Source organism: Zingiber officinale, chromosome 2A, assembly GCF_018446385.1.
Source record: "Zingiber officinale cultivar Zhangliang chromosome 2A, Zo_v1.1, whole genome shotgun sequence".
In the NCBI taxonomy this organism is placed as follows: domain Eukaryota; kingdom Viridiplantae; phylum Streptophyta; class Magnoliopsida; order Zingiberales; family Zingiberaceae; genus Zingiber; species Zingiber officinale.
Window position 1 is genome coordinate 156,601,261 of NC_055988.1, and position 72,089 is coordinate 156,673,349.

General features: G+C 43.6%; 1 protein-coding gene and 1 long non-coding RNA gene across 2 annotated transcripts; one reads left to right on the forward strand and one right to left on the reverse strand.

The window, feature by feature from the left end:
* Positions 1 to 15,468: 15,468 nt before the first annotated feature.
* On the reverse strand, positions 15,469 to 16,306 carry LOC122040200. Its single transcript, XR_006128540.1, has 3 exons — positions 15,876 to 16,306; positions 15,748 to 15,799; positions 15,469 to 15,642 (listed from the first exon to the last, which is right to left on the reverse strand). It is a non-coding gene; the product is annotated as an uncharacterized LOC122040200 (long non-coding RNA).
* Positions 16,307 to 35,709: 19,403 nt separating this feature from the next.
* Positions 35,710 to 37,678, forward strand: LOC122044164. The gene is made up of 2 exons (XM_042604696.1): positions 35,710 to 36,518; positions 36,595 to 37,678. The coding sequence occupies exons 1-2, from the start codon at positions 35,710 to 35,712 to the stop codon at positions 37,676 to 37,678; spliced, it is 1,893 nt and encodes a 630-aa protein (XP_042460630.1).
* The last annotated feature ends 34,411 nt before the right edge of the window (positions 37,679 to 72,089 follow it).

Consider the following 72,089-nt stretch of genomic DNA (forward strand, 5'->3'; position numbering starts at 1 on the left):
CAATTTCTGCATAGTATAAATAGCTTCCAGCTTCTCTTTTTTCCTTCGCTTTGACTTCCGAAGCTCCGTTCTTTTGGATAATTACGGCCAACCGGAATAGGGCTCACCCGAACCCAATTCCCGGCCTTCTCCTCGAGCAGGCTTCCGTTCGGCTTCTCGTCCCTCGAACACTGCGCACGTTCTTCTCGCTCCACCAGAGTACTCTTCCATAGCTCTCTCGTCCTTCGGACGCACCGAGCCCGTCGGCTCCCTTCCCGTGCCGTCCTTCTCGCTAGCTGCGTCTTCCGCTTGACTTCCTGCGCTCTTAAGCTCCTGCACACTTAGACACAGAGATCAAACACAAAGCAGAACCTAACCAACTTGGTTGATCACATCAAAACTACCACGGGGTCTAACATTATATACTTCTGAGGCAGATTATGTGTACCTCAGTCTCACTCGGTCTTATAGGAGCTACTTCGGGAGGCTCATCGCTCTCGTTTTACGATCCACACAGGCGGGACCCGCATGTATCGAGATTTGAGGCGTTCCTATTGGTGGAACGGTATGAAGAAAGACATCTCGAAATTTGTAGCGAGATGTCTTGTCTGTCAGCAGGTGAAGGCCGAGCACCAGAGGCCTGCCAACTTACTTCAGCGAATTCCTATTCCTGAGTGGAAATGGGAACATATTATCATGGATTTTGTGATAGGTTTGCCGAGGACACAACGAGGCCATGACGATATTTGGGTAATCGTTGATCGATTAACTAAATTGGTACACTTTTTAGCGATCCGGAAGATTGATTCCCTGGATCGATTGGCAGATCTGTATTGTCGGGAGATCATCAGATTACATGGTGTTCCTTTGACTATTATTTCGGATAGAGACCCTCGATTCACGTCTCGATTCTGGCAGAGTCTGCAGTAGGCCTTGGGCACTCGGCTCCATTTCAGTACAACTTTCCATCCGCAGACAGATGGACAGTTAGAGCGGATCATTCAGACTCTAGAGGACTTGTTATGGTCATGTGTATTGAATTTTAGAGGCTGTTGGGAGGATCATTTGCCATTGGTAGAGTTCGCCTACAACAACAGCTTTCATTCGGCTATCTAGATGGCACTGTTTGAAGCGTTGTATGGTAGGCCTTGTCGGACACCCACCCTCTGGGATGAGGTTGGGGATGCCCAGTTGTTGGGACCTCATAGAGCTCAGCATGAGGCAGAGTTGGTCCGTACTATCAGACGGAGGATGTCAGAGGCGCAGGACCACCAGAAGAGTTATGCAGATCGGAGACGCAGACCCCTGGAGTTCTCTACAGATGACCATGTATTTCTGCGAGTTTTACCCACGAAAGGGGTGAAGAGATTTGTCCTCAGAGGTAAGCTAGCTCCGCGATACATTGGCTCTTTCCAGATCCTGGAGAGGATTGGAGCAGTAGCTTATCGTCTGGCACTACCACCGTCCCTGGCAGGCGTCCACGACGTATTCCACGTATCTATGCTGACGAGATATGTACCCGACTCGACATATGTGCTGAAAGATATCCCAGTTCCCCTTCTGCCCGACGCTACCTACGAAGAGGTTTTGGTATAGATCCTGGACCGGAAAGAGTGTCAGTTGTGGAACAAGACTATCCGGCTGGTTAAAGTCGGATGGCGACATCATTCGGATGAGGAGGCTACTTGGGAGCTCGAGGATATGATCCAAGCTCGATACCCCCACCTTTTCACTTGAGGTATGTGATTTAATTTACCGTTCAACATTTATACTCTTTACCTGTTGTTAGTATTTGCTGATAGTAGATAACGAAATTTGGAGGACCAAATTTTTATTAGTGGGGGAGAATGTAAAATATCGAAAAATGGCGAATAATAATAAGGGAAATTTTTCGTAATTTTTAGAAATTTTTCGAGAATTTTTCGGAGCTCGTATGAATGAGTTTACGGGGATAAAAACTAGGCACCGGGAAAAACCTATTTAGGCTACCCATTTAAGCGAGGAAAAGTTGAATTTATTTATTCATTTTCTTTTTCTTTTCTTTGTTTTCACCGAGCTTTTCCTTTCCCCTGCGCACTCGACGCCGCCGAACCGTTGCCCTAACCGACGTCGGACGGTTTCCCTTCTCCTTGCAATTTAAGTCGTGCCCGATTTCCTTCTCCCGATCCTCAAATTTTTCCCCGAGTCGATCTTCTTCACTGTCTCCTCTGCCCAAAGCCAGGTCGCCCGACAGACGTCGACGCCACTGCCGCTCCTTTTCCTCAAGCGCCGGCGAAGATCTGCCACCGTCGACCCACTGTCGTCAGAGACGCCAAGCACCTCTGTATAGCGCCGCTGCTGCACGAAAGCGTCGCCGACATCTCCTGTGCCCTAGAGTCGCGCCTCCCTCACCATCCTGCGACACCTCAAGTCGTTTCCTCCTCTTCCCTTCTCCCTTTCTCCACCTCTCTCTGCGCGAATTACCTGTGCCCTAGCCTTCGTCCACTGTCGATCGCCTCACAGTCGTCCTCGTCAGATCACTGCCCTCTTCCGTGCCCAGTTTTCCTTACTGCCGAGCCAACAAGGTGAGTTGGTTGTACTTGGAACACTGGGTTGCATTCTTGATTTCCCCTTCTGATCTGGTCCGCAGGTGTAGGGTTCGGTGGATCAGTGATCACGAGGGTAATCTTGTGCTGTGGGTTTTCTTGGCTCCGGCAGCTACTTCCATCTAGCAGCAATTAACCTTTGCTGGCAACAACAACCCTAATTGGGCAACAACTTTTTGATTCCAGCAGCAAGAACGGTTGTGGAACTTGAGGTAAGGGTAGAGGATTTGGTATATGTGTTGAATTAGGGCTAAATCGGGTAAGATACTATGATTGATTATACTTATTGCAAGTCCTAATTCGAATGGATTAGTTAAAATCGATTGAGGAGTTAAATGATCCAATTAGGGTTTATAATTGGATATGGATTTATGTTAGCTTCTCGAGGATTTGATTTAGCTAATTTATTTATATGTAATTAGCTAAATCTGGATACCATGTACTACAGGACTTTAACGTGAGACGAGTATCTCGACGTCGGATTTGGACCGGATTGGACATTTCTTATTGGAGGCGGGTACTTTGACTTTATGTCATTTGATATGCATAGTAGTGTTTTTAACAAATAGCAATGATTATGTTTCTTATCTGCTTCAGTTAGTCACTACCCGATCTGTTACATACTTATTTTGTTTATTTGTTATGCATTTCATGTTAGTACCTACCTGATTATACATTGGTGGCAAAAAAGGTGAATACGCTCGCCCCCAGCGCCCCGCCAACCCGTCTCAGGGCCAACACGGAGGAGGTAAATCACGGGCGGATACTAGCCTTTGTTGGATCGAGAAGCGCTAGAGGGGGGGTGAATAGCGCTCGTGACTATTTCGTTCGATTATCGGAATCGTAAAACGTTCGTTCAGTAATTAAAGCAGCGGAATAAAAGAATAAGCAGATGAACACAGTGGATTTACTTCGTTCAGAGCCTAGATCGACTCCTACTCGAAGGCCCGCGATCCTTGATCGCTTTCCGTGGGCAACAACTATAAGCTCGTATAATTATTACAAACTAATTACACATGTAACTGTAATTAAAGTTATACCGACAACAGTGGTAGAAAAATCTGAGCTCCGGGTTATCGGAATGTTGCAGCAGCACTTCAGAAGCAATACTTGAGCAGAACACAGCACGAGGAAGCTTTTGTTTCGTTGTATTTTGCTGCTGCTCGAACCCCTCTTATAAAGGGTGTTCAAGGCGCCTTGAACCTCTCCAAGGCGCCTCTAGGCTGGCCGCGTCACCCGCGTGGATCAGAACTGACCTGGTCAAACTTTATCTTGTTCAAGGCGCCTTCAACCTCTCCAAGGCGCCTTCATCAACTTGTTCAAGGCGCCTTCAGCCTCTCTAAGGCGCCTTGAAGCTTGCTTCGCAGCCAGCTCAGGTTTTGCACCCGAGGCGCCTCCAAGCTCCATGGAGGCACCTCGGACACTGTTCAGCCGAGGTTAATCTTTGCACTTTGGTCCCTACAAGATACATTAATCCCAAATATACCTTGCAGCACAAAGTCAGCACATAAAACATAATAGAAGTGATAATGACAGTCTCCGGACTGTCCGAGTTTGACTTTGAGTTTCCAACCGGAAATCCTAGGTCGACTCGACGCCTACTGTTCCCTCTGCGGGGAACGCGTCCTCACCTACTCCACTCAGGAGATTTACCTGATGTCAGTCCGGTCCTCCAGACCGACTGGGCTTTCCGCCTAGGGTTACCACCCCCTAGGACCTAGGTGTAGGGGATCGGTGGCCGGCTAGAAGGGGGGTTGGATAGCTAGGTCACCCCCAACTTTGATTTCTTCTCTACACGGTTAGTTTGCGCAAGCGGAAATGAAACTAAAACAAGAAAGCAATGAGTAAGAACACAAACGCTAACACGATTCTTTTACGTGGTTCGGAGATTGCTTGCTCCTACTCCACGGCGTGTCCTTGAGGTGGACGAGCCCTTGATCCTTCGGTGGATCAGTCCCCGGCAATCTCCGGCTAGAGCTTTCTCCTTCTCGGTGGAGCAAACCTCTCACAAAGGACCTCTTCCTCTTTACAATGATGAACTTAGGTTTAGGAGGAAGAGAGTAGGCTTGGAAGCTTTTGGGCAATGACAAGGAGTTATTAAATAAGCATGAGTAACCTCCTTCAAGCCCCAAAGCTTCCCTTAAATAAGAGGAGAGAGTTGATCATCATATCAACTCATCTCGGCACCAGTCGACTGCTAAAACATGCAGTCGACTGGTGTTACCGTTGGAGGTAGCCAACGGCTACTTTCCAGCACCAACGGTCATATACCAGTCGACTGCTAAAACTAGCAGTCGACTGGTGTAGTCGACTGCTAAACCTTGCAGTCGACTGATCTACACCGACCGAACAAATAGAACCATTCTGTTCGCGCCCAGTCGACTGCGCAGTCGACTGCGCAGTCGACTGCACCAGTCGACTGCTAAAACATACAGTCGACTGCTACAGTACTGCTACAGTGCTACTACAGTAACGCTACAGTACTGCTACAGTAAACCCTAGAATTTATGTTTTTACTCCGAGTACAATCTCTCGTGTACTCGTACCCTCACCCTTACGACTCTTTTGACGCTTCCTTTGCAGCTTTACCAGAACCTTCAAGCATACTTTCTTTGGCTCTCGTCCCTCGGATGCATTCAAGCCTGCGGCTCGTCCCCAATGTCATCCTTCGCGTATGCCTCGAAATTGCTTCCCTCGGCCTTTGTCCTTGCTGCCTTGTCCACGGTCCCTCGGATGCATCATCCTTCACCGGACCCGAAGCCATCAACCTGAGTCGCATGTGTATCTTGCGAACCTGCACAACTCAAATACACATATCAAATACAAGGATGAACCTAACTTAAACTCTTTGACACACACATCAAAACTATGATCGTACCGATCAAAACCTAGGTTGATTGCAAGGTCTCAAGTCAACCATTTTTCAAGGATTTGAACTATGATTTCATTGGTTGACTAAACCTAAAATCCTCTAACCCTTGAGGATTGATTTTGGCACCCAATAGAAGTTCTCTCTAATTGGGTTGACCAAGTACTCCTTAGGGATCCATTTCCTATCTATGGTCTTTGTCTTTGATTTCCCCCTAGCAAGTAGACAATGATAAGTCTTTTCATTATTGGGTTCATTGTATCCTAGCCCATTTTTCTTAAAACTTGCCCTTTGGCTCCCAATAATCATGTTTAAGGTATTTGAGCCAATTTCAAATTTTCTAAGGGCTATGGTGAGGTATTCTACCTTTTCCCTTAATTTCCTATTTTCCTCTTCTAAACATAAATCATTTGAACTTGTAGAGGAAGCATGCAAATCATCATCCCTAATAGGCATGGATTCTAATTTTTCTTTAAGCATGCAAATGTCATTTTTCAAGGATTTGTTCTTTCTTTTTGCCTTAAACAAATCATCATTTGTGCTTGAAATAATTTTAATTAAGACATGAGGAGGAAGATTATGTACCTCACTTACCGAGAAGTCCGAATCCGAAGTTTGACCTCCCCCTTCACTTGAGCTCCCCTCTTCATCTTCGCTTGAGCTCCTTCCTTCTTCTTGCTCGGATGAGGTGGAGGCTACATCATCAATTCCCATTAAAGCAAAATTTACTACATGGTGCTCTTCTTCCTCCGATGATGATGAAGGATCATCCCATGTTGCTTTTAGGTTTTGAGCCTTCTTCCCCTTTTCTTTTGTCTTCTTCTCCTCCTTCTTCTTCCCTTCCTTTTTCTTCAAGAGAGGGCAATCATCTCTCATATGTCCCTCTCCTTGACAATTGTAGCATTTGATCTTTCTTCTTCTACTCTTGCCCCTTGAACTTCTCCTAGCATGTGATTTGTTAGAAGAAAAAGATTTAAATGCTTTTCTCATTTTTCTTACCATATATGCCTCTTGATCACTATCCATTGAGGCACTTGATTCTTCGGAGTCGGAGGATGGTGGGGATGAAGACTTCTTCTTCTTACCCTTTCCCTTGTTTGCCACAAGGGCTACTCCTCTTGATCTATTTCCTTCTCCTTCTAATCCTTCAACCCTTGTTTCGTGAAGCTCCATTGTTGAGAAGAATTCATCTAGAGAGCTTTTCTCTAGATCCTTTGAAATGTAGAATGAATCTACAATGGAGCTCCATGTCGAGTTTCTTGGAAAGGCATTGATGGCTTTCATTATGATGTCTCGGTTGGAGAGCTTCTCACCTACACTTGTTAGTCCACTTAAAATTTCTTTAATTTTAGCATAAAGTGTAGATACCTTATCTCCCTTCTCAAGCTTTACATTATTGAGTTGAGTTCGGAGAAGATCTCTTCTTGCCAACTTAGCCTCCGATGTGCCTTCATGAAGCTCCACTAGCTTTTCCCATAACTCCTTGGCGCTTGAGTAGGTTCCCACCCTTGTTACTTCTTGTTGGGGAAGAACATTTAGTAGATGATGGATGGCTTTTGAATTCGCTAAATGTTCTTCTCTTTGCTTCTTGCTCCACCTTGTTTTCTCAAGTATCTTATTGTCTTGATCCCTAGGCACTTCGAAACCATTTTCCATGATTAGCATAATATCAAAATCGGTTTCAAAGAATACCTCCATTCTCTTCTTCCACCAAGAGAAGTCCCCTTCGAATTTGGGTGGATGAATGTTTGAGCCGGCCATTGATGATGTTGTTCTTCTTGGCGATTAGTCCGTTGAAGAGCGTCCTCGCTCTGATACCACTTGTAGGGGATCGGTGACCGGCTAGAAGGGGGGTTGGATAGCTAGGTCACCCCCAACTTTGATTTCTTCTCTACACGGTTAGTTTGCGCAAGCGGAAATGAAACTAAAACAAGAAAGCAATGAGTAAGAACACAAACGCTAACACGATTCTTTTACGTGGTTCGGAGATTGCTTGCTCCTATTCCACGGCGTGTCCTTGAGGTGGACGAGCCCTTGATCCTTCGGTGGATCAGTCCCCGGCAATCTCCGGCTAGAGCTTTCTCCTTCTCGGTGGAGCAAACCTCTCACAAAGGACCTCTTCCTCTTTACAATGATGAACTTAGGTTTAGGAGGAAGAGAGTAGGCTTGGAAGCTTTTGGGCAATGACAAGAAGTTATTAAATAAGCATGAGTAACCTCCTTCAAGCCCCAAAGCTTCCCTTAAATAAGAGGAGAGAGTTGATCATCATATCAACTCATCTCGGCACCAGTCGACTGCTAAAACATGCAGTCGACTGGTGTTACCGTTGGAGGTAGCCAACGGCTACTTTCCAGCACCAACGGTCATATACCAGTCGACTGCTAAAACTAGCAGTCGACTGCTAAAACTTGCAGTCGACTGATCTACACCGACCGAACGAACAGAACCATTCTGTTCGCGCCCAGTCGACTGCGCAGTCGACTGCACCAGTCGACTGCTAAAACATGCAGTCGACTGCTACAGTACTGCTACAGTAACGCTACAGTACTGCTACAGTAAACCCTAGAATTTATGTTTTTACTCCGAGTACAATCTCTCGTGTACTCGTACCCTCACCCTTACGACTCTTTTGACGCTTCCTTTGCAGCTTTACCAGAACCTTCAAGCATACTTTCTTTGGCTCTCGTCCCTCGGATGCATTCAAGCCTGCGGCTCGTCCCCAATGTCATCCTTCGCGTATGCCTCGAAATTGCTTCCCTCGGCCTTTGTCCTTGCTGCCTTGTCCACGGTCCCTCGGATGCATCATCCTTCACCGGACCCGAAGCCATCAACCTGAGTCGCATGTGTATCTTGCGAACCTGCACAACTCAAATACACATATCAAATACAAGGATGAACCTAACTTAAACTCTTTGACACACACATCAAAACTATGATCGTACCGATCAAAACCTAGGTTGATTGCACCAACACTAGGGTTACCGCCCCCTAGGGGTTTTCTCCACCTAGGGTTACCACCCCTAGGACCTAAGGTTACCCCCCCCTTAGGATTTTCCTCCACCTAGGGTTACCATCCCCTAGGACCTAAGGTTTCCACCCCTTAGCGTTTTCCTCCACCTAGGGTTACCATCCCCTAGGACCTAAGGTTGCCGCCCCTTAGGGTTTTCCTCCACCTAGGGTTACCACCCCCTAGGACCTAAGGTTGCCGCCCCTTAGGGTTTTCCTCCACCTAGGGTTACCACTCCCTAGGACCTAAGGTTGCCGCCCCTTAGGGTTTTCCTCCACCTAGGGTTACCACCCCCTAGGACCTAAGGTTACCCTCCCTTAGGATTTCCCTTCACCTAGGGTTACCACCCCCTAGGACCTAAGGTTACCGCCCCTTAGGATTTTCCACCTGCCTAACCGCAGTTAGGACTTTCCTGCACACTTGTTTAAGCTCATTAGATAACAAAACAACTTAACTTGAACCCTTTGACATAATCAAAATACTGGTTCGACCGTCGGATGCTTCCCGCACCAACAATCTCCCCCTTTTTGATTATGGCAACACAGTTCAAAGTTAAGTAAAAGTATGACAAAATTTAAATATAAAATTATTAAGAAATTTGAGCATGAATGTAAAAATTTGTAAAACTTATTCTCCTCTTTATGTTTAAATTCTTAATTTCTTTAACTTTGACTTTTCTCTCCCCCTTTGACATAAATCAAAAAGAATATCAGGAAGAGAAAAGAATAATTAGTTTAAACTCCCCCTGAAGAGTAGCCCTATATTTAATGTCTTAGTGTTTCAAAAAGAATTATTTTACTTAAATTAGAAAATGCCTTGGAAAATATTTAGTGTTTTCAACAAAAACTTATCTAAATTTAGCATTTGAAAATAATTACTTTGGTAAACACTTAGCTAAATTTGAAAAGCCTTTCGTGAAAAAGTATTTAACTTAGTTAATTTTGAAAAAGACTATAGAAGTCACTTAGCTAAATTTGAAAAGAAGTTTTAGATAATACTTTAGCTAAATTTTAACAAGCCTTTTGAAAAACACTTAGCTCAACTTGAAATGGTTTTGAAAATACTTAACTCATTTTCAACAAAAATTAGCTAAACATAATCTTTTGAAACTAATTGTTGTTTGAAAAATGAGTTATTAAAAAAGCTTTTAAAAACTTAAAGGTATAAATATTTTTTTTTAAAATTATTGATAAAATCTTTGCTTGAGTACTTAACTTTAAAAGGATTTTCATAAAAGCTTAACTTAAGTACTTAGCTTTGAGAGACTATTTCTTGCAAAAAAAAGCTTAGTAAAGGATTTGGATAATTTTAGTGCTTAGTTTTGAAAAATGATTATCTAAAAATCCAAGCTTTTAAAAATAATGTTAATTCAATATCATATCTATTTTAAAGCTGAGTCAAACATAATTTTTTATTTTAAGTCAAGTCAAAAATAATTTTTATTTTAAAGAAAAACTAACTTGAAAAGAAAAATTCACTCCCCTTTGATTAATGCCTTAATAAATTCTTAGGGTCTTATAGTCCAAGCATGTGACAACTTATTTAACTTGTCTTGATCAGGTATCAGAGCCCTAAAGTATGCTCAATCTTACAATCTCCATTTGAAAAGTTTTTCGAAAGATATTAAATTAAATTTGAAAAGCTCTTCAAAAGTTACTTGATAATTAGCTTGACTCCGTTCACTCCCCCTTAATTAATCCAAACATGAATCCCTAGGGTCCTAGAGTCTAAGCATGTATATAATAGGTCTTTTATATTTTGTCTAATTTTCCATCTCACCCATTCTAGGTTTCAGACATGTTTAGCTTATGAGTGAGTGTGAGATGGAGTTTACTTTAATTTACAATATTGAAAATATCAGTTAGAATTTCAAATAAGTGACCATTATTTTGAAGATTTAAAAATTAATTGAGTTTAGAATTTCAAAGAATTTAATAACTTTTGAAAAGGGTTTTGAAATTAATTTTTCAGAGGATATTTCAAATGATTTTTCAAATAATTTTTAAGTAGTTTTGAAATAATTTTGAAATTAATTTTTCAAGGGATTTTTCAAATGATTTTTCCAATAATTTTTCAAATTATAAAAAAAAAATTTAATATAATTTTTAAAAGATTTTTCAAATAATTTTGAAATTAAGTTTTAAAAGATTTTTAAAATATTTTTTCAAAGATTTTTCTAATAATTTTTAAATGATTTTAAAATTGATTTTCAAAAGATTTTTCAAATAATTTTTTAAATGATTTCTTAAAATATTTTTCAAATAATTTTGAAATGAAGTTTTCAAAAGATTTTTGAAATGATTTTTAAAAGATTTTTCAAACAATTTTGAAATAAAGTTAAAAGATTTTGAAATGATTTTGAAAAGATTTTTCAAATAAATTTTGAAATGAAGTTTTAAGATTTTGAAAAGATTTTTCAAATAAATTTTTAAAGATAATTTTGAAAGTGATTTTTTTAAAAAAGATTTTTAAGATAATTTTTAAAGGTAATTTTGAAAGTGATTTTTAAAAAGATTTTTAAGATAATTTTTAAAAGTAATTTTGAAAGTGATTTTTTAAAAAGATTTGGGTAAACTTCTGGGTTTGGTTTTTTGTGAGATGAATTGAAGTTCAATTCAAGGGTTTGGTTTAACTTTGTGTTAGATTAAGGTTTAGCTTTAGGTTCAACAAGTAGACATTCTTTGGAAAAACTTCTGGGCTATGGTGAGTCACAAGGAACTCATTAAAGTAACCATGCCTTCGAGGTTTTCCAAATAGTCCTACCCATTGAACTTAATACTAGACCTTGGTCTAACTGGTTATGATCCATTTAAGGGTAGCTTCGGTCAGTTCCACTTGGCCAAATGCACTAGGTCGAAGTCATATCTTTCTAGACATGCGATGTCCAAGCTTCCCTAATGTACTATCATCCAAAACCTTCACCAGTACCGTGGGTCAAGTTAAACCTAGCTCCTTTTAATCTAACCTTAATTACCCTGCCGGGTAGGTAAAGTTCGGCTACCCAGTCGGGTAGATTAAGTTCGGTTACCCAGTCGGGTAGATTAATTTCGGAGGTGCCAGCTATTCTGGATCCTCCTTCTATTTGATTTAAGTTGAATTTTATTTTTAATTTTCAATTAATTTCGAATTGAATTTTGAATTTTGAGTTTTTAATTTCAAATTTTTAATTGATATTTTGAATTTTGAATTTAATTTTGAATTTTGAATTATGTTTGTTTTATTAATATCATTTTTCTTTTTGCTCCCCCTGGATCATAGCCTCGATAAGGTCTATCAAGGTAATAGACTTGATTCTTGGGGACCCAATATTGACCAAGTCCAACTTGATTGACCAAGTTGGACTTAGGTACCTATGCTTGGACTACCTTTCTATTATTTCTATTTACTAATGATAAATACGATTTATATTTTCTTTTAGTTTTAAATCCAAGTCTGGATTTGTTGTAAACGGCTCGCTGTTTTCCAAGAATCAGATCCAGATTCTTGGAACCCAAGGTGAACCATTCCAACATGTTCTTGAGTTCTTTAACTTGAGTTTTCAAATTGGAATTTTCTTCCTCAAGTTGTTGGACTTGAGTTGAATTTCCAATTTGAACTGGCTCAGTTAAAGGACTCGAGTTAGTCACTTCCTTAAGGGTTGTTACCTCCTTTTGGAGTGACTTGACTCGGGCGTTGGATTTAGCCAACTTCTTTAGTAAGTAAGGAACTAAATTTTCTGAATTATCTAAGCTAATACTAGAAATTAAAGAACTTATTGTGGGTTTAGAACCTTCGGAAACGGATACGGATCCGTAGCTTCTCTCGAACTCGGATCCGAATTCACTCTCGGGATCTGTCTAGTATTTGGACTCAGTTTCCACCACAGATGCTAGTACCGGTAGTGCGAGGAAGCTTGCCGGTTCTTCTTCGTCAATCTCGGATTCGTCTGAAGACTTGAACCATGTTGCCTTCATCATTTGTTTCTTTCTAGCTTCCTCTGTCTTACTTATACCTGCAACCAACGTAATACCTTCCTCGGCCGAAGTAGTATCATGCTGTTCATCTAATTCAAATAAATCATCTATTAAATTATGCTTACTTACTTGGCTACCTTCGTGTAACTGAATCAGATTCTCCCACAGCTCCTTGGCGCTTGAGAATGGGCCGACGCGATTTAGATCCTTATTCGTTAAGCCGCACTGAAGTGTATACGTTGCATTTGCATCTGCTTCTACCTTTTTGATAAGGTTCGTGTCCCAGTTCTCGTACGGTAGTGGCATGCCGGCTTTGTCAGTTGGTATTTCGAGCCCGGTCTTGGTGATCATCCAGACATCGAACTCGGTTAGTAGGTACGACTCCATTCGGCCTTTCCAATATCCGAAATCATCTCCGGAGAAGAGTGGTGGGCGAGCAGTGTTGTAGCCTTCTTGATGGGCCATTTTAGAAAGACAATCTCGCAAAATAAACACAATAAAACTTGTTCCAAGACTTAGTCTTGGATTAGTAGTGCGGGAGAGAAATAAAGATAGTAATTCAAGAATTTGGAGAAAAATTAATAAAATATTATTAAAATAATATTAAAAAATATATTACCACAAATTTTTGAAAATGCAATATTTCGCTAATTCCAACCAATGGTGAAAAGATGAAAATTAATTTTTCAAAAACAGTTTTGGAGGGAAAAAACGAAAGGCGTAAAACGACAAAGCCACGAAAAAAATGCTTGAATGGTGGTTGCACTAGTTCAAAGCGACCCCGCTCTGATACCAATTGTTGGATCGAGAAGCGCTAGAGGGGGGGGGGTGAATAGCGCTCGCGGCTATTTCGTTCGATTATCGGAATCGTAAAACGTTCGTTGAGTAATTAAAGCAGCGGAATAGAAGAATAAGCAGATGAACACAGTGGATTTACTTCGTTCGGAGCCTAGATCGACTCCTACTCGAAGGCCCACGATCCTTGATCGCTTTCCGTGGGCAACAACTATAAGCTCGTATAATTATTACAAACTAATTACACATATAACTGTAATTAAAGTTGTACCGACAACCGTGGTAGAAAAATCTGAGTTCCGGGTTATCGGAATGTTGCAGCAGCACTTCAGAAGCAGTACTTGAGCAGAACACAGCACGAGGAAGCTTTTTGTTTCGTTGTATTTTGCTGCTGCTCGAACCCCTCTTATAAAGGGTGTTCAAGGCGCCTTGAACCTCTCCAAGGCGCCTCCAGGCTGGCCGCGTCACCCGCGTGGATCAGAACTGACCTGGTCGAACTTTATCTTGTTCAAGGCGCCTTCAACCTCTCCAAGGCGCCTTCATCAACTTGTTCAAGGCGCCTTCAGCCTCTCCAAGGCGCCTTGAAGCTTGCTTCGCAGCCAGCTCAGGTTTTGCACCCGAGGCGCCTCCAAGCTCCATGGAGGCGCCTCAGACACTGTTCATCCGAGGTTAATCTTTGCACTTTGGTCCCTGCAAGATACATTAATCCCAAATATACCATGCAGTACAAAGTTAGCACATAAAACATAATAGAAGTGATAATGACAGTCTCCGAATTGTCCGAGTCTGACTTCGAGTTTCCAACCAGAAACCTTAGGTCGACCCGACGCCTACTGTTCCCTCTGCGGGGAACGCGTCCTCACCTACTCCACTCAGGAGATTTACCTGATGTCAGTCCGGTCCTCCAGACCGACTGGGCTTTCCGCGTAGGGTTACTACCCCCTAAGACCTAGGGTTACCGCCCCCTAGGGTTTTTCTCCACCTAGGGTTACCACCCCCTACGACCTAAGGTTAGCCCCCCGTAGGATTTTCCTCCACCTAGGGTTACCATCCCCTAGGACCTGAGGTTGCCGCCTCTTAGGGTTTTCCTCCACCAAGGGTTACCACCCCTAGGACCTAAGGTTGCCGCCCCTTAGGGTTTTCCTCCACCTAGGGTTACCACCCCCTAGGACTTAAGGTTACCCTCCCTTAGGATTTCCCTTCACCTAGGGTTACCACCCCCTAGGACCTAAGGTTACCGCCCCTTAGGATTTTCCACCTGCCTAACCGCAGTTAGGACTTTCCTGCACACTTGTTTAAGCTCATTAGACAACAAAACAACTTAACTTGAACCCTTTGACATAATCAAAACACCGGTTCGATCGTCGGATGCTTCCCGCACCAACAACCTTTCGAATAGTAACTAGCACATAAGTGAGGCATTTACCTCAGCTTTGCTGAGATTAGAACTCCAGACCTCATTGGTGGCAACACCTCATGTGCTAGCCACTAGACCCATCCGAGGGGACACCTACCTGATTATACATGCTTATAGGGGTAGTGACACAACCATGTTTTTATTATGTTCAGGACCTAGGTTTTGATACCTTATCTGACCTGTGTACCTAGACCATTGATTAGGCCAATCACTACAAAAAAATTCAGCATTAGAGACGGAATATTCCGTCGCTAAACTAGTTTAGCGACTGATTCGCGACGGAATCATTGCGTCGATACAAATTGTGTCGCTGGCTGTATTTAGAGACGGAATTTATATTCCGTCGCTAATTAGAGACGGAATATATATTCCGTCTCTAAAATATTAGAGACGGGAATTTAATCATCAGTCGCTAACAATAAAATCCTCTTTCTGGTTTGATCAAAATTATGTCTCTAATTAGAGACGGAACATTTAAATTCCGTCTCTAATTAGAGACGGAATTTAAATGTTCCGTCTCTAATTAGAGACGGAACGTAAATATTCCGTCTCTAATTGGAGACAGAACTTAAATATTCCGTCGCAAGGCATCGACATTTCAAACAATTTCAGGGCAATCAGCGACGGAAAATTAAAGTTCCGTCGCTAGATATCGTTATAACAGTATTTTCCATGGTGAAATTAGAGACGGAATTTTAAAATTCCGTCTCTAATACCTGGAGATTTCAGCAGCACATTTCTGTTCCTGCAGTCATCCTTGTTTACATTTTATAATAATCTAAACCATCACATACAAACAACACAAAACTCACCAAATAACAATACATTCATACAAAAAACTTTATCCAAGCACAAAACAATAATCCAAGCACAAAATTTAAACTAAACATCCAATCACAAAACATAGATAAATATCCAAACATCTCCAACCATAAACATCTGATTGTATAGTACTACAACATCTGAAATTTAAAATCACAATACAACACCATCTAGCAAAGAAAATCCAATCCTAAGCTAGCAAGTAGTAATCAATCCTGCAAAAATATTAATACGATAGATTACTAATAAAACAAAGAATAAACTAATTCACAATTATGAGTAACATATTAAATTTAATATTATGAATTTATTTTACATACCTGAAAGCTAGTTTGGTTATATGATGATGGTGTTGTATAGGCATCAACGTTCCTGAAAAGATATAATACAATGTTAGACATAGTTTCATTAGTGAAAAAAAAACTTAAAAAGTTAAACATCAAGATACCTATCACAATCTATGGATCAGGAGGATTATTAGGGTCTTGAGTCTCCTGAGAGGCAAAACGATGCGGCGTTGCACTCATTTGATCCAAGAAGGCCTGCATATCCCGCCCAATTTTCTCAAGATCCAATCGGGATTGCCGCTCTACTCGAAATTCAGCCTCCAAGGTCGAGAGTCGAGTCTTCAAATCTGCGTTTTCCTGTTCTAAGACGTCTACTCTAGCAGATGATTCGGATGCACTCGATGATGTGCTGGGACGACCCCTGGCCCTAGGAGCCATCGCTTGATCATATACAACTCTCGCCTGAGCCCCAAGACCATATAGGGTGGAGGTCTTTTTCCTTCCACCAACCACATCATAATAAATTTCATTTATCTGGTCAGTGGATAGAGTCTGCTCCTCACCTCCCTCTAAACTAGGCTGAGACGCCTGTGCAACCCTAGCAACAATTTCTTCCTATTTACATTAAAAAAAAAAGTATTGTCAGATATTTACTAAAATGATAGATAATCATTGTTAATAGTTAAATATATTCAAGTGTAGAATTTTACGTCTAATGCCGACGATCGACGATCTATAAAGTTGCCATCTTTTGACTTGTGTGTCTTGGTAAATATCTTCCAACAAGTAGGAGGTCGTTGTAGATCATGTTCCTGAATATTAAAGAATGTAAATATTTCTAGCGGTATAGTTTAGGTACAAAACTCTTATAGAATTTTAAAATTGGAAACTAACCAAGTCTAAGGCATGCTCGACAATCGATCGGGATCCAGCGGTATGTTTTGTCGCTCCGGTACTAGGGCCAGCCAGCTCACTCTTTCTATTGGCTTGAGCTTTCATTGCATTTTCCTGCCATCTGCCTGCAGCCCAGATGGCTTGCCATGCATCCCAAATGTTCTCAGGTACATAGGATGGTTCTATTCCCTTTTGTCTTGCTTTATATAGCATGTCTTTGTATAGTTTGGCACAAGCTGTGTTCCAGGTAGCATAAAATTCTGCTTCGTGCTCTGTCTCCCAAGTATATCTTTTCTGCAATAATACATTCACAAATTATTATAAAAAACATAACAAAATCATGATAATTAAATTGGCTTACCAAAAACTTATCGTAATAAAATTGCTTCATATCCGGGTCTACCCGTTTCCATGTAGTACCAGCGGGGCTAAATCACTCTTTAAATTTCGAGGTGATGTATGCAGCTACTCTATGACCATCTGGGGTAAAACTGCATTTAACAAATAAAATAAACCAAATATGTTAAAAAAATAGATGCAGCGAATAAGACTAATAACACCAATACTTACCAACCCCCGATAATCCGTAGAACAATCTTGCCACCAGCATCAGACATGTCCATATCTGCAGAATTACATTATAACACATACACATGCACACTAGGTTTAATCAAACAAATAATAATGACTAATAGAGTAAGACAAGTGATATAACCATGAATATTTAGATCTAAAATTTAACTGAACAATGCTTAATATGAATATATAACAATTTTAATCATTAACATTTTGGATATCCTCCTCACTAGACTCTGTATATTCAATAAGCTCCTCACTGCTGGATATTTCTCCATCATCTATCTCCTCATAAGGTACATTAACATCTACAAGTAATTGAGATGTTGATTGAATCTGAGAATCTACTGAATATATCTCTACTGTATCATTTTGAAATGCATCGTGGTTTTGGTACACGATAGAGTTGGGCATTTCTATGGTAGAGCGTGGCTTTGTTCGGCAAACTGCTAACCATTCACTAGCTCTTCTCCTCTTTGTGGGATATTCAAGATAGAAAACTTGCCCCGCTTGTATCGCAAAAATGAAAGGTTCATACTTGTTGAAGCTTTTGTTTGCATTTACCTCAACTAAATTGTAGTTTGGATGTATTCTGGTACCTGTTCTTGGAGTCGGATCATACCAAGAACATTTAAATAACACACATCTTTTGATGGGTAAAGCAGGATATTCAACTTCTATGATTTCTTCAAGTCTCCCATAATAATCAAACTCAGAATTTGTAGCGACCCACCTTTCTACACTACTACTACTATTCTCTAAAGGTGGACGCTACTTGACTACTAACTCTACTTAACCGGTATGATTAAAAATCACATAGAAACTCTACCGAAAAATTTCGGCAGAGTCTCCCCTGTACCGGTGACCCCAAACTGGGATACATAACATGTATACTCAGCCACAGGCGGCTGGAACATATAATTTCACAACCACGCAGTATAATAGCACAATAAAAATATGAAACTACTCTAGTAATGGCAAACAACCATATCACTCCAACAATAGGAGGTATCAAACTACAAATGCGGAAATAAACTCAATTTCAATATAACATTAAAAGAGAATTAAAAGAAAAGTCTTGACAATTTTGCCAGCTAATTCTGGATCTCTCCATAGTCCACACATCACACACCGTCACAGCACCTCCTTGTCGCCTTCTTCCTTATACTTTAGCTTTTTCCTTTATCTGCAATAGGAGGAAAATAGTATCTATAAGCTAAAAGCTTAGTGAGCGCTATCCTACTCACAAAACTCGATATGCATGTGTATAAATAAAAACATGCTAAAACTGAATGCTAACATGTAAAGCTACTCATGCTCATAAATAGCAAAGAAATCATGCTAACTAAAATACTAAACATGTATGACTAATCATGCTCATAGATAGCGAAGGAACTAACTGAAAAGCTAACATGTAAAGCTAATCATGCTCATAAATAGCAAAGAAATCATGCTAACTGAAATACTAAACATGTATAGCTAATCATAGAACTATCATGTGTATCAATAAGAAACTGAATTGATACCTAAGCTAAACTAATTAATGCTAAACTGAGTCTAACTTGTATTCACACAACTAATTTGTGAAGTTTTGAAAAACTATTTACATAATAGATTAAAATAATAATCATGCTGCTGATGGGCCCGGCAACTGTACTTGCTGTGCGCGCATCCCTAACTAAACCCGGGATTGCAAGTTCCGAGTCTAGTAGGGTTTACTAGGTTATCTAAACCTAGGGACGACTGTGGGAGCCCAACCCAATGGATATCTAATCCAGTACAGTGCCACTGCTGAAAATAAAATACTGATTTCATAGCTAATTTTCTTATCTTGCTTTAACTAGGTTATCTGAACCTAGAGGCGACTGTGGGAGCCCACCCATTGGACCGTAGTCCCATATAAGCTGAAGCAAGACTAACTAAGTTATTTTAAATGCTTCTACTGCATTTACTGAGCTATTAAAATGCCTACTGTAGCATTATATTGAGCTAAGCATTTTATCAAGCACTTGGTGTGCACTAGAACACACCCTACGTACTGAAAATCTGTATACAAAGCTTAACATAAATCTGCATGCAAAGCTTAACAAAAATCTGCATATTAAGCTTATCAAAATCTACATACTAAGCTTATCTAAAATCTGCATGCAATACTTTATAAAAATATGCATGCTATACTTACAAGGCTACTCAAGCTTACCGAATCATTAAGAAAGAAAATCTAAACGGCAAGTATCTAAAGTTAACACTGCATGCTTTAAACTAGAACAGATCTAAAATTTGATGCTAGATAAAGGGTTGTTCCAACTAATTAAGAAAGCATAAGAAACTAGAAACTAAATTATAATTCAATACTGCTCATGTTATTCTACTGCAAGTGAAACAGATTTTAAGAACTAACACTGCTCATGTTATTCTAATACTGCAAGTGAAACAGAATTAAGAACTAGTACTGCTCATGCTTGTGGACAGCAAAACAAAGGAACTGTTCATGCTCATCTAATGCTAAAAGAAAAGAACCAAAAACTGAACTGCTCGTGATAAATCTGCACTACAACAAAAAAAAAAAACTGCTCATATTAAATCTGCAAAAGATCTAAAACTGGTATGCAATTTATGGCCGGTTCTTGCTTATGGAGATACAAAAGAAATCTGGACTGCACACTTGAATTAAAGCTGTTAAATTAAAGCTGTTCATGCTCAAAATTAACGCTGATCTAAAACTGATCTGGACTTGGCACTAATCTAAAACTGCTTACTAAATAAGTAAAAGATCTAAAACTGATCTAAGTTGCTATAGGCTTATAAAACCCAAGTCAAAGATAAACATGAACTTAAAATTCATTTAAATGTTTCCATAACTAAAGCTGTTCACACCTATTACATAACACAACCGAACCCAAGCATTCTCTGTTCAGTGCTACGGTAAGGGGACAAAAGCATAACCCTTCGACAGAAATCCACCAAAACAGAACTACATGCTAATTAAACTGAACTTTTCTTATTCATAGCCTAGCAGCAGGAATCTAAGGCTTGTATCCCTTCCAACTAACCAAATTAAGCTTGCTGAAAGCTTTAGAACAGAATCCTATATGGAACTGATTCACGACCTGAACTTATACAGGGCAATCTATAAACCAGCAACTCATCTTATTTATCCAGGATGCTAGAACTATGTTACAACTTGGAAAACTCAACTAAACCGAATTCATATGCCTAACCTCTAGAAAGAAGGAAAACAAAACTACAAGGACTCGAAACTATTCTAAAACCTCTAGAAATTCCAATTCTGCACATGCTTGTTAAACTACAAGGAAAACAAGAATCCGAAGCCATGAAAACGAATCAAAGCTCGAAACAACTCCTACTGCAGGTGAGAAGCAACTCACATTTGCTTTTAGGACTTACAACCGGAAGGGAGAAATCTAGGGTTTGCGGCGAAGCTTGAGTTTCCCCGGCCGCTTCCTCGTGCCTACGCGCCCTCCTGCCGAGGTGGTCTCAATTGGTGAAGATCCGTCGGAAGGAAACCTTCGCCGGCCACCGGAGGAAGAAATCCTGGCGGCGGCTGCGATTTCGCCCAAGAGAACCCCGACGCCGCGCGAGAGAAAGAATAGGAGAGGGGAAAAATTAGGTCACGGCCAAAACTTAAGTTCTCCTTTTAATACTCTCATATTTCTGTTAACTAGTACTACTTAAATATATTTCGATATATATTTAATTAAGAAAAGTTCGGCTGGTCTGTTGGTGGGCTGCGTTCTGCTTAAAGCCCAACTTGCGGGTTCGAATCTCGGCTGCAACCATTTTATTTCGTATTTATTCTCCATTTCCTAACTACTGCTCAAATAGAATATTTCTCCTTCTTTAATAAGAAACGCCCGCTGGAAGAGTTGGTTGGCTGTGTTTAACCGAAACCTTTGGTCACGGTTTCGAAACCTCAACTGAGCGTTTAATTTTCCTTTTATTTTAACTGTTCTTAACTACTGCTTAAATATATATCGCTCCATATATGATTAACAAAAATCGTGTAGCTCAGCTGGTTGGGCCGATTTCTGCTTGGGCCGAGGAGCTGGGTTCGAACCCCAGCTTCTACAAACTTTATTTTTTTTTTCTTTTCTTTTTTTTTTTTCCTCTGGGTAAAAATACCAAACGAACTCCAAAAATTGCATAAAAATACTCTAAAAATTCCTAAAAATCTCTAGAATATTTTAAAAGCATTTCCAGATTTTTATAAGGACTTTTAGAACTTCAAATAGTGAAATTTTGGGATGTTACAATTCTCCCTCCCTTATAAAAAGTTCGTCCTCGAACTTAGAATAGTTCTGGATATATTTCTGTCTCATGTTGTCTCCACGCTCCCCTAGTAACTTTCTCGTGCTTCTGGTTCTACCAGATGACTTTTACTAATGACACTTCTCTGTTTCCTAGTCTCTTGTCTGCTTTGTCCACTATCTGTGTCTGCTCTTATAGCTAAGATCCTCTTGGATCTGCACTGTCTGAGGCTGAATCACTTGGCTAAGGTCGTGAATACACTTCTTTAGCATGGAGACATGAAATACATTGTGTATTGCTGACATATCTTGAGGTAAGTCTAGCTTGTAAGCTACCTTCCCAATTCTCTCTGTGATCGGGGTAGGGTCCTACGCATCGAGGACTTAACTTGCCCTTTTTCTCTTGGGTTCTCCGATGTACTCGAACTGTGCTTCTGCTTCAGGTTGGAATACGACTTTCTGTTTACGGCACTCTATGGAGGCACCGTATCTGATCAGGAAGTTCATTCCAAATATGACATCGTAGTCAGTCATGTCTAGCACTATCAGATCATAAAAGAGTTCTCTGTCTGCTATCATGACTGGCACTGTTCTGAGCCAGTGCGTGGATGCCATAACTTCTCCCGAAGGTAATGTTGTCAGAAACTGACTACTGAGTACCTCTGGGGGTATTGCTAATTTTTCGGTAGAGTTTCTATGTGATTTTTAATCATATCGGTTAAGTAGAGTTAGTAGTCAAGTAGCGTCCACCTTTAGAGAATAGTAGTAGTGTAGAAAGGTGGGTCGCTACAGTTGGTATCAGAGCAGTTCCCATTCTCCAGCATCACACACATTAGCATCAGCCTTGTCGTCTTCCAAGTAAGAATACCTCTACTTAATTTATGCTCCTTGTTTTGTTATTACAGTTCATGTTTATATGCCTACTGCTTGTTAGTATGTGATAGTTTTTAAACATGATATCAGTAGTTATATAACTGTGATTACATTAGTTATGTTATGTTCTCGATGTCTTTAGAAATGGCACGAGGACGCCCAGCTAGAAGGGCACTAACTACTGAGCCCCAGCAAGAGGCAGGCAGTTCAGTGCCTCCTCCAGACCTTACAGCATTAGTGGCTCAGTTACAGCAACAGGAAATAGCCACCTTAAAGGCTAATCAACAGAGTACCCCCACAGTCACCCCGGAACCGAATCTGACGACTCCAGAAGTCTTAGAGGTTCCACCAGCCCAGCCTACAGCGCCAACGCCAGCACTAGTACCAGCACCAGCAGTCCTAGCAGCTGAGCAAAGAAAGGAAGCCTATCTGATCCAGTGGCAGCGAGTCAAGCCAGAGAACTTCTCAGGCACTAGTGAACCATGGGATGCACAAGGAGATGCTGTGACGGTGTGTGATGCCAGGACTATGGAGAGATCATGAGTTTGCTAAGGAAACTGTCAAGACTCCTTTTGAGTTTTCTTTCAGTTATTAAGTTGATAGAGATTGTATTAGTTGTTTCCTTTGTCTATGTTGATTAATTGAGTCTATTCCGCATTGTTAGTTGAGTTATTTCCTATTGTTGGAGCTATATAGTTTCCTATTGCTAGAATAGTTTCTTTTTAGTGTTGTGTTATTATTTCTGCGTGGTTGTGAAAAATATGTTCCAGCCGCCTGTGGCTGTGTATATAGTGTTTGTATCCCAGTTTGGGGTCACCGGTACAGGGGAGACTCTGCCGAAATTTTTCGGTAGGGATTTCTCGAAGTTAAGTAGCGTACCTGTTAAGTAGAGTTAGTAGTCAAGTAACGGTCACCTTTAGAGAGTAGTAGTAGTGTAGAAAGGTGGGTCGTTACAGAATTATTGTTGTTGATAGATCCTTTCACACAAACACCCGAATTGAAAGTTAGTCTGCGTGAATCCCGTTGTGTTACGTGAAATTTAAAACAATTAACATAGTAGCTAGAGTAGACTACTATCTTACGGAGAGGTCCTAATGCAAGATTGATTATCCTGGAATCTTGCACATTTGATATTCTTCGATCAGACACCTATAACAATAGTAGAATATAAAATAAGCCTCTGATAATTTAATATGGATGTAAGAAATTAAAACTATCCTCTAACTTACATAGATTTGAAACCATAATGTAAATTCCGTCTCTAACTTTTCAGCTATCTCACTTGCACAAATTGATGGATTTTGTACTTGTAGTTGTTGTTCATACAAGCTGGAAAATAAGCTAATTTTTAGAAAATGACAGTATCGGGAAACAACTTTTTTTTTGGATAAATGTTTGATTCCAGAAGTCAACTTACTTTATATAGGGTCTGACTTCATCACAGTTTAAGAGTATGTATGTCCTCGCAGCATGATATTCTTGTGGAGTTAACCATCTAGAAATAGATGCTCCCATTGGCTTGCCAGGAAACTTGAAAATAGAAAGCATAGATGGATCTATAGGTTGTGCATCATCTGAATTTCTAGGACACTTGCGATGTCTGGTTTTTTACATTATCAGCAAAATAATAGGAGCAGAATGAGGATGCTTCTTCAACCAGATAAGCATTACAAATTGACCCCTCAACTCTAGCTTTGTTACGAACATTATTCTTTAATTTTCTTAAAAACCGTTCAAATGGATACATCCATCTGTACTGGACAGGACCAGTTATTCGTGCCTCGTATGCTAAATGTACTGGTAGATGTTCCATTGAATCAAAAAAACTGGGTGGAAAAATACGTTCAAGCTTACATAGTATGAGAGGAATGTCTGTTTCTAGTCGAAGAATATCATCCATCATAATACACCTCGCAGTCAAATCTCTAAAATATAGACTCAATTCTGTGAGTGCTTGCCAAACATTTTGAGGAAGTAAGTCATGAAAAGCTACTGGAATAAGTCTTTGCATGAATACATGACAGTCATGACTCTTCATTCCAAACATCTTTAACCTGTTCATATCCACGCATCGAGCCATATTCGAGGCATACCCATCTGGGAATTTGATTTCTTTCAACCAATTACATAAAACTTGTTTACTGTCTTTGTCCAATGTATAACAAGCCTTTGGGAATTTATTGGTTGTTTCATCCTGATGCAACTCTGGCCTGCTAACTAGTTCTTTTAATTCCTCGCGTGATTTTGCAGTGTCTTTAGTTTTTCCATGCACATTCATCACAGTGTTAAAAATATTATCAAAGAAATTTTTCTCAATGTGCATTACATCTAAATTATGTCGAATAAGTAGATACTTCCAATATGGTAGCTCCCAAAAAATACTCCTTTTCTTCCAACCACACTTGCACTGCCTAACGATGTATTTATTTATCTCATCAGAATTAGTCTCAGCTACTGGTAGAAAACCATAACTGTCTATTTGGTCAAGGATTTCTTCACCTGACTTGATTGTTGGAGGAAGTTTTCTAACTACAACATTCCTAATGAAATTTTTCTTATTTCGCCTGAAAGGGTGGTCAACTGGTAAAAATTTACGATGATTATCAAACCAAGATACCTTCCCACTGCAGGGTAATGAAAATGCATCAGACTCTGTCATGCAATGTGGGCATGCTAATTTACCAGACGTGCTCCATCCTGACAACATTGAGTATGCTGGAAAATCACTGATCGTCCATAATAATGCAGCATGCAATCTAAAATTAGTTTTACTTGCAACATCATAAGTTACTGACCCTATATTCCATAAATCATTCAACTCGGCAATCAGAGGTTGCAAAAAAATATCAATCTTCTCTTTTGGATTAGTTGGCCCTGGAATAAGTACAGTAAGGAACATGACTTCATCTTTCATACACATCCATGGTGGTAAGTTATAAGGTGTTATTATAACGGGCCAAGATGAATATTGCTGTCCAGACTGACCAAAAGGTTGAAATCCATCTGTAGAAAGTCCGAGTCTCACATTACGTGGCTCCATTGCAAATGAGGGAAATATTGTATTAAGATGTTTCCATGCAGGCGAGTCACAAGGATGACACATTATACCTTCTTCGTGTACATGCTCATGATGCCACCTCATGTAGCTTGCTGTTGCAGTAGATGCGTATAAGCGTTGGAGTCTAGCAGTTAACGGGAAATAATACATAACTTTCCATGAAACCTTTTTATTTTTCTTCCCTGGAATTCGACTACTATGCTTATAACGAGGGTGAGTACAGATTCTACATTCAATCAGTTCACTGTCTTCTTTCCAAAATATCATGCAGTTATTAATGCAGCAATCAATCCTCTCTACCGGCAAACCTAAACCTCTCACCAATTTTTTTGTATTGTAGAAGCTATCAGGCATTATGTTATCCGCAGGAAGTAACTCAAACATCAATTGACAGATGTCATCGTAACATCTTTCTGAAAAATGATGCTCTGCCTTTATGTTCAATAATCTTGCAGTAGCTGATAATTGAGAATGACCAGACGGAATCCCTTCCCACACTTCTCTTTCACTAGCCTTTAACATGTCATACATTTGTTGAACTTCACGTGTTGGTACATCATCTATATTTGAATGATCAATAGCATTAATAGCGTCATAAACCATTGATTGCATTGCATTCTCATTAGATGATGATTCCCCTAAAGGAGTTGTGCCTGATGATGAAGCATCCGAGGTTCCAATACGGTGAGACAAATAAGGCTCTCCATGATAGTACTAGTTGTAGTAATTTGGAACAAATCCTTTTTTACATAGATGTACTTTGACAGTATCCTCGTCATGAAAAGCTTTATTTCTACATTTGGAATGATTACACGGACAACGTAACATGACACCATCCATACATTCTGGATGACTCTTCGCAAAGTTCACAAACTCTTCAACTCCAGCATAATAGTCATCTCGGATAAATCCATTTTCTAATCTATTGTACATCCAATCTTTGTTCAAGTACATTGAAACTTGTAGGTAAAAGAAGGAACCCCCGAATGGGAAAAGATTGCAAACGAGGCTGCAAGGACAATTCCTGGAAGGGAAAATGGAGGGAATTGTGACATCAAAAATCTAAGTACAGACTCAAAAGTGTATCTTCCAGTATTAGTGGAAGGAGCAAATACAAGTACAGGTGATATGCACTTTTTGCAAGGAGATGGTGAAATCACATTTTGTGGAGCAATACAAATGAGTGGATTCCTATAACTCAAGTAACTATTCAAACTCTCAGTTGCATTCTTGTTTATATGATTCTACATATACATGATTTCAATAAGCATCAAATATGAAATCATAAAAGAAAATTTAACCAAAAGCAAGAAATATGGTAGAAATGAGTACAATTGTATAACCATTGAGCAAAACTGGCATGTGATGAATTCCAAAAAAGCTTGAAGAATAAATTTCCCATTGGCACAATGGCACATTAAGAATACTCAAAGGCAAGCATGTAAGGAGATAATCATTAGTATCTTCATAGCTTAGTCAACTTAGAGTGTTAAGAGTGTTTACTCTTATCAGTAAACAAATATTTTCATATCGATGAGTGCTGGCCGTAATGCTTTTGTGATATGCATTTGTAAGTATTTCAATACATTTGAAAACAACCATGGTGAAAAAAAACAATTAATGTGTGAAGAATATGAATTAGTAACTACTTCAAATTTATACTAAGACTAAAACATTGTTAGTATCTTTAAAGGCGGACATTGTTTTTACTGACTTGTAATATGTAGGTGTGAGACCATAAGAGGTGGCACAACAAAAAAAAAGTAAAAGAAGGAATTGTGGTACTAGATTAATAACTTAGTAAGTATGCAATTAATAGAATAGAGGTACTAAGTATGCAATTAATAGAATAGAGGACCAACCAAAATCATACCATGAATACAAAATATTAAGTATATAATTAAGAAGTTGTCCTTAACTACTAAGTCCATGCTAAGAGTCCATTTGGCAAGAAATCAAAATTCTTAAAGAAACTGGCTTTAAGAACCTAGTAAGAGGCATGTTTCACAAGTAAGAACCATGCCACCGTTTCACAAGCAAGAAATCAAAATTCTTAAAGTCCATGCTAAGAGTAGGTATGTTTCACAAGAAATCAATTATTCTAACCTAAAACTACAAGTAAGAACCTAGTAAGAGGCATAAAAGTTCTCCAAATCTCCATTTGGCAATCAACATACAAAGAAAGAAATTCTCCAAATCAAAATTCTCTAAACATGCTTAAAGAGAGACATTCAAATTAAATGAGTAGGTATGTTTCACAAGAAATCAATTATTCTAACCTAAAACTACAAGAACCTAGTAAGAGGCATAAAAGTTCTCCAAATCTCCATTTGGCAATCAACATACAAAGAAAGCAATTCTCCAAATCAAAATTCTCTAAACATGCTTAAAGAGAGACATTCAAATTAAATGAGATATAAAAATTACCAGAGGAGTAAACTAGCTTAAAGAAACTGACTTAAAACTAAACCTAGCAAAATCAAATGAGGAGATTGCCGATCACACTTCTGGCAAGGTGGCACCGATGAGAAGAGAGGAGATGCGTTCTGTGGAGAGGAGCTGCTGCGGAGAGGAGATGCGTTCTGTGGAGAGGAGAAGGAGACGAGTGAGAAGAGAAACCAAGGTGGCACCGATGAGAAGAGAAGAAGCGCAGAGGAGAGGAGAAGGAGGCGAGGGCGTAGCTTGCTGCGAACTAACCGAGAGGGAATTGAGAAGGAGACGACCCGCTGCGGAGAGGAGATGAAAGCCGCGAGGGATCGCCGACGAGAACACAACGCGCGCAGAGAGGAACGCGAGGGTTCTGTTCTGTGCCCTAAATCGCGACATTAGCGACGGAACTTTATATTCCGTCGCTAGTTAGCGACGGAACTTATAGTTCCGTCGCTAATTCTTCGCTGTCTAATGTAATTCCATCCCTGATTAGAGACGGAATCAAAATATCTGTCTCTATTTAGAGACGGATACTTTATTTCCGTCGCTAATATTTACATATTCATTTTTTTTTCAAATTTAAAACGGCCAAAATTCTCTAATTAGAGACGAAATTATACTTCCGTCTCTAATTAGAGACGGAATTATACTTCCGTCTCTAATTAGAGACGGAACTATACTTCCGTCTCTAATTCCGTCGCTAAATGCTATTTTTTTTGTTGTGAATTTATTTTAGGGTACACATTATATATATGGATAGGTTCAGGATATTTTCTATGATTAGTGTCATGCACCATCTCGCATGATTGCATGTTGTGTGATAGTCGGCTCCATTATTATTGAGCACATCGCAGTTACATGGATCTGCACACACAACCACTCATGGGTTAGTAGTTTTTTTCAGGCAGGGGGTGTTGCAGCAGGTGCTTTGTCAGTGCTCCGCTGGTCCACTCATGGATAGCGTAATGCAGCGTGGTAGCACATCAGGGATCCCTCCTCTGGATTGTCTCCGGGAGATGAGAGCATTGCGCTCCCCCACTTATGATTTGGGGTAGGAGGATAGGTGTACTCTAACAGCATCCCGTCCACTCGGTCACTCATCAGGAGTAGTGACGACAGAGTGCACGGTTGTCACAACCCTACCCATTTGGTCTCACCATCGTGTGTGAGACGGCTGACTGGAGAGTAGGGGTGACCAGGACATATCATTGGCATCATACGCATTGATAGAGGATGGTTGTGTCACTCATAGGTCCTGACCTCCGGTCCCACTCGAGTTCGGATTTCTGTTCGAGTTATTTTATTTTTTTGCTCTGCTGCCGCTGTTTATGTTTTCTTTTCCTTGTCGAATCGATGAAGTTTTGTTAAAATGATATAATTGTTATCTTGGGTAGTTGTAGTATGATCTCCTGTACATGCATTCATGTGTGCATCATCTCCAATGTGTTTATTGATTTTATAGTGCATTGGAGTTTGTGTTAACTTGAATTTGTTTGATATCGATTATTTCCTATATTATTATTAGGGGATATTATCTGGATAAGTATATCCTCAGCGTATAACACTTTAAAAAGTCCTAGGAATGCATTGACTTTGATTTTGAGGAGCTTATGGCCATCAATGAGTTTGGTTAAAATTTATTGAAGTACGTACAATATCCAAAGTCTAAAACTTTCAATATGGCCAACGTTCTTTGCCAAAGAACATGTACATTAGTAGTGTTGGATGGTGAATATGATAGGCTTAAGTCTAATAGTAATTTTGTGCCAAATAATTTTTAAAAACTTATAGCTAGCTATTTAGGGTGTGCAACCAAAGATTTGAGGACATAGTTAAGATCATTAAGGTCGTGATAACACACTAGTCTTTGTTTGTTGCAATTTTGATGGCTTAATTCGATGAGTTTTGATTAAAACATACTGATAGATATACAAGACTCTAATACAGAATGTTTCAGCAGGGTCTGTTTTAGAAGAGCTCCAAGAACACATTTGACGTTGCTATTTAGTGAATAGAATAGGCTTATGTCCAATAATGATTATGTGACAAAAATACAAAATGTTGATTAATTTTTTGGAAACTCACATAATCCTATATATGTTGTGTAACCATGGTTAGATGACATGGTAAGAATCAGCTGACTTCTAGCTAGGAACACATTGGACCTAGCTTGAGTTGATTCTAAAGAGCTAAAGGCAATCAATGAGATTGGACTAAAACTCACTCATAGTCGTATAGGTCCCAGAATATGAAACTTTCCACATGGTCAGAATGCTTTGGGTATCAAGAATTCGTTAGTGGTATTAGATAGTAAATACGATAGACCTAAATTCAACCATGACTTCGTGCCAAAAAATGTAGAAGTTTAAAAACTTTTCAAAAACTCCCAAGGACCTATCTAGGGTTTGTAACCAAAGTTTGAGGACATGGTTTGACTTATAAGGGTCCTAGGAATACAAATTAAAAGGTCCCAATTTGGGCTAATTTTAAAGAATCGAAGGCCAGAATTTTGTCCAAAACTTACTAATAGTCATATAGGTTAGAGATTCAAAAAATTTCACTATGGTGAAAATAGTGTCAAGAAGTCATGAATACTATGTTTGAGTGAATACGATATGTCTAAGTTCATAAGTGATATTGTGAAAAATTTACAAAAGGCTCACTGAATAGAAAATATAAAATATTGATAGAGAAGATGAGAGTTTATATATGATAGGCTCACTGCAAAAACTATGGATTTCAGTTTCTTAAAATAAAAAAGTTAATTAACAATATGAGGTTTACCCTACTATGTACCTAATATATGTATACCTGTATTTACTTTCTTTCATATTCATGGCGTCAGTACTAGGAGGTTATTAAGTTAGCGGATCTATCTTTTTTAAAATAAAGAAGCCAACACCTAGTATAAATATGTAGAAGACAAAGAGGATATACATGTGAAATAGTAATAGATACTGTAATGGCGAAAACTTTCTAACAGGAAGAATACCTTCTACATTACACAACAATTGATACTAAAGGATATAAGCTCTAGGTTACCACTGATGCTAAAGGATGAAAGGAACCAGTGGTGATGCCTGAAGTTATAATCTACCCGGGCTAAGATGATAGGAGTTGTATAAATATATATAAAAAATCTCTAGACTGATCGTAGAATTTGATTTGGAAATTTAAGACCGATCGATAGAAATGAAGAGAAATTTCAAATACAGTTTAGGACAACAAAATTTAGAAACCGTTGCTTGAAAAGGAAATAATCTTTTAGAAAGCGCATAAAGGTGGTTTGGTGGCTTAGATGTGCTTTGTTTTTTATTTGACTTGGTGTGGACATTAGGCCTCCTCCGGCGGTCTCTAAGCACCATCCTAACTCAAATTATAATTTAGATAAGAAGGTGAACCTAAGAAAGGATCATAACTAATTGAAGTCGAATCACAATCATGATCCGACCATAATTATATTATGGATATCTTCTGATTCATAAAAAGTGGATCAGAGGATCTGATCTCATTCTTTGCTAGCCCAATGTTTTTTTTTTGTTTATAAGTTTGTTCGGTTACGGCATGAATTTAAAAGGAGTGTGTCTAGGGTGTTATAGATTTTGTATTATTCGCTATTACGTGGATAGATGTATTAGCTAGATGTTGGAAATTTCTATCATATGTTTTATTTTGACTGCTACAAAAGGAAACAAAAAAGAAATTCGACCATGCGCATTACCATCTGAAAATTTAATACGAAAGTGGCAAATATCACGTCGTTATCATCCGTTATCGTGGCAGATGATAAAACAAACTCAGCAGCCTTTGCCAAAGTTCCACCACCACAAACCCTGAACAAACTTAGAGAAGATCTGTATGCGTGTGTGAATATAGATATATATACATTATATTCCCAAAAAGAAGACGTAAGGTAACAACTCGCCGAAAAATATAATCATGAGTGCATTGGCTTGGGATGCCACAAAAGCCCAAAATGTCGTAGCCTCATTGCAACAATTATTCTCAAGTTCATTCTGTGATCGCAGTCAGCGTCTTCTCATTCCTGACATATGCACTAGAGAATCACATCTGACATGAAAACCTTCTCTCTTAGAACGCGAACAAAGAAACAAATGCACAATTCAAATCCGTCCATGAATATATATATATATAGAGAGAGAGATTAGAAAGCAAATCTACGCAATGAGATAAAGCAAACCTACATTTGTTGGGATTTTGCGTTGTGTTAGCAGCAGGATGGAAAGCAGGAGAAGCAGGAGAACCTTGCCTTTTGCTCTGTGGCCTTTTGGGTCTCCGGTTGCGGCTCGCCACTCTCTGCATCTCCTGCAGTTTCCACCTTCTTCGAGCCAACGCCAGTTTTTTCGCCAGTCAATCTGTTCTCAATTCGATCATTTTGCGTAAGTTTGCTTCAAATTCTCAAGTTCCACCACGTAAAACGAGATAGAAGAGGAGACTGGAGAATGATATACAAATTAAATGCGTACACGGGGAAAGCGAAAGACTCGTCGGAGCGGTGGGACAAGCTGCGGTCGGCGCCCTCTTTACGCGCCTTCTCTTCTGCATTGATGCTCATGACCTCCTTCATCGCCGCCGCGTTGGCCGCCTCCGTCGTCGTCATCGGGAACGCGAACGACTCGCCCGACTGTCGCGGAAAGCTGCCGTCCATCGAGAACGCCGGCGCATCCGCCGCGTGGCCCTTGAAGCTGACCACGTGGATGCTGAACAGCGATTCGTTCGACGCGGCGCTCCACTCCATGGGCGTCGACGACTTCGTCCTCGCGAACACCGACGTAGGGATCCTGTTCGGGTCCGGCGGCACGTTCTCGGCCGGCCTCTCCATCCCCTCGACACTCGGGCAGAGGATCAATTCATTAATTTGATGGGGGTACTGATTAGATATCTGAGCTTTAATTGATCATGGATTTCTTTGCTGCTTCGTGTTCAAAAATTCTTAAAGTTAGAAACAAATTCTATTTCGGAACCAATTTTATAGCTATAATCTGGCACCCTGGAACAATGCTGGATCGATTAAAGAGACTCATGACCATTTGACGATCCTATTGAAATGCGAAATTCTAATCAATAATCTGCGACCAGAAAGAAAAAAAAAAATGAAAAGAAAAAGCTACCACCTTTAAATTAACACTCAGAATGAAAGATCGATGTTCGTACAATTTCAATTTGTCTACGGTTCCTGGATCTTGGCTTAGGGCATCAGGCGACGGGCGACGGGCGAAATGGAAGAGAGAAGGTCTAAGAATTAGGTATAGCAAGAGGAGGCGAGAGGGAGCGACGCTTCCGGTATACCTCTCTCTCCCCTGGTTCAGATAGAAGAAATCGGGGTAATAATGTCTTACAAACGGGCTAATAAAAGGACGGCAAGGATTCTCTGATGTGGTGTCCGGAACACTTGCATGTCTTTTTCACCGATCAAATAAAGACAACGACGGTAAATAAATAAAAAGGAGGCAACTATTTCATATAATTCGCAAGATCTCAACGGACGTCGTATGCTTTGGAAATTCGTAAATTTCAACACGTTTTTTTTGCCTCTATCAAGATTGTGTCGTTCTTTAGCAAGGGGCATTTCCTTCTATGAATCATACTTGCTAATGTGTCCATTTTTTTTTAAACACTACATAACAAGAAAGTTTTGCTCATGGAGCTTTTGGAAATTCGTCTCTTTATTACAAGAATTTAAGAGAATTTCTCTCCATCAAGATTTTAAAATTCGCTAGATGCTAGTCGGGCAGTAGACCAGTCAGCGCCTAGCGCCTAAGCAAGGACTAGGCATCGCTAGGCGGATTCCTCAGTATCCTTTATTTTATATGGACTGTGGACAATGTCATATGCAAATCTAAATATTGTTGATACGGTGCATGGATGTGGGGTCTGTAAGATGATATGGCACGGAGTCAAAGCCATAGAAGGGTCAAGAGTTATGCCAGCCTGGAGGTCAGAAGTCTTGCCCTTGTGGCTAGTCAAAAGTTAAGCCAGCTTGGAGGTCAGAATTCTAGCCCTCGTGGCTAGTCAAAAGTTACACCATCGTGGAGGTCAAAAGTCAGAATTACAAGGAGGTCCAGATTCCGGCACGCGTGGCTAAAGTCAAAGCTTCAGTTGAGGTACTGGTCAAAGGATAGTATTCACAAGTTGAGCCGTATCCGGGGCCAGATCCTATCTCAAAAGGGACCCGACCCCCAGGAACAAAGTCAATGAAGGGCCGGTCCCAGGGGTCAGGTGCAACCAGGGATCGGGGGTGACTCGGGATCAGCTTATTGATCGGACGGATATACCGAATACGATTGCTGTCATGGAGGCGGGTCATGGATCCGACCCAACGTGTAGGTCGGGACGATCATAAGTGCAGGTTGGGACGATCATACCATGGATAACAACAGACGGACACAGGTCAGGGATCCGACCCAACGTGCACGTCGGGACGATCATATGTGCAGGTCGGGACGATTATATGTGCAGGTCGGGACGATCATACCATGGATAACAACAGACGGACACAGGTCAGGGATCCGACTCAACGTGCAGGTCGGGACGATTATACATGCAGGTTGGGACGATCATACCATGGATAACAACAGATGGACACAGGTCAGGGATCCGACCCAACGTGCAGGTCGGGACGATCATACGTGCAGGTCGGGACGATCATACCATGGATAACAACAGACGGACACAGGTCAGGGATCCGACCCAATGTATAGGTCGGGACGATCATACGTACAGGTCGGGACGATCATACCATGGATAACAACAGACAGACACAGGTCAGGGATCCGACCCAACGTGCAGGTCGGGACGATCATACCATGGATAACAATAGACGGACACATGTCAGGGATCTGACCCAACATGTAGGTTGGGACGATCATACCATGGATAACAATAGGCGGACACAGGTCAGGGATCCGACCCAACATGCAGGTCGAGACGATCATATGTGCAGGTCGGGACGATTATACTAGGGATAACAATAGACGGACACAGGTCAGGGATCCGACTCAGCGTGCAAGTCGGGACGATCATACGTGCAGGTCGGGACGATTATACCAGGGATAACAACAGACGGATTCAGGTCGTGGAGCGAACTCAGCGTGCAGGTCAGGGAGCCGACCCAGGGTGCAGGTCGGGACCTTCATACCATGGGTAACAACAAACAGATGCAGGTTGGGAAGCTGACCCATTGTGCAGGTCGGAAATCAGTAGATCGTCGAGAGGTACATACTTCGAATGACACAAACGAAGGTGGGTCAGGAGGCTAGACACTACATGACAAATAGGCTTGCAAGGAATTGTAACCACCTGTCAGAGAACAATCATCACATGTCAGGGAATATTCTAACAGTGAAAGGCTCATACCCCTCTTGGTTCCTCCGCCGGCCTATGAGAGAAAGCCACGTGTCGACCACCGCCAGACAGAGCCTGACACCCGATATTCCCTGACATTCACCAGGTTCCAGAAGCCTCAGTTGCAGTATAAAAAGGGATGCTTTGTCCCTTACGCAGGTACGCTCTGTCGTCATTTCTTACCATTCTTTTACTTTTTCTTGCTTTCTCTGTGACTTCTGGGGAAAAAGTACCTGACTTGAGCGTCGGAGGGCCTGACCCGGGGACTTTTTCCCTGGTTTCTGGTCTCTAACGACCGTGTGACTCGTCTGAGTGTGTGCAGAGCAATAGTGCCATCATCCTGATCCTTTCTTTCCTTCGTACAACCGCTCGTGTGCACCTGTCCAGGGGGTACCTTGCGGACTCAACATCTCGTCGACTCTTCGTCAACCTTTAGCACAACAAGCCCCGCTTTCATTCGACTCAGCTTCCGGAAGGGATCAAATTTGGCGTCGTCTGTGGGAACACAACAACCTGATCCGGAACGTGACGATGGAGGAGTCTGGCCGCATTTACGTTACTATGACCACTGGGGAGTACGAACTCTTCAAGGAGGCCAAAAGATTGGCAGCCTCGGAGAGACAGGTAACTGTCTCGCGACCACGACAAGCCCCTACCGAGGCTTCCAAGGAACCCCTGCCTATTTCAGATTGGGGTTCCAAAAGAAAGCAGCTTGAGGTAGTTCCTCAGCATCCTTATCGCGTGCCTGGTATAGGATATTATCAGCTAGAGCCCCAAGCACAAAGCCTCAAGAAGGAGCAGCCTCAAGCATTTGTGGCTGAGAGCTCACAGCCGCGGGATTCGAAGAAAGGAAAGGCCCTCGTCATACCTGAGGCATTTCTCGAAGATCCGGACGAGAAAGTACCTTTTTCAACTAGAATTCTAAATGAAAGACTACCCAAGGGTTATAGAGCTCCATCGATCAGAGAATATGATGGGAGCAAGGATCCAGAAGATCATTTGCGAAAATTCAAAAGCACAGCCCTGCTGCATCAATATAGCGATGCTGTCAAATGCAGAGCTTTCCTGAATACTTTATCTGGTTCAGCTTTAAAGTGGTTCGATGGGTTGCCTCAAGGGTCCATCACCTGTTTTCTAGACTTCAAAACGACTTTTTTGCGACGATTTGCCAGCAGTAAGAAATATCAGAAGACAGATCATTACCTTTTTGCTCTAAAGCAGGGGTCGACTGAGCCCCTGAGAAGTTATATCAACCGCTTTAATCAAGTGGCTCAAGATGTCCCTACTGCCACTTCGGAGATTCTGATGAGCGCTTTCTCTCATGGATTGGGAGAGGGAGAGTTCTTTAGAGATCTCATCAAAAATCCCGCTCGGAATTTTGATGAGATGGTGGAAAAAGATGCTTCCTACATCAAGGTGGAAGAAGCGCAAGCAGCTCGAAAGAAGGCCGAAAGACCACTTCCTTCCACTACCAAGCAGGAAAGGAGAGCGCCTCAACCCGCCCCTCAACCCCTACCGCGAGTCCGGGAAGCCAGACCTGCATGCCTTTCATCTCGGGCCGGAAATTCGACCTGCTCCTCGAGTTGCTGCTGTACACATCCCCCGTCCAGGGCTAGGGAGTAATCGGTACTGCACCTATCATAGATCTCGCACACATGATACTAATAGATGTTTTCAATTTGCTCGAGACTCTAAACGAGCTGCAGAGATGAGTTTGCCCCCGCCTGAGCTAGCGCCGCAGTTGATCAAGATGATGGAAGACCAAAGGATGGCAGGGCAGGCCGGATCATCTCGTCCTGACCTAGCGGGACCTAGCACTCATCAGCCTGGCCGGGGAAAAGAGCCGGAAGGATCACGAGAGGTCGAAAACAGAGGTAACGCAGCTGTTAGAGAGATCGACATGATTTCTGGAGGGCCGACCGACGGAGATTCAGGGAGAGCACGTAAGTCTCATGTTCGGCGATTGGAGGTTCATGCTGTCGGATGCAGTCAGGAGCAAGCTGCTGGCCCTGTTCTTAGCTTTGGGCCTGCAGACCTGGAGGGTCTGGAGTTGCCTCATGACGATGCACTCATCATCAAAGCCATCATTGCCAATAGTCGAGTGGCTCGGGTTTTTGTTGATACCGGGAGCTCGGTTAACATTCTATTCAGGACCGCATTTGAAGAAATGCAGATTGATGCTGTTGAACTTCAGCCAGTGGCTACATCTCTATATGGGTTTACTGGCAATGAAGTGAAGCCTATGGGTCAGATTAAGCTGGCAATATCTTTGGGCACCGAGCCACTGGTGCGCACAAGGAGGAGCACAATTATAGTAGTGGACTCCCCTTCTTCCTATAATGTTATTCTAGGGAGGCCCGCCCTGCACGAATTTAGGGCTGCCGTCTCGACCTTTCACCAAAAAATCAAGTTTCCTGTGGGCGAGCAGGTCGGGGAAGTTAAAGGAGAACAGAAGGTTTCTCGGCGGTGCTATATTGATATGGTCCGAGTGGAGGCTTGAAAACATCAAAGGATGCAGGACGGAGGTGTTCATGTTGTTCAAGAGGAGCCTCTTCCTACAGCTGAGGAACTCATCCCTTGGGAAGAAATACAACTACATGCTGATAGACCTGTGAGTCTGACCAGGGTGGCTAGCGACCTTCCCCCTTTCCTCAAAGAAGAACTGATTCAGTGTTTAATCCGCAATCGGGATGTCTTTGCTTGGTCTACTGAAGAACTTCCTGGGGTCAAACCAGAGGTAGCTGAGCACAAGTTGCATCTATTACCTGACTCCCGGCCCATGAAACAAAAGAAAAGAAATTTCTCAGCTGATCAGAATAAAATAATAAGAGCCAAGGTAGATCAGCTCAAAAAAGCAGGACATGTTCGGGAGGTTCAGTTCCCATCCTGGCTCTCCAATGTCGTTTTGGTGAAGAAGCCCAACAATAAGTGGAGAGTATGTATCGACTTCCGTGACCTCAACCGGGCCAGCCCCAAAGACTACTATCCTCTACCCCGGATTAATCAAATGGTAGATTCCACAGCTGGATGTGAAAGAATATGTATGCTAGACGCCTACCAGGGGTATCATCAGATACCTCTAGCCCGGGAAGATCAAGAGAAGGTTAGTTTTATTACGGCTGACGGTACTTTCTGTTATACTGTCATGCCCTTTGGCCTCAGGAACGTCGGAGCCACATACCAGCGAATGATGGATAAAATCTTCCGGGAGCAGATCGGGCGAAATGTGGAGGTCTATGTCGACGACATACTCATCAAATCCCCACTGGCCGAAAACTTGATCAAGGATGTGGAGGAAACTTGCAGAACTCTTCGACAGTATGGGCTGAAACTCAATCCATTGAAATGATTATTCGGGGCTAAAGGAGGAAAATTCTTGGGTTACCTGGTAACCGAGCGAGGAATAGAGGTTAATCCTGAAAAGGTTTAAGTGCTCAAAGATATGCAGCCTCCTCAGAATTTAAAAGAAACCCAGAAGCTGGTCGGCAGAATAACAGCTCTGTCAAGATTTATTTCCAGATCTGCGGACCGGGCCGCTCCTTTTTTCAAGGTGCTAAGGAAGGCCTCCAAATTCTAGTGGGATGAAGAATGCACTAAAGCTTTTGAAGAGCTGAAGAAGTATCTGGAGACCCTACCCTCTCTTTTTAAGCCAATTGTAGGGGAACCTTTATGGGTTTATTTGTCAGCCACCCCTAATGCTGTAGGGGCAGTGCTCGTTAAAGAACATGACAATGTACAACGACCAGTGTATTTCTTCAGCCATTTATTGAAGGGAGCCGAGTCCCGATACACGGCACTCGAGAAGTTAGTTTATGGATTGGTTCTTATGGTTCGGCGATTACGACCTTACTTTTTATCGCATCCCATCACAGTTTTAACCAACAGCACCATGGGAAGAGCACTGACTAATGTGGAAGTTGCAGGTCGGCTTATTAAATGGGCCACAGAGTTGGGAGTGTAGGACCGTTGGGCCGGCTAGAAAGGTTGGTAGGTAAATAGCCTGTCAATTAAAAACAGACAACCCTTCCTCGAATGATTAAGCTAACACTTGTAAAATGAATTAAGCAGATAAATAAAAGCATAAAAGAAAAGACAAGGCACCAGATGTTTACTTGGTTACAACCGATGTGGTTGTTAATCCAAGGAAGATTAAGCTCAAACACTCCTTCAGGCGGAGAAGCCTCTTACAGCGTTTAGGCACAGAAAACAGAAGCTTAACTACAACTAAAGCATATAAGTGTTTGGAAATAGAATGATCGTGATTGTTGAAAAGCTTCTGGACCAAGGCTATATTTATAGCCTTGATCGGGGCGCCTGGAAGGGTTCCGGGCGCCCTAGGGGGGATAAAATTTATCCCCCAATGGTTGGATCGAGTCAAAGCTCGATCCTGTGAAAAAGTCACTTCCGGGCGCCCCGGACAGCTCCGGGCGCCCCGGAGCCAAAAGTCAACCAGTTGACTTTTGGTCCGTGCTCTCTTCTTCGGTTCAGTTAGCCTCTGGTCCGGGTCTTTCCTCTTCGGCTCCGCTTGCTTGGGTGATCTCGACATCCGAATGGGGCTCACCCAACCCATCTTCGTCTTCTCGAGCATGCTTCCTCCGGCTTCTCGTCCCTCGGAATTACCGCATGTCCTTCTCGTCCACCGGCATATTCATCCTTGTCCCTCGGTCGCACCCCGTGCCGACCTTCGCTAGCTGCGTCTCTTGCTCCCGAGCAATCTTCCGCTCCGGCCGTGCCTCGGAACCACCGCGCACTTCCTTCTCGTCAGGTGTACTCTTCCATGACACCTCGTCCCTCGGACTGCCATCCTTCTCGCTAGCTGCGTCTTCCGCTCGAGTACCTGTGCTCCTAAGCTCCTGCACACTTAGACACAAGGTTAGAAACAACGCAGGACCTAACTTAACTTGTTGATCACACCAAAACAACCTTGGGGTTCCAACAATCTCCCCCTTTTTGGTGTGATCAACCCAAGTTAAGTTAGGGTCAACAATAGATATGAAATTAAACAGTTTATTGAAAAAAAATTAAATTTCAAACATTCCAAATTTTAATTTTCAATTTTCTACCTCCCCCTAGACTTATACTTTCTTTCTCCCCCTTTGATCACAATAAAAATGGGGAACAACTAAAATCTAAGGGTTGACATTAAAAAAAATTTGAAAATATATTTCAATAATTTTCAGGGAAATATTTCTAAGTCAAGACAAATTTCTAACTCAAGAAATAACTTTTTTTATTTTTAAAAAAAAAATTCAAGTATTCGTCATCAATAATTAAAAACTTTCTAAGCCGAAAAATTTATGCAAGAAAATTTTAAGAGAATTGATAACATTAAAAGAAATTTTCTATGCATTTATTTATTTATATATTCTAATGCTTTTATCAGAAAATTTTAAATTTCCATTTTAATTTATCATAATTTCTTAACTTTGAAGCAAGAAATTTTGAGCATGTAGAAATTTGTGCAAATTGTAACATGTCATTTTGAATTCCTAATTTGCAAAGATATTTCGATAATATAAACTTGATAAAGTTTTTCGACAATACTTCTGATTTGCAAACTTCGTTCGACAAAATATTTTATAATTTGCAAAAGTATTTTGATAACATAAATTTGCAACAATCTGTGGATAATAGATTTACTACTCCGAAAAACTCTTTCGATAATATCTCTAATTTGCAAACTTTGTTTAAAACAATGTTTCGTAATCCAAACAAATTTTTAGATCCGAAAAAAGTTTTCGATAATATTTCTAAGTTGCATAATTCTTTCGTAAAAATATTTTGAAATTTACAACAATTATTCGACCGAAGATTTTCTAATCCGAAAAGTTCTTTCGATAATTCAAATTTTGGTTCGCAAACATCTTCAGGTAATTTGATTAATTGAACCAATTGTTCAGAGGGTAGAGGCCATACCTTACTTACCTCGTCGACCGTTGGTTCTCCCCTTGTTAAATTAATTTCTTCCGAATATTCTCCCCCTTCATCGATCTCGGGATGTACTTCGGCTGTTGGGGCTATCTTGGTAATTTCTTCCGTCTCGGATTCTTCTGATGACTGCTCGATGTCTATTGAGGAGACGACTTCAACCGGTTCTTCGTAGAACATTAAGAACTTTTCCCAAAGTTCTTTTGCGCTTTTGTACTCTCCAACTCTGTCGAAATCTTTAGTTGGTATTGCGCTTAGAATGTGAAACTCTGCCCGAGCATTCGCCATGGACTCTTCACGTTGCTTCTCGTTCCAGAGGCGTATGCCGATTTTCTCTCCGTTCGTGTCTTTCGTTGCTTCATAACCTGTTTTCATTATTAGAGAAATACCAATATCAGAGTTAAGGAATACCTTCATTTGTTGCTTCCATGAAGAAAGCTCCCCCTCGAATGCTGGTGGGTAGTCGCTAGCTCCGGCCATTGTTTTGTTGCTTCAGACGGTTAGTCATTTCAGGCGTACCTGACTCGATACCACTTGTAGGACCATTGGGCGGCTAGAAGGGTTGGTAAATAACTCAATTAAAAGCAGACAACCCTTCCTCGAACGATTAAGCTAACACTTGTAAAATGAATTAAGCAGATAAATAAAAGCATAAAAGAAAAGACGAGGCACCAGATGTTTACTTGGTTACAACTGATGTGGTTGTTAATCCAAGAAAGATTAAGCTCAAACACTCCTTCAGGCGGAGAAGCCTCTTACAGCGTTTAGGCACAGAAAACAGAAGCTTAACTACAACTAAAGCATACAAGTGTTTGGAAATAGAATGATCGTGATTGTTGAAAAGCTTCGGACCAAGGCTATATTTATAGCCTTGGTGGGCACCTGAAGGGTTCCGGCGCCCTGGGGATAAAATTTATCCCCAGCGGTTGGATCGAGTCAAAGCTCGATCTGTGAAAACTCACTTCAGGCGCCGGGCGGTTCGGCGCCCGGACGACTCGGCGCCGAGCCAAAACTCAACCAGTTGACTTTTGGTTCGTGCTCTCTTCTCCGGTTCACTCGCCTTCCGGGTCTCTTCTCTGGCTCCGCTTGCTTGGGTGATCTTTGACATCCGGAATAGGGCTCACCTGAACCCATCTTCCGGTCTTCTCGAGCGTGCTTCCCTCCGGCTTCTCGTCCCTCGGAATTGCCGCGTGTCCCTTCTCGTCCACCAGCGTACTCATCCGTAGACTTCGTCCCTCGGTCGCACCCCGTGCCGACCTTCGCGCTAGCTGCATCTCTTGCTCCCCGAGCAATCTTCCACTCCGGCTTTCGTACCTCGGAACCACCGCGCGCACTTCCTTCTCGTCCGCCGGTGTACTCTTCGCAGCACCTCGTCCCTCGGACGCACAGCGTGCCGTCCTTCTCGCTAGCTGCGTCTTCTGCTCGAGTACCTGTGCTCCTAAGCTCCTGCACACTTAGACACAAGGTTAAAAACAACGCAGGACCTAACTTAACTTGTTGATCACACCAAAACAACCTTGGGGTTCCAACAGGGAGAATATGACATACAGTACCAGCCGCGCACTGCTATTAAGGCACAGGCCCTGGCAGATTTCTTAACAGAAGTACATCAAATTAGCCCTGAAGAAACGTGGAAGATCTATATGGATGGGTCTTCTAATCATCATGGAAGCGGGGTCGGGGTCTTAGTAATATCTCCTCAAGGGGATATACTCCAGGTGGTAGTGCGATTGAATTTCCGAGCCACGAACAATGAAGCAGAGTATGAGACTTTATTGGCTGGATTGCAAGTAGCTCGGCATGTTGGGGTAGCTCGGGTAATCATCTATTCAGATTCCCAGTTGGTGACTCAGCAGGTTACAGGCAACTTTATTATAAATTGTGATAAATTGCAAATGTATCGAGAGGCTTATGAGAAGATGAAGGCAGAATTTGCAGAGGTCACTGTCACAAAGATACCCAGGTCGGAGAATGAGCGGGCAGATGAGTTAGCCAAGATGGCCAGTTCCTTAACTACTTGGGTGCTGGATCGATCAACGGTGCTAAACTTTTTGATAGCCCAGATAGATTTGCAAAACAACTTAGAAGCAACTATTGATTGGCGGGCACCCGTGATTAGTTATCTTAGGCATGGTATCTTAATGACCGACCCCGAGGAATCTAGGTTGATAAGAAGGTAGGTTCATGCTTATGTCATGATCGGGGACCAGCTCTACAAGAGGTCCTTCTCCCGACCCTTACTTAAATGCTTGAGTATGGAGGAAGCCGACTAGGCCTTACGAGAAATACATCTGGGATGCTGTGGCAATCATGTAGGCGGTCGACATTATCTCGCAAGGTGCTCCTGGCCGGGTATTTCTGGCCTACTTTACAGAGGGATGTTCACAAATTGGTGAACACATGCTTGTCCTACCAGAAACATCAAAACTTGACCCATCGACCTACAACCCTGTTAAGAACATCTATAGTGTCCTGTCCTTTTGATCAATGGGGCATGGATATCGTGGGACCATTTCCAATGGGACCAGGTCAGAGGCACTTCTTGTTGGTGGCTGTGGACTACTTTTCTAAATGGGTAGAAGCAGAAGCCCTGGCCCGGATTACGGAAGATGCTGTCATCCAGTTCTTGTGGAAGAATATCCTTTGCATATTTGGTATTCCTCACAAGCTGGTGTCCGACAATGGAAGGCAATTTCAAGGACAAAGAATACATGCTTGGTGCAAGGGATTTGACATAACGCAAGCATTCACTTCAGTTGCTTATCCTCAAAGTAATGGGCAGACCGAGGTAATTAATAGAGAAATAGTTAGGGGTCTGAAGGTCAAGCTAGATCATGTCCGAGACAATTGGGTGGAAGAGTTACCAAGCATTCTGTGGGCCTATCGTATAACACCCCGGGAGAGCACAGGTCTGATACCGTTTCACTTAGTTTATGGTAATGAGGCAGTGGTACCCATAGAAATTGGGGTACCGTCGGTCAGAAGGATATTATACGATGAAGGAAATGCAGAACGTCGATTAGCTGAGTTAGATCTTATTAGCGAGACCCGCGACCAAACATCGGCTCGGTTGGAGGCTTATTGACAAAGAATGAGACAAAATTACAACAAAAGAGTAATTCCTCGATTCTTTGGAGAGGGAGATCTGGTCTGGAAGCAAATCAAGCCAGTAGGGGACGTGACTAAGCTAGCACCACAATGGGATGGACCTTATAAAGTCGTTAAAAAGTTAGCCTCCGGAGCTTATTACTTACAAGATGAACGAGGCAAGAAGCTAGATCAGCCCTGGAGCGCTAATTATCTACAACCTTATCGAGTCTGAAGGGATAGGCTGAGAAGTGCAGATCAAGGGAAAAGCTGAGCTGTGACTCATCTTACAGAGGGGATTAGCGGACCGAGGAAAAGTAGATCAGAAAAAAATGAGAAATGTGAAAGCAGAGTATATGTAAAACGTTATGGCAAAGCTAAGCAATTTAAAGCAAGCATTGGAAGGGGAATACAAAAACAGCAAAGTATTTTACAAGCAATTTTTGAATCATTATGTACAAAAAGTCAAAAAAGGTCAGTCGAAAGGGGCAAATATTTCATCTGGAATCTCTTTGATGATCCGATCGTGGTCTAAGAATTCAGGAGGTGGAATGGACCTTAAATAGTCCTGCTCATGAAGTTGTCGCAGAGCCCCACCCGCCCCGTAAATAGCAGATGTGAAAAAGCGATGTCCCACCTGTGCACAAAATTCTGGAGAACGCAGATACTCGGCCCGGTGTCGCAGGTAGCGATCGTTTTCTCCTTCTCTGTAAAGGGCTAGAGATGTTGACACACCCTCTGCGGTGGCCCTAGCCTGAGTTAGTTTACTTCTGGTAGCGGCCAATTCTGTTGCTTGGGAAGTCAGTTGGGTCTCTCGAGATTTCAAAAGGACTTCCTGCGATTTTAATTTTTGGTCCTCGTCTTGCATCATAGTTTCAGCTGCACGCAGTTTCTGAACCAGTTGGTCCATGACTCTTTGATGCTCTAAAGCCTGCTGATCCATACTTTGTTGGTGTATATTATCAGCTTGACTCTGATTCTCCCGAAGCTCTTCAAGTTCGTGCTCAGTTAGGGCTAGGGACACTTCTAGACTATTTTTCCTACTGGTCAAAGATTTTATCTCCGCTCGCAGGGCATGGCTGGCCTGGGCAGGATCATTTAGTTGTAATTCCAGTTCAGCAACATGGTCTCGTAACATCTTATTCTGATGATGGGTGGCATGGAAGGAATGGTTCATTATCAAAGATTCCGCGCAGGCCAGAAAAAGGCAAGAAGTATCTGATAAGAGTAGGAAAAACAACAGTTGGGAAATTTTTGAGGGTTACCTTGATATATAACTCTGCAAATTGATCCATTTGGGTTGGGGGAGGCAAAGAATCCATATGTCGCAGGCTTTCTTCCCAGAGAGTGGCCAGACGACCTTTTATTTTCAGAGAGCTGGTGGGAACATCTGTCTGAGACCATAACTGTGCTTCAGAAGGAAAAGTAGTGTAGTAGTCTTGATAAGTAAGCGGAGGGGGTCCTGAAGGACCCGCGGCTGAGCCGGGAGTAGCTGAAGGCTCGGCGGTTGCACTAGAAGGAGCAGAAGACGGTCCCTGAGGGGGCTCTGCAGGGGGGTACCCGAGGGGCGTGTTGAAGGGCCAGCTTCATCACCTTGAGTGTGTTGCGTGCGGAACGGTTAAGCCAACGGGGGCTCGGCCTGATTATTGGATGGAATAGGAGGGTCATCTACACGGCTCGGGATTAGAGGTGGAGTTACATGATGGGATGGGGTAAAGTCAGCTGCATGTGGAGGAGAAGGAATAGGCGAGGGGCTCAAGTCTGGTATCACGAGAGGGGCACGACGCCGACGCCTTTGAGATAGTGGCTCGTCGTCAGAATCGGAGTCATCTGAGGGTGATTGAGCCCTGCGTCTAGAAGGACTGGAGACATTCTAGCTCAAGCGATCATTCGCAGCACGAGCTCGACGAGCCGCTTGGTAAGCATCACGAGAGGCAGATCTGGTAAAAGGAACGTTGCCTGTAGCCCCACCAAGGCCTGTCAATCTTTCGCCATGGCCCCGACCAGTGATATAAGTGGATCTAGGAGCACTAACAGGGGGCAATGGGGTTGATGGAGCAGGTCGGGCCGTACGTGGGGCCCGAGGGCGAGTGGGAGCCCGAGGACGAATGAGAGTAGCCGACCGAGCTCGAGGAGCAGCCCGGGGGCGAGAGGGAGTGGCTGATCGAGAGGCTCTAGCCGTCCGAGAGCGAGTAGGAGGAGCCAGCAAAGAAGGTAGAGCAGCATGAGACCCTCGCCGAAGGGGTATGCGCGGAGGATGAGACGAGGAAGCCCCACCGATTGAGGGTGAGAACGAGTGGGGAAGTGCTCTTCTCTCCAGGATAATTCGCCCTCGCCTCATTATCTCCATGTCACTTAGAGGGAGGGGATGAACCTCTGAAGCATAGGTCAGGATTTCAGCTGCACCGGGTAAAGGGGGGAATTATTTTCCCTAGGCCCCCAGAAGAAATAAAATATTTATGCAGTAATGAGAAAGCAGAAAGAAAAACTTACCCAAGGAGCGAGGCGTCTCTTGGGTCAGATGGCTCAGGCGAAAGTAGGACAACAGTTCCTCAGATAGTAGACGCATTAGATTAATACACCAGCCGGCCAGGCGAGACAAGGCTTCCAAATAAGAAGCGTCTAGATGGAACTCTCCCAGTTCAGGAGGAGAGGGAGGTAATTGTCACCATCGAAGGGGCCAGTTCACATCACGGGGAAAGGCAATGAAGAAAAATTGGCCTCTCCAGCTCAGGTTGGAAGGCGGTAGAGACGAGAAAAAATTAGTTCGAAGATGGGGCTGGAAATGAGATGTGCCTTCTTCTTGGTGCTGTAGGGTAAAGAAGCAATGAAATAAGTAGGCGGACCAGGATATCTCGCACACTTCGCACAAAATTACAAAGCCACAAAGGATTCTTATTGAATTGGGTGTCAGTTGCCCTAGAGGAATATGAAAGTAGTGACCTATATCGGTAAAAAAAGGGATGGATGGAGAGACGGAAGCCAGCCACAAATTGTTCTCTGAAAAAGGTGCTGGAGCTAATAGGGGGATTAGAGAAACGATGTACTCCAGTAGGGATGATCACTTGCACGTCATCCTCGACCCCATAGGTGTAGCGTAGGTCATCTCGAGCACATTCATCGAAAGAGGAAGAGCCGGGGTAAAAAATCGACACCAAAGAAGAAAGAAAAGAAGAGGACGGCATGATAAGTGTAAACGAAAAGGAGGATTAAGTGAAGAAGGATCTGGTCGAAAAGGGCAGGAGCAAGGAGGCAGGCAAAAGAAAGATGAAAGGGATATCAAGCGTTACTAATCAAGAGGGAGAAGAATATTTATAGACGCCTATCAGAGGGGTAATTTCATCAGACCGTCATCTAGCGGTGCAAAATAATAGGCGGGAACAGCGAGAGTCGTAGGATCCGCCTCGGAAGTAACGTCCAAGGGCATATTCGGAAGAATGATAGCGCAGTATACAAGGAGGATCTCGGGAAAAGGTATCTGTAGTTGTTAAAGTGCTCAAGCTTTCCTGAACTGGAGATAATTATCAGATTCCTCGGTCTGCGTATTTAGACCTGGATCGCGAGGTACCCCGATCTATGCATGACTTCTACTTTCTAGCCTTCGATTATACAGACCTAGAATAAGATACAGGTCGGAGTTAGATAGAGGTTGGTCTGTGGTTAGGCAGGCCTAGGATGAAATGCAGGTTAGGAGTAAGACTGAGGCTGAAGGTTGGTCCAGGATAGGGTGCGGATTGATGAACTAGAAAGATTTTCAATTTAGGATGAGTGGTATCTAAAATGGGTGGCCAAATTGTAAGCAGAGCCTTGAGGTTAGTTTAGAAGGGAGGTATGCAAGATTATCAGCAAGAGAGCCACATTACAAATAAAGTTAGAGAACAAATGAAAGTCCATAGGCAAGAGATATCACGAGGAATATAAGCATGTTGGAATAAAGAAAAAATAGTGAATAAGTTACCAAGAAAGTTGATTTGTACATCAAGAAAAAGTACTTAAGAAAGCAGTACATACAACCAGATTAAAATTTTTTGTCAAGAGGAGGAGGATTATCTTCTGTGGGGCCAACTATATGCTCAGTAGGGCCAGAAGCAGGTTCAATCGGAGGCTCGGGTAAGAGAAAGAGGTCGTCATCATCCTTAAAAGAGGGGAAAGACCCATCAGAAATTTTATCCATGATGCGACCTATGTCTACAAAATCCTCCGAAGGGACAGATAAAATCATATTCTATTCCAGCATTTGACGAGCTCCTTCACCCACTCCGCAGCATACCATGGAGTGCATTATATCTCCCATTTTCTTTATGAAGAAGGGGGAGGTGACATATGCTCGTCTGTAGGCCCTCAGTCGACCCACTTCGCTTGCTTGATATTTGGCCAGCTGTGTCTCTGCTTTCTTCTGGTCAGCTTAGGCTTGAATCAGGGCTTCTTGACCTTGGGAGACATCCTCTTGAATCTTCAGAAGGTCGGCCTACACAGCTTTGAGAGTGGCCTGGCTGGCCTCCCATTGGCTTTGAAGAGCCTTCTCCCGGTCGGCGTTAGAAGCCAGTTGATTTTGAACTTCTGCCAGGGTCTTTTGAAGGCTCTCCCGGGTTTCTTGTGAGCTAGCCAATTGGGCATCCTTCTTCTCCAGCTCAGCCTCCAACCCTTGGCGTTTTTTTACCTCGGAGGTCAACTCCGACTCACTAGTCTGTAAAGCTAGTTCCAAGGCCTTGATCTTGTCAAAAGCCACATGAGAAATATCGCGAGCCGATCCGGCAGACTCTCCAATCAAGCGAAGATAATGAGCCAGATCCCCTGGTGTGGGGTTGAGAGGATCGCGAGGAGTTAGGGGCAGCTCTATTTCCTCTAGACAAGCTTTCAGCGCTTCATTGTCCCTCTGTAAGCTACAGGCGTGCTGAAGGGCACTTAAGTTGGCGGAGCAGGCCTGGATCAGGTGTCAAGTATAAGAAGAAAAGAAATGTCATAAAAGATTGTAGTAAAGAAGCGCATGTGTAAAAGGACTTACAGCAACCATTTGACAAGCTACATAATCTAGCCCCCCCCCCCCCCCCCCCCAAAGGAGCATTCTTCCAAAATTTACGATTGCTGGTGCGCCAAGAGGCTGCTAACTCGCCCTCCAACTCAATCAGAGCAGTAAGGGGAGGAGCCCCATCAGTAGTTTCTACGCCTACCCCTGAGCCTGTGGAGGAAGGCACGCGCCAAAAATCAGTAAAGGAGTATGTCTTGCGAGTTTTCCTCCGGGATCTAGAAGTAGACGCGGGAACATCTAAGGGAAGGGGGGCAGATGGAGTGTCAGAGCTCTCGGGCTAGGCCGTTAAGTGTAAAGATGGCTGACCGGGAGAAGAGGTTGGTGCTGGCGAAGAAGCCTGCGTAGGAGCTATGCCTCGACCAGAAGCCGGGATTGACACGTGAGGTGACACGATGGGAACTTCAGGCCCCGTAATGCTCTCTCGGGCAGGAGTAGTTGCTTTGAGTTCCAGGGGACGGAGAGTAGCAGATGAGCGACGACTGGGTGGAATAGGTGGAGGTGACGCTTCAATAGCGGGAGTCACTCTCTTACGCTTGCGTTGAAGTTTCAAGCGCTCAGCCGGTCGGGGGAATGCCACTTGCATCTCTTCAAGTTGCTCTACGGTGGCCTCCCTGGCCTGTTCTTCCGAGGCTTCCTCCATCCGCCCTATCATGGATAGGTCAACTTGTTCTACAGCAACCGGGTCCTCAGCTAGAGCTGCATCTAGGGGAAGTGCTGAGGAAGTTCCCTCATGAGTCGCTGCCGGCAGAATTGTAGATGGAGTAGGAGAGGATTGCGAAGCAGAGGGGCTAAACCGGGAAGAAGCTGCTACACCCCGTCTAAGCTCTTCGCCTAGATTTTTCAAATAAGAGGAGGACCGGCGCTTAACGTCGGAGGAGTAGGCTCGATACATGGCAGCTTCTGCGATAAAGAAGAAAGATACCTCAGTTAGCGAATAATTGATAAAAGGAAAACAGGGTCTTACCAAACGGAGCCCGATGTCCTTCTGAACAGGGCTGAGCCCAAATAAATATAGAAAGTCTTCCAAAAACAACACGGAAAAGTTAACAAGTACGCCTTGCAGGGCTTCGGAGGCTGAGATACAAGCAGGCTGGTGCTGGTGCGAAGGAAGGTTCTCAGGGAGGTCTGGGCGCTATTGTATGGGCCCGACCAGTGGTTGAGGTAGTCTAACAAAGAAGAAGCGGGATTTCCACCCCTTGTTCGAAGAGGGCATGTCAGCAAAAAACTTAAAGCCGGGTCTAGCTTGTACCATGAATACGCCCTGCTCTGAACGTTTGAAGGAATAAAAGTGGTGAAAGAGATGAACAGTCAAGGGAAGCTCATATACACGATAGAGAATGATGGTGCCGCAAACTGCCCTAAAGAAGTTAGGAGCAAGCTAAGAAATGCAAATGCCAAAGTATTCGCTCAGAGAAGAAATGAAAGGATGAATGGGAAAGCGAAGTCCTCCCAGAATCTGATCTCTGAAAATGGTCATGAAACCTTCTGGAGGGCTAGCAGGATGCTCTCGAGGTGTGGGAACTCAGAGTTCATAGGCATCATTAAGATGCAGGTTTGAACGAATCACTGATAGGTCGTGGTCATCCATATCTGAAATGAAGCAGGAATACCAAAGAATGGTCTTACCATCAGCCATTGTCAGGGTAAAGGGAGTTGAGAATGAGTTTAGTCGAAGAGGAGAAGAACGCTAGACGGAGGGGTTTAGAAGAGGGAAGGTGCGGACGCCGGTGAAGTCGAAGCGATAGGAAGCGAGCAGTCAAAACGTGCAAGGCAGTGACTGCGGACGACCTTTAGGGTTTATAAAGAGAGTTCTCCTAGGGAATATCGAAAAGAAGAGTATCTTTTTGGGTGAAGCGCTCAAAACCGTCCGATCGTCGAGGAACATGCTCTTATAGGAAAGCGTGTACAAAAAGAAGTGAAGTGGGTGGCGTCACTCTGCATAGACAGTAAGGGCAGAGGACAGGTGTCGACCTTCGAGGAGCTGTATTAATGATGGACGTGACAAGGAAATCATGATATGAAGCAAGCGTACGAAAACACTTACCACACACTTTTCTGGGGAATCATGAAAGTAAAATAGCGGGAAAGGAATTCAAACACAGCAAGGCCAAGGCTAAGTAGAGTGTTAATATGGTTATCTCCTCAATACCACTAATAACATGCTTCTTGGTGACAGACGAAGTGGAAGCTCTTCTAACGAATCCGGATCGGGAGTGGGACCCAGATCGGGAGTTTGACCCCTAGATCGGCAACCTATATATGGACCGGAGGTTAGACCCCCCAGGTCGGCTGCATGTGTCCTGGTTGGTGGGTTGATCCACAGGTTGGCAACATTTATTAGGACTAGTAAAGCAGCTGCTCGGTCGGCTGTCCCAGACTCTTGCCTCAGTGCAAGTTATAAGTGAGCTCTGCTCTCACGCCCAACGACCGAGCTGCCCTGTCTGCTGTCCCAAACTCTTGCCTCAGTGCAAGTTATAAGTGAGCTCTGCTCTCACGCCTAACGACCGAGCTGCTCGGTCGGTTGTCCCAGACTCTTGCCTCAGTGCAAGTTATAAGTGAGCTCTGCTCTCACGCCCAACGACCGATCTGCTCAGTCGGCTGTCCTAGACTCTTGCCTCAGTGCAAGTTATAAGTGAGCTCTGCTCTCACGCCCAATGATTGAGCTGCTCAGTCGGCAGTTCCAGACTCTCGCCTCAGTACGAGTTATAAGTGAGCTCTGCTGTCACGCCCAACGACTGAGCTGCTCAGTTGGCTGTTATAGAATCTCACCTTAGTGCGAGTTATAAGTGAGCTCTGCTATCACACCCAACGGCTGAGCTGCTCAGTCGGCTGTTCCAGACTCTCGCCTCAGTGCGGGATATAAGTGAGCTCTGCTTTCACGCCCAACAACTGAGCTGCTTAGTCGGCTGTTCCAGACTCTCGCCTCAGTGCGAGTTATAAGTGAGCTCTGCTCTCACGCCCAACGACCAAGCCGGCTGTCCCAGAATCTTGCCTCAGTGCGAGTTATAAGTGAGCTCTGCTCTCACGCCCAACGACCGAGCTGCTCGGTCGGCTGTCCCAGACTCTTGCCTCAATGCAAGTTATAAGTGAGCTCTGCTCTCACGCCCAACGACCGAGCTGCTCGGTCGGCTGTCCCAGACTCTCGCCTCAGTGCGAGTTATAAGTGAGCATTGCTCTCACGCCTAACAGCCTTCCCGGTTGGCTCAACTACTTATTCGGTTGGTGTCTTCGAAATGTAGCACGGCTTACGCGCATGGCTACTCGTTACTATGTTGGCAAGGGGTAAGAAGAAAGCGAGGTACGCAAAGTGCTTTCGTTATATTTTCTAGAAATGTTAAAAGAATGCAAGTGTTTCATAGCAACGCAGATATAGACACCAGAAGGATGGGATACAGTTATAGAGCAGAAAACAGGCTTTGTTTCATGAAGAGGGATTCATAAAAAGGAACATTCAATAGCGCTCGCAATGGCTGTCGGATTTGGATCCTTGAGGTCCTTCCGCTAAGCGAGTCTTCGCTTGAGCTAACTCCATCTGGACATGAACAAGGGAGGCCCGCAATTGGTCAATGGTGGCGTTTTGTAGTCGATTTTCCTCCTTCAAAGTCATCACCTCATCCTCATGCTTTAGCTTCAGATAAAGGATATGATGAAGTTGGGCGTGAAAGTCTGCTTGCACTTTCATCTTCAGAGCCATTTCTGCCCAGGTCCTGCATTTGGCAGCTCGCCATAGCTCTTCTAGTTCCCGGCAAAGAGAGGTCTGTAGATCCCGGCTCAAGGTCATATCATGTAAAGCCTTCTCGGTAAAAGCTAGCCGACGACGAAGAGCAGACAACTCAGGAGATTCCATGAACAAGTGAGGAGCAGGTAAAAAAGAAAAGGTGGATAAGAAGGGTGAAGTGCTCTAAATCTTTTATACAGGAGAGGAAGGTGAAAGGACTCTCTCAGAACCGGAGGGGACGCTTGGGAACCGGTGTAGCAGTAAAGACAGACTAGGCCCGGAAGTCGAAAAGTCAGTGTGAGCGTGAGGGTCGCCCGGCTGTCACACAGGTCTACTGAGCGCCAAATAGGTCGGCCAAAGAGTCAAAAGCCTGATCTGGTATTCGACCAGCAAATTGACTCTCATAATAAACCAAATGAGCAAATGGAATTGGGCGGGATGGACTGCCTAGAAGGATGAGCCTCTCCAACTAATAAATATCAGGGTCACAGGATAGTACAACAGCATAATTCAGGAAGCGTACAAAACATTCATTACAAAGCCAGCACTTGTTACACAAACTCAATAGTTGAAGTCGTGCTTATGAATTACATAGGATAAGGGATACACATAAGATAAGTAAGGGAGACAGACGCTGTTACAGGAAAGAACGTCCCACGGAAAGGAACGTCCCACAAGACAGGAGTCACTGAGACAAATAAAGTCCGGACAGGAGCCACTGAGACAATTAAAGCCCGGGCAGGAGTCACTGAGACAACTGAAGCCCGAAAAGGAGTCACTGAGACAACTAAAGCCCGGACAGGAGTCACCGAGACAATCAAAGCCCAGACAGGAGCCACAGGAGTTAGTTAAGGTCTGTGGACACTGCCCTGGGAAGGAACATCCTGAGGGTCAAGAGCCGCTGGGACGTTGTAAGCTCGGTCCAACTCTGCTTGAAGGGATCTGATGATGGTCTGCTGCTGAGAGGTGGTGTATTGTTTATCATCAAGGCACGTATGGAGGAGGGATAACTCGGCCTCATGTTCTCTCTGCAGACGATCCTGGAGGCTAAGTTGGTGTTGTAGGTCAGACTGGTATTTGTCTTTCATTGCCTTTTCAGCGTGAACCTGAGATTTAGCAAGGCGATACAGGGCGTCTGCGTCCCGCCAGGAAGCAAGTTGACGGTCTCGCTCCGCGGTCATGTTTTTCAGCTCGCGCTCCTTCTCTGCAAGCTGTTGGGTGAGTTGATGTATCCGCATTTGGGGGGTTGGCTGATCAACTTCATCGGAAGAAGGCGAATGCATTGTGTCAAGGGGAAGCAGGGAGAAAGCAGAGTGACAAAAAGCAGGAAGAAAGTAGGGGAAGAGAAGGATAAGCAGGGGAAAGAAGGATGCTAGAAGTGATCACCTTGAGGTCTTTTTATAGAGGAGAGTGAATACTCAAGATAAAGCAATTGCGCAGGCGCCGTACCACAAGCCACCACTAAAGCAATTAGGTAGGCGCAGTACCCCAGGCAACCATTAAAGCAATTGCGCAGGCGTCGTACCACAAGCCACCACTAAAGCAATTAGGTAGGCGCAGTACCCCAGGCAACCACTAAAGCAATTGCACAGGCGCCGTACCACAAGCAACCACTAAAGCAATTATGTAGGCGCAGTACCCCAGGCAACCACTAAAGCAATTACGCAGGCACCGTACCCTAGGTAGCCACTAAAGCCATTACACAGATAGGGTATCCCAGGCGACAGGACATAAAGGTGGGTAAGATAGGTAAAGCAGGAGGCAGAGAGCATAGAGGTGTGTATGGGTCTAGTCAGTCAGACTTGCGTCTTCCTTCGACTAGACTTGAGGGGGAGGCTTGTGATACGGTGCATGGACGTGGGGTATGTAAGATGATATGGCACGGAGTCAAAGCTATAGAAGGGTCAAGAGTTATGCCAGCCTGGAGGTCAGAAGTCTTGCCCTCGTGGCTGGTCAAAAGTTAAGCCAGCTTGGAGGTCAGAATTCTAGCCCTCGTGACTAGTCAAAAGTTACACCATCGTGGAGGTCAAAAGTCAGAATTACAAGGAGGTCCAGATTCCGGCTCACGTGGCTAAAGTCAAAGCTTCAGTTGAGGTACTGGTCAAAGGATAGTATTCACAAGTTGGGCCGTATCCAGGGCCAGATCCGATCTCAAAAGGGAATCGAAAAAGGGACCCGACCCCCAGGAACAAAGTCAATGAAGGGCCGGTCCTAGGGGTCAGGTGCAACCAGGGATCGGGGGTGACTCGGGATCAGCTTATTGATCGGACGGATATACCGAATACGATTGCCGTCATGGAGGCGGGTCATGGATCCGACCCAACGTGCAGGTCGGGACGATCAGACGTGCAGGTTGGGACGATCATACCATGGATAACAACAAACGGACACAGGTCAGGGATCCGACCCAACGTGCAGGTCGGGACGATCATACCATGGATAACAACAGACGGACACAGGTCATGGATCCGACCCAACGTGCAGGTCGGGACGATCATACCATGGATAACAACAGACGGACACAGGTCAGGGATCCGACCCAACGTGCAGGTCGGGACGATCATACGTGCAGGTTGGGACGATCATACCATGGATAACAACAGACGGACACAGGTCAGGGATCTGACCCAACGTGCAGGTCGGGACGATCATACGTGCAGGTCGGGACGATCATACCATGGATAACAACAGACGGACAAAGGTCAGGGATCCGACCCAACGTGCAGGTCAGGACGATCATACGTGCAGGTTGGGACGACCATACTATGGATAACAACAGACGGACATAGGTCAGGGATCCGACCCAACGTGCAGGTCGGGATGATCATACGTGCAGGTCGGGACGATCATACCATGGATAACAGTAGACGGACATAGGTCAGGGATCCGACCCAACATGCAGGTCGAGATGATCATACGTGCAGGTCGGGACGATCATACTAGGGATAACAATAGACGGACACAGGTCAGGGATCCGACTCAGCGTGCAGGTCGGGACGATCATACCAGGGATAACAACAGACGGATTCAGGTCGTGGAGCGAACTCAGCGTGCAGGTCGGGGAGCCGACCCAAGGTGCAGGTCGGGACCTTCATACCATGGGTAACAACAAACAGATGCAGGTTGGGAAGCTGACCCATCGTGCAGGTCGAAAATCAGTAGATCATCGAGAGGTACATACTTCGAATGACACAGATGAAGGTGGGTCAGGAGGCCAGACACTACATGACAAATAGGCCTACAAGGAATCGTAACCACCTGTCAGAGAACAATCATCACATGTCAGGGAATATTCTAACAGTGAAAGGCTCATATCCCTCTTGGTTCCTCCGCCGGCCTATGAGAGAAAGCCACGTGTCGACTACCGCCAGACAGAGCCTGACACCCGACATTCCCTGACATTCGCCAGGTTCCAGAAGCCTCAGTTGCAATATAAAAAGGGATGCTTTGTCCCTTAGGCAGGTACGCTCTCTCATCATTTCTTACCAGTCTTTTACTTTTTCTTGCTTTCTCTATGACTTTTGGGGAAAAAGTACCTGACTTGAGCGTCGGAGGGCCAGACCCGGGGACTTTTTCCCTGGTTTCTGGTCTCTAACGACCATGTGACTCGTCTGAGTGTGTGCAGAGCAATAGCGCCATCATCCTGATCCTTTCTTTCCTTCGTACAACCGCTCGTGTGCACCTGTCCAGGGGGTACCTTGCGGACTCAGCATCTCGTCGACTCTTCGTCAACCTTTAGCACAACAAGGCTCGCTTTCATCCGACTCAGCTTCCGAACGGGATCAGTTGTCTTAAACAATTTTATAGCAATGGAGATCTAACTATGTATGCTGAAATAAATGCATACTTTCCAATACCAAAAAATGGAAAAGTATAAAAGAAAACTAATAGTTTTGTGCAAAGGAAATATACTAGACTTAGTAAATACGAGTAAAATAAATAGTTGAACAGTAGAACATACAGTAAGTGTTGGACCCCGTGGTTATTTTGATGTGATCAACCAAGTTAGGTTAGATCCTACTTGTTATTTGATCTCTATGTCTAAGTGTGCAGGAGCTTAGGAGCGCAGGAAGTCGAGCGGAAGACGCAGCTAGCGAGAAGGATGACACGGGAAAGGAGTCGACGGGCTCGGTGCGTCCGAAGGATAAGAGAACTGCGGAAGAGTACACCAGTGGACGAGAAGAATGTGCACGATGTTCGAGGGACGAGAAGTCGGGTCGGAAGCCTGCTCAAGGAGAAGGTCAGAAATTGGGTTCGGGTGAGCCCTATTTCGGTTGGCCGAAATCACCCAAACGATCGGAGCTTCAGAAGAAGAGGAAAAAGAGAAGCTGGAAGCTATTTATACCATGCAGTGTTGGAGGCACCATAGACTTGTCCGAGGCACCTTCAAGCTGTCCGAGGCACCTTCAAATAATTTTTGGCGCCTCAGACCCAGTCTACTTGACCGTTTGAGCGCGGATAAAGTTTTATCCGGTCAAACCCCTTGGAGGCACCCTCAACCCTCTTGGAGGCCCCTTCATGACTCGGGATAGGTTTTTCAGGAGCTATATAAAGACCCATGGAGCTAGGAAATTAATGAATCAACTCTGTAACAACTTCCTAGCAACTTGTAAGAGCTTTTAGTGTGTAAAAGGCTTCTCCGCCTTCAGAAAAGGAGATTTTTCTAGTGTGCTTTCCAATCGCCTTGGATTAACAACCTTCTTGGTTGTAACCAAGTCAAAATCGCTGAGTCGTCTTTCTTTTATGTTAGTTTGCTTTATTTTATTTTCTTATTATTGTTGCTATAATTTTAGAGTTGAAAGTTTGATGAGGGTATTCTTATTTTGCAAGCAATTCACCCCTCCCCTCTTGTCGGCCCCGCTGCACCAACAAGTGGTGTCAGAGCTAAACCACGTCAGAAGGACTGATCGCCGATTGAAGCACAAAGATCAAGATGATGGCCGGAACAAGCATTCAACCCTCGAAATTCGACAGAGACTTTACTACATGGAGAAGAAGAATGAAGGTATTTTTTAAAACAGATTTTGACATTCTTCTAACTATGAAATTTGATTTTACAGCTCCAAAAGACAAAGAAGAGTATCAGTGGATGAAGAATGAGCAAACCGATTTCGTGGCCAACGGAAAGGCAGAATTTCACCTGCTCAACGTTTTGCCGCCCCAAGAGGTAAGTCAAATCGAAAGCTACGACTCCGCCAAAGACCTCTGGGAAAAATTCCTGGAGCTCCATGAAGGCACCTCAGAAGCGAAGTTAGCAAAGTGGGACATCCTCCGGACTCAGCTGACGAATCTCCGGATGAACAACAGTAAGAAGGTAGCACAACTCCAAGCGAGAATCGAAGAGCTGATAACTCAGCTAAACAACCTCAGAGAATCGGTAACAAACCGAGACTCAATCCGGTACGCGCTCAACGCCTTCCCAAGGTCTCCAGAATGGGCGTCCTTAATAGATGCATACTACATCTCTAAGGACCTTAAGGTAAGTACTTTAGAAAATTTATTTTCTACATTTTAACTTCACGAATCTCGAATTGCAGAGCCTAAACAAGTAGAAAAGCCAAATCTCAACATTGCCCTACAAGCCAAAAAGGACGATCCCGACTCCGAAGCGTCGATTGACGAATCTGAAGCGACTCTATTGGTAAGGAACCTAAATATGTCACGCCCCGGAGGAGTCCCTGTCCGAAGAAATTTCGGCAGCATCTCCCCTGTACGGCGGACAATCTGAAACTTTCTACAATGCCCTCTGGGCCACATATACCTCGGCCAACACGGCCGGAACAATAACAAATAATTAAACAATCACCCACGCAGTTAATAATTTAACAAACTATAACAGTGATAATATGACTCAAAAACAACCCTACTCAACTACACCCATAAAGCACAAAACCGATGTCCTACTCCACTACACTCATAAAGCTCAAATCCGACGATAAAATCCACTTACCTCTTTTGCCGTCTAGGCAGGCGTGTAGTAAAACAAATCCAATAAAACTCATAGGCAATAAGAATCCATACAAGATCCAATTGTATCAACACAAATAAGTCCAAACATAGTCTAGTACATAAAGCCAAAAGATAAATAAACATCCTTGTGGGCTGTAGGGGACTAGCAACTGAAACTCTCTCCTGACAGCATCAACCTGAAAATAGTAAATATCCACGGGGTGAGTCAACTCCTCAGCGGGTAACAACTGATATACATAGTAGAGAAATAACATCTAACACTAATCATGTGTACAGTCTCCTGATATAAGAAGGATAAAATGCAACTGTAGTAAACAGAAGAAAACTGTACTAACCAGGACCTGGTACAAGGATAAACAGTCTGAGAGGTATAGAAATCCTATATGCATGTCAGGCATGGCCATCCAACCAAAATGCAGCAAATAAATACAGCAAACACAATCACAAGAAATAAATGCATCAATGCGTATGATGCCAATGATGCGTCTTGGTCACCCCTGACGCCAGTCAACCATCTCACACACAATGGTGAGACCAAGTGGGTAGAGCTGTGACAACCGTGTACTCTGTTGTCACTGCTCCTGATGAGTGACCGAGTGGACAAGATGCTGTCGGAGTACACCTATCCTCCTACCCCAAATCATAATGGGGGAGCGCAATGCTCTCATCTCCCGATACATGATGACGGGGAGGAATCTCTACCGGCTACCACGCTGCGTCACACTACCCATGAGCGGACCAACGAAGCCAAACAAAGTCCCTGCTGCAACACACTCTGCCTGAATCGACCACTAACCCATGAGTGGTGGTGTGTGCAGATCCATGTAACTGACGATGTGCTCAACAATAATGGAGCGGAACATCGCACAACATGCAATCATGCGAATGGTGCATGACACTAACCTTGGAAATATCCTGAGCTAATCCATATATATATAGAAGGTGCACCTTAGGTCAATGAATCAAATCAAAGGTACATAAGGTATAAAACCTAGGTCCTGAACATGGTGAAGCATGGTATATCACTACCCCCTATAAGCATGTATAAGCAGGTAAGAAATAACATGAGATGCAAAACAAGTATCAACCAAGCATGTAACAAGTATCGGGTAGTGACTAACCGAAACAGATAAGAAACATAATTATTGCAATTTGTTATATTCACTACTATGCATATCAAACGACATAAAGTCAGAAGTACCCGCCTCCAATAGGAATGTCCAAATCCGACATCGAGATGCTCGTCTCGCGTCAAAGTCTTATGGTATCAAACATAATGTCTAGTTTAGCTAATTTTATCATATAACAATTAGCCAAACAAAATTCTAATCCAATTAATCAATTAGGGTTAACTTCATTAACCCTAACCCTTCCACCATTCAATTGATCCAGGTCTATACATATATATCCGGCCTAACATAATAAATTCGAATCCAAATTTCATTTCCTAACCATTAAATCTGTACACGCTACAACAAGATCAAATTCCTAGATTCTTAAAATCAATACCTCACCTGCTAGAATTTCACCTCGCTACTCGGATCAAGGAAAGACCAAAAATTCACCACTACCAGACTGAGATTCAGCACTGGATACCCCTGGTGAGCAAGAGACAAAAATGCTCAGTCACATAACAACCTCCACATCCATACAGAATACGAAATTAACCTAATACCCACCAAATCTTACCAAAACCAAATTCGTAAGCTCCTTTCCAAAACTACTGTGGTGATGAACAAGAGCAGCGAGCAGCAGCGAGAGAAGACCAACTGGTACCGCGATCAGATGGACCCAATTTAGGGCACGGGTGAGCTGACTAGGGCAGTGCGCACAAGGTTCCGATGAAGGGTTCGACTGGCGACTCAGAGGAAAGGAGATAGGAACTCGGCTAGTGATGAATTTCACAACGTCGGTGAAATCTGGCGGCTCACGGTGGAGACGCTGAGGGCAGAGGTATTGCGGTAGGCTGCTGGCGCTAGGGCACCTCTGGCCAGTGGTGTCTCTGAAGTGGGGCGTCGGCGCTAGGGCAGAGGGAAGGTCGGCAGCGCTGCTCCGTGCGACGACGGCGGATAGGGCTCGGATGCCGGCACTGGAAGAGTCAGTGCCGGAGAGGAGAAGAGGAAGAGGGGTGCGGCGTCGAGCAGCGTCGGCACCTAGGGCAAGGAATCACTCGGTTGAGGAGAGAGTGATTTCCCTTGGCTACGACTTTGTACGCGAAGGAGAGAAGGAAACCGTCGAGCGGCACCGGTTAGGGTACAGTTGGCACGCGGGTTCGACAGAGGAAGGGAAACGAAAAGAAATACAGAAAATAAAAGAAAAAGGAAATATAAATATAAACATTTCCTCGTTTAAATGGGGTAGCCTAAATAGGTTTTCCCGGGCCTCGTTTTTATCCCCGCAAACTCGTCCATACGAGCTCCGAAAAATTTACGAAAATTTTCCAAAAATTTTGAAAAATTCCCTTACTAATATTCGCCTATTTTCGGTATTTTACATTCTCCCCCACTAATAAAAATTTTATCCCCAAATTTCGTTATCTACCATCAGCAAGTACTAACAACAGATATAGAGTATAAATGCTGGACGGTAAATTAAATCACATACCTCAAGTGAAAAGATGGGGGTATCGAGCTCGGATAGTATCATCGAGCTCCCAAGTAGCCTCCTCATCCGAATGATGCTGCCATCCGACTTTAACCAACCGGATAGTCTTGTTCCACAACTGACGCTCCTTCCGGTCCAAAATCCGTGCCGGAACCTCCTCATAAGTGACGTCAGGCTGAATTGGAACTGAGATATCTGTCAGCATATGCGTCGGGTCAGGTACGTATCTCCTCAGCATAGATACATGAAATACATCGTGCACGCCTGCCAGGGACGGTGGTAGTGCCAGTCGGTAAGCTACCGCTCCGATCCTCTCCAAGATCTCGAAAGGGCCAATGTACCGCGGAGCTAGCTTACCTCTGAGGCCAAATCTCTTCACCCCTTTCATGGGTGAAACTCACAGAAATACATGGTAGCCAATAGAGAACTCTAGTGGTCTGCGTCTCCGATCAACATAACTCTTCTGACGGTCCTGTGCCTCTGACATCCTCCGTCTGATAGTACAGACCAACTCTGCATCCTGCTGAGCTCTATGAGGTCCCAACATCTGGGCCCCTCCAACCTCATCCCAGAGGACGGGTGTCCGACAAGGCCTACCATACAATGCCTCAAACGGTGCCATCTGGATAACCGAATGAAAGCTGTTGTTGTAGGTAAACTCTACCAATGGCAGATGATCCTCCCAACTGCCTCCGAAATCCATAACACATGACCTCAGCAGATCCTCTAAAGTCTGAATGGTCTGCTCTAACTGTCCATCTGTCTGTGGATGGAAAGCTGTACTGAGACGGAGCTGTGTGCCCAAGGCCTACTGCAGACTCTGCCAGAAACGAGACGTGAACCGTGGATCTCTATCCGAAATGATACTCAACGAAACACCATGTAGTCTGATGATCTCTCGGCAATACAGATCTGCTAATCAATCCAGGGAATCAATCCTCCGGATCGCTAAGAAGTGCGCGGATTTGGTTAATTGATCAACGATTACCCAAACGCGTCATAACCTCGTCGTGTCCTCGGCAAACCCACCACAAAGTCCATGGTAATGTGATCCCACTTCCACTCAGGAATAGAAATCCGCTGAAGTAATCCTGCAGGTCTCTGGTGCTCAGCCTTCACCTGTTGACAAACAAGACATCTAGCTACGAAATCCGCGATGTCTTTCTTCATGCCGTTCCACCAGTAGGAATGCCTCAAGTCTCGATACATACGGGTCCCACCTGGGTGGATCGTAAATCGAGAATGGTGAGCCTCCTGAAGTAGCTCCTGTAAGACCGGATGAGACTGAGGTACGCATAATCTGCCTCGGAAATATATAACACCCTCCTCGTCTCGTGTGAACTCGATCTGCTGCCCGGAAGCTATCTGACTACCAATGAACTGCAAATGCTGATCACCAGCCTGGGCCTCTCGGATCCTCGTCCTGATCGACAAATGAGCAACCATGGTAACAAGAATACCCTGCTCTGTATGTCCCTGCTCCTCAAGGTCTAACTTGGAGAAACCCTGAACCAAGTCTGTAACTGAAACTCGGTGGCAAGCCAAAGTCCCTCTAGACTTCCTACTGAGTGCATCTGCAACCACATTAGCTTTCCCCGAGTGGTAGCTAATGGTACAATCGTAATCCTTCAGGAACTCCATCCATCTCCTCTGTCGGAGATTAAGCTCCTTCTGAGTAAAAATATATTTGAGACTCTTATGATCAGTGAGAATCTCAAATGTAATGTTGTATAAATGATGCCGCCAATGCTTCAGAGCAAAGATGATGGCAGCTAACTCCAGATCATGAACTGGGTAGTTCTTCTCATGCTCCTTCAACTGTCGAGAAGCGTAGGAGACTACCCTGCCGTGCTGCATCAGAACAGCGCCCAAACCCTGAAGAGATGCGTCGGTATAGAGCACAAATCCATCCTCTCCAGAAGGTAAAACCAAAACTGGAGCTGACACTAATCTCCGCTTCTGCTCCTGAAAGCTGGTCTCGCAATCCTCGGACCACGTGAACTTCACGCCTTTCCTGGTAAGACGTGTCAGCGACATTGCAATACGCGAGAAACCCTCGACAAAACATCGATAATAACCGGCCAGTCCCAGAAAACTGCGGATCTCCTGTACTGACTTCGGCTGCTCCCAACTGGTGACAACCTCGATCTTCTGAGGGTCTACTGAAATACCTCTGCTCAAGACCACATGTCCCAGAAAACCGACTGAGGATAGCCAGAATGCACACTTGCTGAACTTCGCGTACAGCTGATGTCGTCTAAGAATCTCCAAGACTATATGAAGATGATGTGCATGCTCCTCCTCGGAATGCGAGTAGACCAATATGTCATCAATGAAAATAATAACAAACTGATCCAGATACTCCAGAAAAATGCGGTTCATCAAATCCATAAACACCGCTGGAGCATTGGTAAGCCCAAATGACATTACCAAAAACTCATAATGACCGTATCTCATACGAAAAGTTGTCTTCTGAATATCTGAGTCTCTGACCCTCAACTGATGATATCCGGATCGCAGATCAATCTTAGAATACACTGATGTACCTCTGAGCTGATCAAACAAATCCTCGATCCGTGGTAAAGGATATTTATTTCTGACGGTCACTACATTCAGCTGTCTGTAGTCAATACATAACCTCATAGTACCGTCCTTTTTCTTGACAAATAATACCGGAGAACCCCATGGAGAAACACTAGGGTGAATAAATCCCCTATCTAAAAGCTCCTGGAGTTTAACCTTTAGCTCGTTCAACTCTTTTGGTGTCATACGATATGGAGCTTTCGATGTCGGCGCGGTTCTCGGAATCAGCTCAATAGCGAACTCCACTGGCCTTCTGGGAGGCAAACCAGGTAGCTCCTCAGGAAACACATCCGGGTACTCACGGACCACAGGAACGTCGGAGAGCTGCGAACTACTGTTGTCTTCAGTACTAATCAGAGATAATTGGAAATCGTGACAGCCATGAGACAACAGCTTCTGCGCTTGGATCGCTGAAATAATCGAGATGTCGTCGTCTTTGATGCTAGTGAAACTCCACGAGGGTTGGTTTGGAGGCCGGAAAGTGACCACCCTCGTCTGGCAATCAACGATAGCATGATATACTGACAGCCAATCCATGCCAAGTATGATATCAAACTCGACCATCTCCAATACTAAAAGATCTACCGTAAGTATCATGTTGCCAAAGTCTAACGGGCAACCTCTGACCTCCTGGGTGACGTCTAAAGTATCACCGGACGGTAGGGAGACGGTCAGTCACTGCAGTCTAAAAGTAGGTAATCTACCAATCTCCCGCATAAAGGTACGGGATATAAAAGAATGCGAGCTACCAGTATCAATCAATACATCAGTGGAAAATGCATAAATGGAAATCGTACCGCGAAAAATGGATCCGTAGGCTCGCTGCACATCCTCTCTGGTAATCACATGAATATGTCCAGTCTCTGGCGGAGGAGGAGGTGGTAACGCTGCCAACGGCTGCTGCGGCTGGGCAGAAGCCTGCCACTGAGGCCGTGCTGGATAATGTGCCAGAGAAGACTGAGAGGGCGGTGACTGATCGGCCGATGGTGGACCGTGGTCTGCATCGCCTAGAGGCCGAGGTCGATCTCGACACGCCCGCTGATAATAAGGTCTGAAGAACTCCGGTGCTATGGAAGCACTGAGTACTCCCGCCCAAGCATGCCAATGCCGCCGCCGGTGAAGCTATCCTCGCCGACGATGTGAAGATTGGGCTCGCCTCCTCGATATGCCCCGTCGACTAGACTGCCCCTCGACCACCCTCAGGAGCCGAGCCTTCAATCGACAATCTCGGCTCTGGCCTGCGCTTGCAATAAAAGCAAACTGGCTGTCCCAGAGAGCAGGCTGGGGTGAGGTGATCTCTGGACCCACATCAGAAACAGTGAGTATCGCTGGGAGGTGGTTGCCGGTTCTGCTGAGAAAACCGAGAACGTCCTGAAGAAGACCGCCCTGACTTCTGAGGCCTATGCAAGACCCCAGAAGTACCCTGACCTGGCCGACTGCGACCACTCTGATACTGTCCTGTCTCCCGTGTCTGCTGGATCTTCCCGGATGCCTGACACGTATGCTTCCTCTTCCTGTCCGGAAATGCTCTCTGCTGAGCTAACTCTATCATCAAGTCTCGATCCAGTGCATCTGAGTAAGATGCGATCCCTAAACCGGCAAGCCTTAATTGCAGATGACCGTCCAGTCCCTAAATAAACTGCATCATGCGGGATCTGTCCTCCGCAACTAACTCTGGACAAAACCTAGCCAACCGGTTGAATTCAGTATTATACTCTGTCACCGAGCGATTGTTCTGCCGCAGACTCATGAAATCCTGCCGGCGAGCCATCTGATATGCTAGTGGAAAGAAACGGCTCTCAAAAGCCTCTCTGAACCTGACCCAAGTAATGCTCCGCTCGCCGATGATGGAACGCTGAGTAATCCACCAGGCGTTAGCCTCATCCCGTAAATGGAAAGCAGCCAGCTCTGCTTTTTCCCACTCGGAGCAAGCCATATAGAAGAAGGTCTGCTCCATAGTCTCTATCCATGATAGAGCCATACTCGGGTCAAGGTCTCCTCGGAACAGTGTGAATAGACTCTTCATCAACTCTGCTAATACTGGAATCCTAGCTCGTGCCGCGGCAATGTCAGTGAGGTGTGTCGGGACGACTGCAGGAACTGGCGGAACTACTGGAGCTGGTGCTACAGGTGGTACCTCTGAATAAACCGGAGGAGGTACTCCCAGTGCTGCAGTATAAACTGGAGCATAAGCCGTCGGTGGCACTGTAGGATGAACATAGGTGGCCGCGACTAGAGGTACAGTAGGTAATAGTACCGGATGTGGAGCAGTCGGTATCGCTGGTGCAGGTGCTGCTGGGTATACTGTAGGTACTGGGGGCACAGGTGCCACTGGTGTCGGGTACACTGTAGGTCCAGGTGGCGGTGGTGCCTAGTACGCCATAGACTGGGCCGGAGCAGGTGCGGGGTATGCCGGTAGTACCCTTGGTGGTACCGTAAATACGGTAGGGGTGGATACAGTCGGTGCAGTCGAGGTAGGTACCTCTAAAGAAGCCAAAGGGATCTGAGAGCCCGACGCGCCCGCAACATCCTGAGTCGATCCCTGACTGACAGGCTCAGCACTAGTAGGCATCTCTGGCAAGTCCAGAGATCCAACGGTCCTCGTACGTGGCCGTCCAGCACCACGTCTCGCAGTAATACGTGTAGATCTCCTCATATCTGTTACATTATATAACAGATATTACTACAAGTATAACAATCATAAAATAAACATCATACCTATTTGCCGTCTGGAGATGTTCCGTCGCTGTCCAGTCCCCATTTTACCTCAAAATTCCGAATGAGAAATCCAACGAAAATCCATATAAACTGAGATAGATATCCAAATATCTAGAACACCAAAAGCAGGTATCATAACCTGCTCTGATACCAATAAATTGGTATCAGATAAATCTCGAAACTCCAACACACGAAAATCAAAGAAGTATCGCCAAACTTGGCGCTCTGATACCAAATAAATTGGTATCAGGTTATCCCAAATATCCAAAATATGAAAACAAAGATCGTAAAACTTGTGCTCTGATACCACTAAATTATCACGCCCCGGAGGAGTCCCTGTCCGAAGAAATTTCGGCAGCATCTCCCCTGTACGGCGGACAATCTGAAACTTTCTACAATGCCCTCTGGGCCACATATACCTCGGCCAACACGGCCGGAACAATAACAGATAATTAAACAATCACCCACGCAGTTAATAATTTAACAAACTATAACAGTGATAATATGACTCAAAAACAATCCTACTCAACTACACCCATAAAGCACAAAACCGATGTCCTACTCCACTACACTCATAAAGCTCAAATCCGACGATAAAATCCACTTACCTCTTCTGCTGTCTAGGCAGGCGTGTAGTAAAACAAATCCAATAAAACTCATAGGTAAAAAGAATCCATACAAGATCCAATTGTATCAACACAAACAAGTCTAAACATCCTTGTGGGCTGCAAGGGACTAGCAACTGGAACTCTCTCCTGATAGCATCAACCTGAAAATAGTAAATATCCACGGGGTGAGTCAACTCCTCAACGGGTAACAACTGATATACATAGTAGAGAAATAACATCTAGCGCTAATCATGCATACAGTCTCCTGATATAAGAAGGATAAAATGCAAATGTAGTAAACAGAAGAAAACTGTACTAACTAGGACCTAGTACAAGGATAAACAGTCCGAGAGGTATAGAAATCCTGTATGCATATTAGGTATGACCATCCAACCAAAATGCAGCAAATAAATGCAGCAAACACAATCACAAGAAATAAATGCATCAATGCGTATGATGCCAATGATGCGTCCTGGTCACCCCTGACGCCAGTCAACCATCTCACACACAATGGTGAGACCGAGTGGGTAGGGCTGTGACAACCGTGCACTCTGTCGTCACTGCTCCTGATGAGTGATCGAGTGGACGGGATGCTGTCGGAGTACACCTATCCTCCTACCCCAAATCATAATGGGGGAGCGCAATGCTCTCATCTCCCGATACATGATGACGGGGAGGAATCTCTACCGGCTACCACGCTGCGTCACACTACCCATGAGCGGACCAACGAAGCCAAACAAAGTCCCTGCTGCAACACACTCTGCCTGAATCGACCACTAACCCATGAGTGGTGGTGTGTGCAGATCCATGTAACTGACGATGTGCTCAACAATAATGGAGCTGAACATCGCACAGCATGTAATCATGCGAATGGTGCATGACACTAACCATGGAAATATCCTGAGCTAATCCATATATATATAGAAGGTGCACCTTAGGTCAATGAATCAAATCAAAGGTACACAGATAATATAAGGTATAAAACCTAGGTCCTGAACATGGTGAAGCATGGTATATCACTACCCCCTATAAGCATGTATAAGCAGGTAAGAAATAACATGAGATGCAAAACAAGTATCAACCAAGCATGTAACAAGTATCGGGTAGTGACTAACCGAAACAGATAAGAAACATAATTATTGCAATTTGTTATATTCACTACTATGCATATCAAACGACATAAAGTCAGAAGTACCCGCCTCCAATAGGAATGTCCAAATCCGACATCGAGATGCTCGTCTCGCGTCAAAGTCTTATGGTATCAAACATAATGTCTAGTTTAGCTAATTTTATCATATAACAATTAGCCAAACAAAATTCTAATCCAATTAATCAATTAGGGTTAACTTCATTAACCCTAACCCTTCCACCATTCAATTGATCCAGGTCTATACATATATATCCTGCCTAACATAATAAATTCGAATCCAAATTTCATTTCCTAACCTTTAAATCTGTACACGCTACAACAAGATCAAATTCCTAGATTCTTAAAATCAATACCTCACCTGCTGGAATTTCACCTCACTACTCGGATTAAGGAAAGACCAAAAATTCACCACTACCAGACTGAGATTCAGCACTCGATACCCCTGGTGAGCAAGAGACAAAAATGCTCAGTCACATAACAACCTCCACATCCATACAGAATACGAAATTAACCTAGTACCCACCAAACCTTTCCAAAACCAAATTCGTAAGCTCCTTTCCAAAACTACTGTGGTGATGAACCAGAGCAGCGAGCAGCAGTGAGAGAAGACCAACTGGTGCCGCGATCAGATGGACCCAATTTAGGGCACGGGTGCGCTGACTAGGGCAGCGCGCACAAGGTTCCGATGAAGGGTTCGACTGGCGACTCAGAGGAAAGGAGACAAGAACTCGGTCGGTGATGAATTTCACAACGTCGACCAGTGGAGACACTGAGGGCAGAGGTATTGCGGTAGGCTGCTGGCGCTAGGGCTCCTCTGGCCGGCGGTGTCTCGGAAGTGGTGCGTCGGCGCTAGGGCAGAGGGAAGGTTGATAGCGCTGCTCCGTGCGACGACGACGGCTAGGGCTCGGATGCCGGCACTGGAGGAATCAGTGTCGGAGAGGAGAAGAGGAAGAGGGGTGCGGCGTCGAGCAGCGTCTGCACCTAGGGTAAGGAATCACTCGGTTGAGGAGAGGGTGATTTCCCTTGGCTATGGCTTTGTACGCGAAGGAGAGGAGGAAACCGCCGAGCGACACCGGTTAGGGCACGTATCGGGCGTGGGCAGGGTGTCAGCACGCGGGTTCGGCAGAGGAAGGGAAACAAAAAGAAATAGAGAAAATAAAAGAAAAAGGAAATATAAATATAAACATTTCCTCGCTTAAATGGGGTAGCCTAAACAGGCTTTCTCGGGCCTCGTTTTTATCCCCGCAAACTCGTCCATACGAGCTTCGAAAAATTCCCGAAAAATTTCCAAAAATTTCAAAAAATTTCCTTACTAATATTCGCCTATTTTCAGTATTTTACAAAATAAATTTATTAAAACTAATAAATTTAGATTGCAGCCAAAAAGGCATCAACGCAGCAAAAGGACGGTTCGTTGCTGCAACTGCAATGAGGATGGGTACAGCAAGGATGACTGCCCAAGATTGAAGAAAAGGGACAAAGAGAAGTTTCAAAAGCCGACGCCCTCGAAGCGCAAAAATCTGAAGGCTATATAGGATGAATCATTATCCTCGGAATCAGAAGTTGAAGCCTTCTCGGGATTAGCACTGATGGCCAACCATCTGTTTAAAGAAACCAGCTCAGAGATGAACATAGATGAAGAGGGAGGATCATCAGAAGAAGAAAGCTGCGATGAAGGGGGAGAATCAGAAATAGAGGTAAGTCAGGTACGTAACCTAACTCCCAAGCAATCCTTTCAATTCATTAAAGTACTCACTAAAGATTTAGTTAAATTAAAAAAATAAAATAGTGAGTTAAAATTAAATTTAGCAAAATGCCCACTAAAAATGCACGATAATTTAAAATTAGAAAATGAGAAATTGAAAATTTCAAAAATGATTATGCATGCTTGAATAAATTTCCAAATTCAAAACTCAAGTTAAATGAAAAATTAAACTGGTACATTAGAAAACATCAGGGACAACTTAGGAAAATTCTCAAAAGTTATGTACCCCCTAAGTTCCTGATTAATCTAGTAGCAAGGAACCTTTACTGGGTTCCAAAATCTTTTCTAGACTAATTTTTTTTTGGTTAAAGCTTTCAGCGAGAAAATTAAACATTAAAATTTCTTTATGAGGCTTTGTCTAAGGAAGTGATTGTTGCTCCAATAACCAAGAAGACCTAGTGTCTCGCCACGACCTGGAAGCCAAAATATTGAAATAAAATGTTTATTTAACTTTCTGATAAAGCATTAAAATTAGAATTAAATAATACTTTTAAAAGTTTTTCAAACATTTTTTAAACAATTTTTTCAAAAATATTTTTATACTTAGAAAAATGGTTCATGAATAAATTTTTTTTACTTAGACAAATTTTTCAAATAATTTTTTGTTTAAATTTTTTTTTTAGAAAAATTATCTTGCCTAAAGTTTCACTTAGAAAATTTTCAAAAAGAAGTTATCAAAATTGTTTAAAAATTGACTAAGTTAAAAAAAAATTTCTTCTACTTAAAAATTATTTTTGAAAATGCTTTCTTTTAAAACTTAAACTTTTGTTTAGAAAACTTCTACTTGATAATAATGACCCCATTTTTTTTGCTGTGATCAAAGGGGGAGAGATAGGAACAAGTTAGGGAGAGTTAAAAATTTAAAAAAAAAATTCTTAGTGTTGTAAATTCTTTTATTGCAATCTTTATGCTTAAACTGTTAGTTTAGTAATTTCTATAAATTACTGTTTATCTATTTTTTCCCTAACTTGAAATTGGGTTAATGCATATCAAAAAGGGGGAGATTGTTGGACCCCACGGTTGTTTTGATATGATCAACCAAGTTAGGTTAGGTTCTACTTGTTATTTGATCCATGTGTCTAAGTGTGCAGGAGCTTAGGAGCGCAGGAAGTCGAGCGGAAGACGCAGCTAGCGAGAAGGACGACATGGAAAAGGAGTTGATGGGTTCGGTCCGTCCGTAGGATGAGAGAGTTGCGGAAGAGTACACTGGTGGACGAGAAGAACGTGCACGACGGTCGAGTGACGAGAAGCCGGGTCGGAAGCCTTCTCGAGGAGAAGGTCGAAAATTGGGTTCGGGTGAGCCCTATTTCGGTTGGCCGAAATCACCCAAGTGATTGGAGCTTCGGAAGAAGAGGAAAAAGAGAAGCTGGAAGCTATTTATACCATGTAGTGTTGGAGACGCCTCAGACTTGTTCGAGGCGCATTCAAGCTGTTCGAGGCACCTTCAAGAACATTGGAGGTGCCTCAGACCCAGTCTACTTGACCGTTTGAGCACGGATAAAGTTTTATCCGATTAAACCCCTTGGAGGCGCCCTCAACAGTCTTGGAGGCGCCTTTAGGACTCGGGATAGGTTTTCCAGGAGCTATATAAAGGCCCCTAGAGCTAGGAAATTAATGAATCAACTCTGTAACAACTTCCTAGCAACTTGTAAAAGCTTTTAGTGTGTAAAAGGCTTCTCCGCCTTCAGAGGAGACTTTTCGAGCGCGCTTTCCAACCGCCTTGGATTAACAACCTTCTTGGTTGTAACCAA

What these genes read in the sequence shown, in the direction of transcription:
- LOC122044164 (XM_042604696.1), top strand. Translation starts at nt 35,710, where the DNA reads ATGGAGGAGTCTGGCCGCATTTACGTTACTATGACCACTGGGGAGTAC. An exon ending in CATGGATTGGGAGAGGGAGA is followed by an intron (nt 36,519 to 36,594) that starts GTTCTTTAGAGA and finishes TCCTACATCAAG; the next exon opens with GTGGAAGAAGCGCAAGCAGC.